This window comes from Echiichthys vipera, assembly GCF_963691815.1.
Source record: "Echiichthys vipera genome assembly, chromosome: 5".
Classification (NCBI taxonomy): Eukaryota; Metazoa; Chordata; class Actinopteri; order Perciformes; family Trachinidae; genus Echiichthys; species Echiichthys vipera.
Window position 1 is genome coordinate 3,663,943 of NC_139830.1, and position 71,189 is coordinate 3,735,131.

The following is a 71,189-nucleotide window of genomic DNA, read 5'->3' on the forward strand; positions in this document are numbered from 1 at the left end:
ATTGGTCAGTCTGAGGGGGACGCTTATGAATGGACTGTTTTTCCCAGAACAAAGAGAGTCTGACAACAGTATTTCACATTAAAACACTACAAATGTGTGTTTGTGATGAAGGTTTAAAGAGTTCTGGACTTTCGTAGTCATTTTGTTTCTCTCTGTGCTCATTTTACGTCCATTTTTAGTTGTTTTGTAGGTTTTTGTAATTGTTTCGCATCTCTGTGATTGTTTTACATATTTTTGTGGTGTTTTGCATCCATTTTTAGTCATTTTGCATCTTTTTGTGGTGGTTTTGCATCTATTTTTAGTCATTTTGCATCTTTTTGTGGTGGTTTTGCATCTATTTTTAGTCCTTTTGCATCTTTTTGAGGTGTTTTGCATCTGTTCTTAGTCATTTTGCATCTTTTTGTAGTGGTTTTGCATGTATTTTTAGTCATTTTGCATCTTTTTGAGGTGTTTTGCATCTATTTTTAGGCCTTTTGCAGGTTCACGTCCACCTCGGGCTACGATTCGTGAGCTTTCTATGTCAACGTTAGCTGGCTAACTAGCGTCAAGGACAAAAAAAAAAACTAGCATGGAGGATGAACCCCAAATACTAATGAGGTCTAAAAAGTCACTCTCCCTCCACTGGCCTGGCCTGCTTCACTGCTGTCCTCCATGTTTGTTTTGATTCTGTTCCTGCATCACACTTTTATTTCTCAAACAACTTTATGTGTCATTCATTTACAAAACAGCAGCGCGGGTCAGAATAGCACATTTAAAAGTGGCCTAATTCGGATTCAGTGCGACTTGTGCTGTTCACACTGAGTCACAGTTCAGCTCAGCTCCTCCCCTGCTCTGCTGACCCTTGATCAGTCTGCAGCCTTCACCTGCTGCTCTCACCTGCTCACCATCTCCAATCAAGCCAGTGTATAAGCAGCCTCTCTCCACTTACTCCCTGTCAGGTTGTCTTCGCTCTCATGCCTGACTCTCCCGCACTTGTTCCCGACTTGCCTCTGACCGTCGCCTCTCGTCTAAGCCCCGGTAAATCCACCAGCCTTCTGTCCCTGACCCTGAGTCCTGCCTGCCTGTTTTCTGTTCCTCGTCTGCCTGTGGCGGGTCGGTGCCTGGCCTGTTTCTGCTCCACCTGGCTTCAGCTTCTCCTCACCAGCTCACATTCTCTGGTGAAATCACCTCAAGCTCTGGATGCACTCCCGGCCCTCATCCTGAACCACTCTCCACTCTGACCTTCATCATCAGCAGTGAGTTTGCATTACTTCCCCTCCACCACACTTGCTGAAGCCTGTTAAGAACTTTTGGACTGTTGCCTGCTCACGAGCCCACACACTCACCTGGATCCAGTTCTCTGCTGCCCTCCAGCCGTGTACCTGCTTTTACCTGCTGAATAAAGACATCTTTGCTGCAATTGGGTTCACTTGGGTATATCTTCCTGGTACAACCAACTCACCATCAAGCACAAAACAAGACTCTCCCGGATACACCATGCTGCCAAAATAACTGATTTCCCCCCATACCGCCCTATCTGAGCTGTACAGTGATCAGGAAAGCCAACCTGATCACAGAGGACCACTCTCACCCCCTCCATCACTCCTTCCAGCTACTACAATCAGGCAGGTGTTTCAATGTACCACTGGCCTGGAAGAACATTTACAAGAAATCCATCATCCCTTCTGCAACAGCCGTACTGAACAACACACAATGACGACCACAGCTGACACCTCAACACCCCATGTCCTGTCCTGATATGTCTGTGTGAATGTTTCTTGTGATTGGAGCCTTGTCTAAGAACATTTTCTGTAACCCTTGTGTAACAGACAATAAAGTATCTTATCTCCATACCCGTTACACACTGTCAAAATCTAATCAGAGATGGGTCACATGAGCGGTAAAGTCAGATTCAGGTGACTTGGAACCGCAGTGTGAACGAAGCCTATGTTACGCAGTTGCCAGAAACTCCGACATCACTGGTTATTTAGGAATCAAATGGTGTTTTCAGGGGTGGGGATGAGAGTTCAGTGATCTCAGTGACAGAGACGGGTTAAAGAGAGACGGTGTGTCAGGTTCACTTTGTGCAAACACAAGTACAACAGGAAATTGAACACACACACACACACACACTCACAAAGCCTCTGGTATTTGAAACTCTGTTCTCACTTTAAAGATGCTGCAAGACGGATATTTACGCATACCAGACATGAGCAGAGAACAGAGGGTCATTTCCTTAAATATCCCCTGCGGTCGGGGTCACCGCGGAGGAGTTCTGTACTCGCAGAATGATCAGTGTACGTTTCCAATCGTCACAGCCTAGAACCAAACACACAGGTCCACAGAAGCACCGAATACGCTCGTGACATCAACATGAAGAGAGAGAAGTTGCTTTTGATCCTGTTAAAAGTGCAGTGACAGAGTTTGAGCTCAGAGGGAGAAACAAGGGAGTAGTCTTTATTCATGACAAAGTGGTGGAAGAAGAATTCACATCTACTGGAGTAACATCAATAACACCTCACTGTGGAAGTCCAAGTTAAACTTGCTTAGGTAAAGTATCTGAGTATTAACAGCAAAATGTACTTAAAGCATGCGTAAAAGTCCGTCTAGTGCAGTAAAATGTTTCCTGTTATATTTATTGTTTCTGGGTGACACACACACACACACACACACACACACACACACACACACACACACACACACACACACCTCCCTAATGGAGAGATGTTAGAGCGAGGGGGCTGCCAGTGACCGGCACCCTGAGCAGTTGGGGGTTCGGTGCCTTGATCAACAGCACCTCGGCAGTGCCCAGGAGATGAACTGGCACCTCTCCAGCCACCAGTCCACGCTCCATTCATGGTCCACACAGGGACTCAAACCAGCGACCCTCCGGTTCTCAGCCAAGTCACCTATGGACTGAGCTGAGTAAGTCGCATTTTACTGCTGTAGATGTTTAAGGTTGTGAGTCATTTTAACTTATTTATTTACTGTGTGGTAGTTTAATCTAGAGTAATGCATCGTATTCTTTCTGTGTCCTGTGAGAACCATGGTCATGTCAAAAGTCAGCTTTTCAGCTTTGTGGCGATGCCTTTTCCAGCTGATCCCTGAGGCTTTTTAAAGACATTATTTAGTTAGTTTTTAGTTTAGTTAGTTAGTTTATTTTTTACGTCTCGTCTCAGTTGGACACAGGTATTGTCCCTCTCTGGAAAAATCCAGTCTGACGCAGTTTCTGCTCTTTTTCGCAGTGCTTTTTACAGCCGGTCGCCACCAAAGTGCGGGAAGAATTCACACTTTTAAGAATCTACAAGTTAAATTTAACGTTTGTACATGGGAATTAATATGTTGAATTAAAGAGAGCTGAGGAAGGCAAAGCTCTGGATCTACCGGTCAGTCTTGGTTGCTACCCTCACCTGTGGTCATGAAAGCTGGGTCAGGACCCAAAGAACCAGGTCTCGGGTCCAAGCGTGTGAAATGTGTTTCCTCAGGAGGGGGGCTGGAGTCTCCCTTAGAGAGAGGGGGAGAAGTTCAGCATCCGTGAGGAACTCGGAGTAGAGCCGCTGCTCCTTTGCGTTGAAAGGAGCCAGTTGAGGTGGTTCAGGATCATCTGGTAAGGATGAACCCTGGGCGCCTCCCTAGGGAGGTGTTCCAGGCACGTCCAGCTGGGAGGAGGCCTCAGGGAAGACTCAGGACCAGGTGGAGAGATTAGATCTCCACACTGGCCTGGGAACGCCTCAGGATCCCCCAGTTAGAGCTGGTTAATGTGGCCCGGGAAAGGGAAGTTTGGGGTCCCCTGTTAAAGCTGCTGCCCCCGCGACCCGACCCCGGGTAAGAGGCTGAAGAGATGAGTATTCGAAAGTGTGAAGCAGTTTGAACGTTTAGCCGTAAAAAGTACATTTACCTCTGAGGTAGAGGAGCACAAATATAAAGCTGCATTAAATGAAAACACTGTTATAAAGTACGAGCGTCGTTCAGACACCAGACGACTTGTATACTTACACGTACAGCACAGACGACACAACACATGTGTTTTAAGAACCTTTTAAGCAAATGAACATATTACATACATACAAAAACACTAAGTCAGCATATACTCATACATACAGGACATATTGCCAAGTATACATATATATATATATATATATATCTGAAGTAAAGAACTTTATATGAGGCAGTAATGCAACACGGAAAGATGTCACTGAAGAGTTTTAAAGGTGTCCTCCCTGTAACTGTTCGACTGCACGATGACGACATACAGGAGGATATAAAAACAGCAGGTGAAGGCTTAGTTTGCAACGTTTCTATCATTGAAATGTTCTGTGAATCTACTGTGACGCGTGACGCAACATAAACACGTTAAAAACCTGCGTGGATTCAGAAGAGAGCAGGAAAAAGATCCAGAAGAATCCGTCTGAGTGGACCGGGTCAGTTGTACATGGTCATGTGGAGCCACTGGAACCAATCAGAGAACAGGAAACATTTAGGTGAAATGAATAATAATATCACAATTCACAATATTACACAACTGTTCGGGCGTGAGGCGGGGTCCACCCTGGACAGGACACCAGTCTATCACAGGACACATAGAGACGCACAGAGACAGACAACCATTCACACCTACGGGTGATTTAGAGTCATCAATGAACCCAACACCTGCACGTCTTTGGACTGTGGGAGGAAACCGGAGAACCCGGAGAAAACCCACGCAGACACGGGGAGAACATGCAAACTCCACACAGAAGGGCCCCAGCCGGGATTCGAACCAGGAACCCTCTCGCTATGAAGGCGACAGTGCTAACCACCGAATAGATTTAATTGAGTTTGTTCACGGAGAACAAAATCGCTGCACAGACGTTCAACCAGACGGAAAGAGATGAGGATCAACAGCTGGATAAGAAGAGAAGACACTGAAGGTTTGTCTAGTCGGCATTTTTGGTTATTGTATTGTTATCGTTTGGTTATTAATCACCATGTAATTTGATTATCGCTGAATCATTTTGAGTGTTTTCTTAAATAAAAAAAGCTCTTAAATGAATATGTTCTGGTTCCTTTCCTTCTCTGTGACTTTAACATGAATCTGTTTTAGTTTTAGGACTAAACGAGACATTAGAGGAGGACGTTTTCTGGACCATCACTCATCTATTAAAGGAGAAAAAGAGCGACAGATGAAGAGGATATACAGATATAATACAGATATAAATCCACGCTCATACCTGTTTGTAGCTGACAGTGATGCTTCCCATTCCCACCATGTCGAACGCTTGAAACTTGTCTGCAAACGAGGACAAACACAACAAACAGATGAGGAACACTTGGACTCTTACGGCAAATATTTCCATTTTGTGCTCCCGCCTGTAGATCAGGTGTGTAGAGTTTACCGTCAGGACGTCTGGCATTCGTTTTTAGGAGACTCAATTAATGTCTTATTATGTTAAGTTTCCCTCAATGTTAGTTTTGACTAATAGAGTTTACGGTTGTAGTTGAGATTTCTTGTTTAAGTTCTTGTTTTATCTTTAAAATAAGATCGGAGGTCTGACATAAGCTAACCATGAGTTAGGAGCTGCTTCTGTAACATGAAGAGAGCGTTTGTGTTTTTCCTACGACAACAGAACCGGGGGAGGGGGAGGGGCTAATATTCAGAGGAAGAAGTGTCAGATTTATGAGATTAAAAGTGGCAAATCTACGAGATAATTCAACAGGGAGTGTAAAACAAAACACTGGAGGTGTAAAAACAAAACTCTATTTTTCTGACTTTTAATCTCGTAAATCTGCAACTTTTTTCTCGTAGATTTGCTACTTTTAATCTCATAAATCCGCGACTTTTTTCCTGTAAATTTATTACTTTTAATCTCATAAATCTGAGACTTTTTCTCATAGATTTGCTACGTTTAATCTCATAAATCCGCGACTTTTTCACGTAGATTTGCTACTTTTAATCTCATGAATCTGTCTTTTTTCTCGTGAATTTGCTTCTTTTAATCTCAGAAATCTGCAACTTTTTCTCGTAGATTTGCTACTTTTAATCTCATAAATCTGCAACTTTTTTCTTGTAGATTTGCTACTTTTAATCTCATAAATCTGCAACTTTTTTCTCGTAGATTTGCTACTTTTAATCTCATAAATCTGCAACTTTTTCTCATAGATTTGATACTTTTAATCTCATTAATCTGCAACTTTTTTCTTGTAGATTTGCTACGTTTAATCTCATAAATCTGCGACTTTATCTTGTGGATTTGCTACTTTTAATCTCATAAATCTGCATTTTTTTCTCTAGATTTGCTACTTTTAATCTCACAAATCTGCAACTTTTTTCTAGTAGATTTGAAACTTTTAATCTCATAAATCTGTCTTTTTTTCTTGTAATTTTCTTCTTTTAATCTCATAAATCTGCGACTTTTTCTTGTAGATTTGCGACTTTTAATCTCATAAATCTGCGACTTTTTCTTGTAGATTTGCTACTTTTAATCTCATAAATCTGCAACTTTTTCCCCGTAGATTTGCTACTTTTAATCTCATAAATCTGCAACTTTTTCCCCGTAGATTTGCTACTTTTAATCTCATAAATCTGCATTTTTTTTCTCTAGATTTGCTACTTTTAATCTCATAAATCTGCATTTTTTTCTTGTGGATTTGCTACTTTTAATCTCATAAATCTGAGACTTTTTCTCGTAGATTTGCTACTTTTAATTTTATAAATCTGCAACTTTTTCTCTAGATTTGCTAGTTTTAATCTCATAAATCTGCAACTTTTTTCTAGTAGATTTGAAACTTTTAATCTCGTAAATCCGCAATTTTTTTCTCGTAGATTTGCTACTTTTAATCTCACAAATCTGCAACTTTTTTTCCTGTAAATTTGTTACTTTTAATCTCATAAATCTGAGACTTTTTCTTGTAGATTTGCTACGTTTAATCTCATAAATCCTAATACACTATTGTACTTTCCTGTATCTATAAATTAAAATATACAAACATGATGTAATAAAAACAGTAAAGCTCTCAGACATTTAAAAGACGTTGAAACCAGACTTTGAAATATTTTCCCAGCTGCTTAAAATACGTTTAGAAGCTTCCCCCGTCCACAGCCGTACATGTCTAATCTTTAGTCTGTGCGTCTGTCTGCTCCTCTGAATCTAAATCTACTGTAGGTAACACACTGACTCTGGATAAACACATCATACAACCACACTTCAACACATCAGAGCTAATCCCTTTAAGTGCTTTAAACATGTTACTGTCTCTATAGTTGGTGTCTAGATCCAGCTCCAGTCTCTCCCCAGCTCCCTCCCTTACGTATCATGGTCTCCAGCTTCATCAGCAGGTACAGGAAGCCGGGGTAAGTGATGGTCAGGTCCGGCTCCGTGTATCTCAGTCCAACCAGCTGCATTATCAAATCATCCACCATGATGCCTGGAGCAGACACACAAACCCAGGTCACAATGCATCACTTGGTATTCAACAGGTGCAGCGCATAAATATATGTTTATTCTTAAGCCTGTGAATGTTCTCATGTGTCCAGGTCGTCGTTGTCCTCAAAGCAATTTCAGTCAAAAACAACTGGACTTGGTTATTTGTCTAGGAAGACGTTTCACCTCTCATCCAAGAGGCTTCATCCGTTCATGTACGCATCTGACCAGGCTGGGACTGGACCAGGACCAGGACCAGGACCAGGACCAGGACCAGGCTGGGACTGGACCAGGACCAGGCTGGGACTGGTCCAACTAACTGTTGTGGAGATCCAGGTATTTAACCTCTCACAAGGCCGATGATGTCACTGGAACCCTTTGTGCTCCAAGTGCCAACGACCGTCGTTAGAGTGACAGTCCTTGGTGGGAAGTAGGTTTGGACTTGGTTAGTGCTGGTCCTGGTCCTGGTCCAGTTGTTGGTGGAAGTAGATTTGGACTTTGTTAGTGCTCTATTGAGTCTGAACGACAGTCGTCGGAGTCACAGGAGGACGTGTGTGAACAGTTGTTCTTTGAGCTTAGATTGTTGAATGTAGGGATGAAAGGGCAGCACTGTAAACTGGAGATAAGTGGTGTCTCAGACCTCCTCCTCTGTTAGCGATGGTTGAGGCTGACTTCACACCAACGACTGTCACTCAAACGATCAACGGTCGTTGGCACTTGGAGCACAAAGGGTTCCAGTGACATCATCGACCTTGAAAGGTTCAATACCTGGATCTCACACCAGTTAGTTGGACCAGTCCCAGCCTGGTCCTGGTCCTGGTCCAGTCCCTGCCTGGTCCTGGTCCTGGTCCTGGTCCAGTCCCAGCCTGGTCAGATGCGTACATGAACTGATGACGCCTCTTGGATGAGAGGTGAAACGTCTTCCTGACAAATAACCAAGTCCAGTTGCTTTTGATTGAAACTGCTTTGAGGACATGTTTAATCTTATTTCCTTCTGTGAGACGAGGAAACATCACATATGTACAAGCATGTTACTATAATAACAATATTGGTGTTGATGCGTGCAGAGGTGGGTCAATTTTGAACCGTTCTATATACTCAATTTGTATTAATTTGACCCTTAGCAATAAAGGATTTAAGAAACTCATATTTCTATGTAAAATGTCAAACTAATGTAATGGAGAAAAACGCACAATACATGCCTCTGAAATGTAGTTAAGTTAAGTGCAAGTAATAAAGTAGCATGAAATGTAAATAGTGAAGTAAAGTAGATCAAGTATAGTACTTTGCACCCCTGTGTTCAGGTTTATCAGACTGTTGTCAGAGTGTTTGTGCTCACAAATGATCTGAATGACTTAAGAAAGGAGGGACTTAGGGCGCCGCGGGGACAAAGACCTGATTATTTCAGGGTTAAAACATTTCAAAATAAAGTGCTCCGACAAATGAAAGGGGAGGATACTCTTTGAACGATGTTCCGAAGCAGAGAAGAAGAGGGAGAGAGAGGTGGTTTGGCTCCCTCTGCTGGTGTCAGATACAAACCCAGACAAATCTATGTCTTTATTTCTTTATGCACGTGTGTGTGTGTGTGTGTGTGGTCGGTCCTACCTGCTGCCTTCAGGGCCGGGGCCACCTCTTGATACTCCAGACGCTGCGTTTTGTTCTTGTCAAACACCAGGAAGATATCCTGAGGAGGCATTCAACACAACTCACTGAGAAACTGCACAAACTGTCGTCATAATGTTTATTTCTGCAAAACTCTCGTTCTTCTAAACTGAGCCTGAAGACTTTTCTGTTCGTCTTCCATGAAATAGAAATGCTACTTGCTCTTGTATTCCACTTTATTCTACATGATCTTGTTTTGTTTCCTTTCTTCTTTAATTGAATTGCTCTTTCATGTTTTCTGTGAAGCACTTTGAACGGCCTTGGTGCAATCGGACTTGCAGCATCGTTCATTCTTTCTACACTTCCAAACACAGGAGTCTGCTTCAGACGTAGTGGCCTGCGCGGCGTGCTGCAGCGTCTGTGCTGCAGCGCCTGTGTTTCAGCGCCTGTGTTTCAGCGTCTGTGCTGCAGCGTCTGTGCTGCAGCGTCTGTGCTGCAGCGTCTGTGCTGATCCTGAAGCGACACAGTTCAACAGGAGGTGTAAAACACAATTTTCTGACTTTTAATCTCATAAATCTGTGACTTTCTTCTCGTGGATTTGCTACTTTTTCATCCCTAATTCGCCGCTGTACGATCTAAAGGACATTTAATTGTGTTTTTATTGTGAATCACTTTGTTTCAGAAAGGTGCTATTTAAATAAATATTATATTTGCACGTGACCGTGTTGTTCCACAGTGTTGTTCTCGCTCCTCACCGTCCACCTCCTGATCTTGTTCCACAGACTCTGGAACTCGGTCCAGTCGAGTCGAGCGATGCCTTGGCACTGAAGGAAACACGGGGGTCAAGGAAACAACACGGACAAACAACCGACACCATCTGAGACACTGAGCTATTGTCCCACAATGCAATGCATAAAGAAACTACTGTATAACAGCTGCAACAAGTGCAAAGGTAGAGGAAGATCTTAGGAAACAAAGAGAAGGACAGAAGCTTCTCAAAGTGTGCAGTTTGAAAATACGACGTTTTCTTGTTACAAACTGCTGAAACAGTTTAATGATTAGTGTGAAGTGTGAACTGCAAACGTGAAACAGGAAAGATTATAACTAACACCTTGAAGACCATCCAGGAGTCAGCCAGTGTCGCTGAAAGGAGCAGTCGTCGGTTGTGGCTGAAGAGAAAGGAGAGCGTTTGGGCTGCCAGGTGGCCGCAGGGTGCCCCCAGTGTGACACACGCCCAGGTCTGATCAGCCTGTGGTGGGCCGGCCACGGAGGAGGGCGTCTTGTGAGGAAAGGCCGAAACGCCCTAAGAGACCGTGGTACACAACCGATGTGTTGGACTGGAGGCACCAGGCGGTCAACTCCCAAATCTCTCAATCCAACGCCACTCAGAGAACATCTCCATCATTATGACTGAGCTGAGCATCATGGGATAGAAACACCACGTCCTAGCAAAGAATCCAGCTGAGCACTTTGATTTATTATAAATACCTGCAGAGACAGACTCTGACAATAACATGAAGTACATAATTAAGACCTATGTGGCCCGGGAAAGGGAAGTTTGGGGTCCCCTGCTAAAGCTGCTGCCCCCGCGACCCGACCCCGGATAAGAGGCTGAAGATGAAATGAGATGATTCAGACCTGATTTAAGTGACGTATTCGCTGCTGGATGTTTTTTCATAGTTTTTAGATTTTAGCATCAAGCTTAAAACACTCCCACCTGACTCCTCTTAGTGATCCAGTTAGAGTTGTTATAAAAACAATATATTGACACCATGAGACAGTTATGAGAGAGTGAAGGAGAGCGATATCACCCTGTGGGTCGTCTGTTGTCACTGTTATCCTCGTGCCTGAATCTGTTTTCTTAATGTTTTGTAGAGAAGTGAGCATGTGAAAAACACTATACAGAGGTTTTTAAATGTCAATATGTCAGAGGTAAAGGCTTTTATACACTGTAGGAATTTTTTTTTCCGCTGTAAGACAGAGCAGAAAGAGCCTGGATAGCTCAGTCGGTAGAGCATCAGACTTTTAATCTGAGGGTCCAGGGTTCAAGTCCCTGTTCAGGCGATATGAGTTTTAACTGCAGAAGCTTAAATCTGAGTTTAAGTCCATGCTACACACAATGCACAACAAACTAATGCTCACAGTGAACACTTTCTACAGCTAGTAGTAGCAAGAAGACTTGACAACGCGTCAACCTGTTAGCTTTTCCTTTTTAGACCTTCATCAACTCTGTTAAATTTGCAGATGTGAGAAGCTTTGTATATTTCCTTTGTCCAGTGCATTACGGGACAGTGGTGTAGTACTCTCCCGTCTCTAAATGTTTGTATTAGTACTACGCGGCAGTGCTGTGTTCCCCGTGTCATTTTACATTTTACAGTTTTCTAAACAATGACAATATCTCACTGGTTCCGCTGGTGTTGTTTGTTTTGTTCGACGGAGAGTTCCTGTTCAGGCGACAGGAAGTTTATATTTCCCATGATTCAATATAGATAAACGTAATATCTCGACCGATATGAGGATGACTGCTGCCGCAAAATAAAAGAAAAATGACCACGTGGCTTTTGAAGTCGTGCAGAAATTGTGTAATTGTATGCAGTTAAAGTTCAAACGTCTTCCTTTGGCTTTGAGGGTAACGACGACCTGGACAAGTGATTCCGGAAAACACAGGATGAGATGTTGTTATCCTTGTGCAAGCACATACAATTAGCTGGTGGACTTATCGGTGAATGGTGGATGACTTGAAGGAGCATTGAATTTACGGGACGCATCATCAGTAGTGTTCCCCTGGATCGTGGGGTGTTTCGGCCATTTACACTATACACCCTCCCCAGAGGCGGCCAGCCACGGGACGGCCAGCCACGGGACGGCCAGCCACGGGACGGCCAGACACGGGGTGATCAGCCCTGAGCTTGCGTCCCAAGCGAGAACATTCACAGGCCTAGTTAAAGTTGAGTTTCAGCTGCTATATTAATTTCCTGTTATAACTATTTTCTCTGAGCATTTTAAAACTCCTGCCGCCTGAACAGGGACTTGAACCCTGAACCGTCAGGTTAAAAGCCTGATGCATGGAAACGCGACCAAGTCAACAATCTTCTTAAAAAGACACTGAGCTGCATAACTTTAACTTGATCACTTAGAACACAGGTTTATGTACCGATCTTACTTCTGATCACGTGTGTGTTCCGGGTCTAACAGATGGAGAATGACAAACACATTGAATACACATCATGTCAATAACATTACTCTCCAAGGATACATCCATGAGGACCACCAGACTCTTGCAGTGCTCCAGAGACAAGTACTTCTCACTGCCGGCCAACACTGAACACAACAAGTCAGATCATCGGTGGACATTTGAACACAACATGAACACGAACAGTTATCAAGAGAGAAGTTTAGAGTGTTTCCAGGGTTGTACACTGCAGGTTGGAGTGTGTATGTCGAGGCTATGGTGGTCGGTAAACCCCATAACAGACACATTGTACACAATGACAGGCTTCATGTTAATAGGGCACTGTGATTATCAAGACAACTTAAAAATGACACTTCTAGATACTAAACATCAAAAGAGCTAACCACAAAATGCTGTTGAAAGAAACAAGACTGAACAAGTGAGGAGCAGAGAGAGAGAGAGAGAGAGAGAGAGAGAGAGAGAGAGAGCGAGCACTGACCTCCTCCCTGCATGGCCTCAGTCAGCAGGCTGTAGAGGTGCACTGGTTTGCAGAAGCCTTTCTGATGACACAAAGCAGGAACACAGTGAAACACACGACGTTAAGAGTCAGAGACGAGTTCCTCCTCTTCTTTCAAAGCCTGTAGTTTAAACCAGTAAACCTTTGAAACAGGCTAAAGTTCAGACTTCTCTGCAGACGTGAGTAAACCTCACCTTGTTGCAGTGCTTCAGGTACAGTTGCTTGGTGGCTTTAAGCGAAGGAAGAGCTTTCAGGTGAGGAAATGAGACCTGTAGGAAGAAGATAACAGGCACAGACTTGACTGTTACAAACACGTGCTGACTGGACGACTGCTTAGACACACACTGAGCTCCATCGGTTGCATTTAGACTCGAGATGCATGCACTGTGCTGTCACTGGAGCTGAATTGTGTTTCCACTGTCTGACAGCGCGGTGTCAGCCTGGACTCTTCTCCTGTTTCTCTATGAACTCCCAGGTTTGACACTTTCCACGTGCCTAAATCTGTTTTCCTAATGTCTTGTAGAGAAGTGAGCATGTGAAAAACACTATATAGAGGGTTTTAAACGTCAATATGTCAGAAGAAAAAGCTTATTAAACACTATAGGAGAGCAATAGCACACTGAATTATTTTTTCTCACTGTAAGACAGGGCAGACAGAGCCTGGATAGCTCAGTCGGTAGAGCATCAGACTTTTAATCTGAGGGTCCAGGGTTCAAGTCCCTATTCAGGCGATAAGAGTTTTAACAATGATAAAATACTGTACTTCAGAAGCTTATACCTGAGTTTAAGTCCATGCTACACACAATGCACAACAAACTGATGCTCACAGTGAACACTTTCTGCAGCTGGTAGTAACAAGAAGACTTGAAAACACGTCAACCCGTTAGCTTTTCTTTTTTAGACCTGTTTTATTTTGCAGATGTGAGAAGCTTTGTATATTTCCTTTGTTCAGTGCATTATGGGACAGTGGTGTACTACTCTCCGGTCTTTAAGTCGTAAGTGCTATTTCATGTTTGTATTCCTACTACGCGGCAGTGCTGCATGGGTTTTCTCCGGGCTCTCCGGTTTCCTCCCACAGTCCAAAGACGTGCAGGTGTTCGGTTCATTGATGACTCTAAATCACCCGTAGGTGTGAATGGTTGTCTGTCTCTGTTCGTCTCTATGTGTCCTGTGATAGACTGGCGTCCTGTCCAGGGTGGACCCCGCCTCACGCCCGATGTCAGCTGGGATCGGCTCCAGCCCCTCCGCGACCCCGACAGGGACAAGCGGTTGAAGATGAATGAATAGCTTATTAAGGTTTACATATAGTTCTATGATATAAATGAAATTATAGAATCTAAAACTTCTTATCATGTCAAATTAAAGTCCACCGACACTATTTTCCTCTGATTTTATTTTTTTTGGGGGGGGGTTTATCCACTGTTAGCGTACGGACATCGCGGGTCAGCAACTCAAGATTAGCCACCCGCAGTGAAAGGCGCTGGGCCGTAGACGTAGGATGTGACGCATATTTTAGTTTCACTTAATATTTTTTAAAAATCACTCTGAACTCTAAGAGAACAGGTGTTCCCTTTGAAAGGCTGTCTACTGTGTAAAACAAACAAACATGTTATTTATTTCCATTTTAGATTTTGGCAAAGCTACAGGGAGCCACTGAAAAGGGGCTGAAGAGCCGAATGCGGCCCAAGAGCTGCAGGTTGCAGACCCCTGGTCTATAGAGTTAATTCACAACAAAGTTCCGCTAACATATTCTGAGTTTACCTCATTTCCAGCGTGAACACACTCCACCTCCCTCAGCATTACTGAGACTCTCACATTATAACTCTGCTAACCTTTATCTGCAACACTATGGATTTAGTCTGAGCCCAAAGGGCGTCACCGGGTGAATATCCATTTATTCAGTGACTCGTCTCCTACCTCTGAAACTGAAGAGCTGTCCTGTGACGGTTTGTGAGCCAGACTGAGAGAGAAAGAGAAAAGAAAACATATGAATCATAACATTAATAATCAGTTCAAATCACTAAATGATAGCTTATTTATCCTTTATCCTCCATCAACAGACTGAACTCACATGGCAGCGTTGCCCTGCTCCGTCAGCACGCGGAGGAGGAAGTCTCCCTGCTGGTTGGGCTCTGCGGTTGAAGGGATGATGATGTAGCGACCTGGTGGAAGGGAGGCGCGGAGGACGATCTCTCGGTGCGAGGAGTACTGGGGGCTGCAGCAGATCGGGCGGACCGCACTCAAGTCCTCAGGCGACAGGTATGTATTCTTAGGATGGGCCTGGAGGGACAATGTGTGTACAGTTTATACAAACTTCACTTCCTGCTCCTTCAGATTAGAAGTCTCATGCTCTATTACCTGAGCTCTGATACTTCCCCCCCACGTTCACTTCTCTACAGTGGTGGAAGAAGTATTCAGGTTTTTTTTACTCAAGTAATTGTATCAATTTGAGATACTTCATACAGTTTAACCCTCTGGTCATGAGCATGGATGGATTACTGAACGGCCTGCTGGGCACAGGCCCAGGGGACCATAAAGTAAGGGGTCCTGACTCCACCAAATGATCACAAAGAGATGCTAAATGACCAAAAGTATACATAAAATGACCAGAAAGAGACAAAAAATTACTGTAGGAATGCAAAACGACCATGCAAAGTGACTAAAAATAGATGCAAAACCAGCACAAAAAGATGCAAAATGACTAAAAAAGATGCAAAACCACCACAAAAAGATGCAAAATGACTAAAAATAGATGCAAAACCACCACAAAAAGATGCAAAATGACTAAAAATAGATGCAATACCACCACAAAAAGATGCAAAATGACCACAAATAGATGCAAAACCACCACAAAAAGATGCAAAATGACTAAAAATAGATGCAATACCACCACAAAAAGATGCAAAATGACCACAAATAGATGCAAAACCACCACAAAATGATGCAAAATGACAAAAAATAGATGCAAAACCACCACAAAAAGATGCAAAATGACTAAAAATAGATGCAAATCACCCCAAAATGATGCAAAATGACTAAAAACAGATGCAAAACCACCACAAAAAGATGCAAAATGACTAAAAACAGATGCAAAACCACCACAAAAAGATGCAAAATGACTAAAAATAGATGCAAAACCAGCACAAAAAGATGCAAAATGACTAAAAATAGATGCAAAACCACCACAAAAGATGCAAAATGACTAAAAATAGATGCAAATCACCCCAAAAAGATGCAAAATGACTAAAAACAGATGCAAAACCACCACAAAAAGATGCAAAGTGTGTGCGTGTACCTTGTAGATATGCAGGGCTATATTCAGGTTAATGCCCCGACGTCTCTGGTGTTTCTGCATCAGAGCCAAAATGAAGGAGCAGGTCGTCTCTGTGCCGCTGTCCGCCTTCGACAGGGTGAAGTAGAACTGAGGGTTCTGCCAGAAAAAGCCTGGAAACACACACACACACACACACACACACACACACACACACACAGACTCCATTGAAAAAAACGGTTACCTTGTGTTTTATGTAAGTTTGTGTACCTATGTTTTTATTTTACAAATAAATAAAATGTTAATCACAAAACAAACAAGAACAGTCATTTAACCTCACAGAACACACGTTCCCGGTCTACTGCTGCAATAAACTAGCGAACAGATGGAGGCAGCGGTGGACCAGCCAGTCCCGTGTGCTGTGAGGTTAAATCCCTGTTTTTATGAATGGAGTCTTGTGGCTTAGACGAGAGCACAGCTTACGGCTTCAGTGTGAGCTTAAAGAGTGCTGTTTGCGCTATTTTATGTCTCATTTTAACTTTTCTTTTGAGACATATTTAATCGCATTGGGCGACACGGTGATGTGGTGGTCAGCACTGTCACCTCACAACGAGAGGGTTAGTGGTTCGAATCCCGGCTGGGGCACTTCTGTGTGGAGTTTGCGTGTTCTCCCCGTGTCTGCGTGGGTTTTCCCCGGGTTCTCCGGTTTCCTCCCACAGTCTAAAGACGTGCAGGTGTTGGGTTCATTGATGACTCTAAATCACCCGTAGGTGTGAATGGTTGTCTGTCTCTGTTCGTCTCTATGTGTCCTGTGATAGACTGGCGTCCTGTCCAGGGTGGACCCCGCCTCACGCCCGATGTCAGCTGGGATCGGCTTCAGCAACCCCGCGACCCCGACAGGGACAAGCAGTTGAAGGTGAATGAATGAATGAATGAATGGCATTGCTAGAAGGAACCCTAAGAAACAATGACAAACCTGAAACAAATGTTCCTGTGCCAAGTCTTTTGTCAAATGTGGCGTAAACTGAGCTGTCACTCATTTTGGTGGCGTGGTGCGACTCAATAAACTCCGACCACACCTACACACACAGAGGGCTGCAGAGGACACACCCTGCACCGCGGCAGCACTTTGTTTCTGTTATGAAAGACGGAGTAAACTTGTCTCAACCTGATGTGTTGAACAACTAATTCTCATGAAGAAAGGATCATCAGCACTGTACAAACAGACAGCACACACTTGCATCCACCTCCTTCACACAAGATACAACAGACTTGTGCAAGCTGTGGCTCAAATGAAACGTTTTTTTGTAATAAAGGTCGATAAACACATTGGTGTTATCCTGATAGACTCCACTCCGCTCCACTAAACACAGATGGAGTCTTTTAATCCACGCCGCAAACGGGAGCAGAGCTGAAACTAGAATCACCACCTTGTGTTTGACACGGTCCAAAGCGTGGCGTTATGATGACATTAGCACCACGCAGGCAGTGTTAACAGGGTTTAAAGATGAGGAAGATAGAGAGAAAGCTGTAGCAATAAACAGTTGCAACTAGGCAGGAAGCGATGAAGAGACAGAGTCGACGCGGCATCGATTAAATCTAACCAATTCCTGTCTCTAGCTTCCTACTCAAATACATCTCTTCAGTTTAAGTACCATACACCACACAAAACTCATGTATCCTCACGTGTCTTACCACTTCCAGCCGAGCCCCCGGCTGAGACAAACGGCACCCAGTTCCCATGATGCATCTCGTAGCTCCACGGCAGCATGCCGGACGCCGGGTCGCCGAAATTCTCAGTCAGGTGACACAACTCCATGGTCTCGAAGTTCTGCCGGAAGTCTGACACCGACATCCTGAAGGAGAGAGACACCGGTGAGCTGACGTATTCAGAGGGGACCTGGATTAAACGTGATACAATCAAGTCTCCACTCCAGACGCGTGTTAAAGCATCGAAAACACTACACCGCTATGGGTACGGATATATTTTTGAACATGGATTTTTCACAAATAGGAAGTAAAAAAGAGATGAAGGTGGAAGCACATCTGCTGTTTCTCCCTCGGTGAGAAACTCTGCATCTGACCTCGTCCCGCCCTCCGCTAATGCTCGTTCTCGTCCTATCGCGTGTACCTACACTTAGAATGTCAGGGCGACACGCTGGTGTGGTGGTTGGCACTGTCGCCTCACAGCGAGAGGGTTCTCAGATGTGTTCAGGTGCATCAGAGGAATGATGTATATCCAAGAACTAATATGCAAAATATAACTTCCATCACTATAGATATTCCCTGTTTTCCCTCTGATTCGGACCTGAATATAAGGATTTTACGTGTTCACACTCTGTTCTCTAACGATTATTTAGTGCAATTAGAAAATTGCATCTCTTATAGTGTGAGAAATAACCAAAGATTGACCTAACTTTTTTTGTAACTCTTTATTTATCTATGATGTAAATCCCTGTATGTTGATTAACAGTCAAGCTGTGAATGAGTGCTGGGGGTGATTGTGGATAGGAGTCACAGGGGGTTTGCAAATGGTGACATTTGGGGGGGTCGTAAACACTGATAACATCCACTGGGGTCATGAACATTGGGTAGTGTGTTTTTGTTACTTTGATGTCCTTGTGTTTGTAAGATGCTTTGATGTGAGTGTATATCTGCTGAAGAAATTTGGAGAGAGGCAGAGATCATTTGAGACCTGGTTGGGTAGCATCTCTCCTGTATGCATGCAGTATTTAGTAAAGACATGATTTGAGAAACACTGAGGACTCCAGAGAATTTCTTTCACAATAGTCTGCATGTGTGCCCTGTATACTATAAATAATAACAAGCAGCCTGGAGTAACACTGAGTAATGAGATGCAGTAAAACATCAGTACAGGCACAGATCAAAAAGATGTTCATCTCATCTCATCGTCAGCCTCTTATCCGGGGTCGGGTCGCGGGGGCAGCAGCTTTAGCAGGGGACCCCAAACTTCCTTTCCCGGGCCACATTAACCAGCTCTAACTGGGGGATCCTGAGGCGTTCCCAGGCCAGTGTGGAGATCTAATCTCTCCACCTGGTCCTGGGTCTTCCCCGAGGCCTCCTCCCAGCTGGACGTGCCTGGAACACCTCCCTAGGGAGGCGCCCAGGGTTCATCCTTACCAGATGATCCTGAACCACCTCAACTGGCTCCTTTCAACGCAAAGGAGCAGCGGCTCTACTCCGAGTTCCTCACGGATGCTGAACTTCTCACCCTCATAATGATGTTTGTGGATGTTTTTAATTTGGTTTTAAATACAATATAAGAAACATATGTTAATTCTAATAATTTAATCAAAATCAGAAATCAAAACAGTAAAAACTAATGAGGTTTTGTTGTTTTTTTATTTCCCTTTATGATGCACACACCTGATTATTGATTGATAAAGACCAAAGTATAATAACAGTCATATCACACTGACAGCACGGCGAAATACAACAATTATACATTTATAAAAGTCAATTCACATGACTTCACATATGATAAAAAATAAAATCATTTGATTTAAAACAAAACATCAGTACGACACAACGTGAAATAATGAAGTAAAATATATAAAAATAAAAACACCTTAGACTAAACTAATGTTAAAAATGTTAAAAATGTTAAAAACAATGTGACAGAACAGAGCAGCCCCCTCCTGTGGGTCAGGCTGCTGTGATCTCTATAATCACAGATATACACAACACAACAAACACAAAGAATGTATTATATATACAATATAATGTGCTATGATATAATATAATTTGATAAAATATAATATATAGGTATTAAAAAATAGACTAAAATATTCTTCAACCACTTTGAAGACGCTGTAGAGATGACGGGGGACTGTTGAGAGATGGAAACTCCTCCAGCGAGCTCTCGTTCCTCCCCTACAACACTTTGTACCTCGGGGAAGACCCAGGACCAGGTGGAGAGATTAGATCTCCACACTGGCCTGGGAACGCCTCAGGATCCCCCAGTTAGAGCTGGTTAATGTGGCCCGGGAAAGGGAAGTTTGGGGTCCCCTGCTAAAGCTGCTGCCCCCGAGACCTGACCCCGGATAAGAGGCTGAAGATGAGATGAGATAATATATAACTAAAAGGGCATCTGAACCCTGTCATGATCAAAGGATGACCTAACCTTCCAAACGTGCTTTCCTCAGTATTATTGTTCTCTATTAAAGTCGCAGTCGCCAACATTTGTTTGATCGCATTCGCCGACTCTCTGCTCCGATAGAACGACATAAATCATCTGGTTTTAGAAAACTCCAGCCTGTTGAGTGTTTACAAAACTCCACCGCGCCCGTATCATCCTGTCCACTCAGCGCAGTTCACAGGTCGTGCACACGCCACAGACCCCCTCTCACGTATGTTACAATATCACAGGTACACGCTAGGTTATACGCTAAATTATGTTAGCAGTTGCTATCTGTGAGTGAGTTAGCCAGCCTACCTCCGTGTAGCGTGTACTCCATGCCGTTTATTAATGAGATATGAGACGGGCGCGTTCACAGGAATCTGGTGCACGCGCACTGACGAGCACTCGATGGGAGGGAACGGAGCAGCTCAGAGGTGGAGGTGGAGGGGGAGGGGCGTGAGAGTTGTAAACATTCAAAATTGGCTTAGTCAACTCGATCTGCCAGACTTGCCGACTGCAGCTTTAATATAATTAGAATTGTTGGGTATTTTTATATCCTTTCCTTTGTTACCACAACCTACTTTTTATTTAGTTCTCATCTGTCTTGCCCAGAGTTGTGCTGCATTCATGTGGTGTTGTAAGAATCAGACAAATGAGTTCTCGACTGGGAAAGTTCAAACTCTCTCTGTGATGTTTTTGGCCCAGAGGTTCACAGCGACTACAACGACACAGAGCATCAGCAGCAGAACACTGAGCACTGAGCATCTCACTATGTAGAAGGTGGAGGGACCTTTAAAGGGCTCTCTGTACTTAAGAGCCGTTCTGGTCGTTGACACACACTGGTCATATGAGTCAGTAACTGCACACCAGTACTCCCCTGTGTCTGCCAGTGAGACATTAGAGATAACCAGGCTCCCATTAGATTTATACCAGTTCAATCTGCTCAGATCAGACCATACATAAACTGTTTCTCCTTCTGTTCGGTTCGATTTTATGAACCAATCGTGTGACTGACCCTGATCAAAATCTCTGCATCTGAGAGTGACGTCGTCTCCTTCTGTGAAGAGCTCTACAGCAGGTGGGGCAAATTTAGGACAAACAGCCAGAAAATGATATTGTACTCTGTTAGATTCTTCACAGATGTAATAACCTGTGTGATTTAATGTTAGTGATGAAAACACCAGCGAGTAGTTTTGGTCCACAGTCACAGTCTGGTTTTGTTGTTCAAGGTCAGTGAAGGATCCTGTTTCCCAATCATACTTCTTCCATTGTGGGGGCTGGTCGTCAGTGACATCAGCAGCGGTGCACGGAAAAACAGCCGTCTCTTCCACTGAACGGTAGATTGCCTCTAATGGTAGACTTAACTCTACAGGTCGACTGCTAACACACCGCTGTTGGTTCATCACCAGACAGGTGTATTTGGTAAAGGCTGTTGCTTTGATGTTGGATACACGAAGAGCTGATGAGTTTGTCTCCACTTGGTATCTTCCTCTAACTTCGTCCATCACTGACGTCGTATTGTCCCAAAAAACTCTGGTCCACATTTCTTTAGATCTTAAATCAGCCTTCAGCCACTGGACTTCCACACTGTCAGCAGCTCTGAAACATGGCAGGTCCGCTGTTCCTCCAAGGGTTGAGTAAATTATTTCTGTCTCACCTACTGAACTACAAACAGTAATAGTAATGTTTTTCTCATGAGTCACGTTGCCCTCAGTCCAACACTCCTCTTGGTACAGGCCGGAGTCTGAATGGGTCAGGTCGTGAATCGTGTAAGAAGAAATATCCGGCGTGCTGACAAGTCGTCGTTTCAAGTCTACAGGTACTGTGGAGTTCTGGGACCAGAGGTCAGAGGTGTTCCACAGGACAAGCTTCTCCGCACCAACAAATCTGGAGATCAGGCAGGAGTTGGCCGCCTTCGGGAGGCTGAAGGTGTAAGAGTCCCCCTCCTCTTTGATGGTGATGAGTTGTTCTGCATGAATGTTGTTGATGAGAGCAAACAGCAGGAAGGAGAGCTCTGCGACTGCAGCCATTCTGCTCTGAGGTCTCCTTGTGAGTGTCCACAAACACTGACACCACTCCCCTCATAAGCTCTGTGTCGACCCTCGTCAGCAGCTCCTCCTTTGTGACTTCTTAATCTCATCATCATAGGAAACTTTGAAGCGTCAGGCTCTCTATCAAGTCATCTATGTTCTCTGGACGTGTCTAAAACCACTGAGGCTGTCGTGTCTTCAAACACAGATGATTGAGAGATTTGAGGAAACCACCAGTGAAAAGTGTGTTAGTGCGTGAAACATCACCATAATGTGTGTATGTATCTACATCTGTGATGGTGGAGGGAGAAAGATCACCATAAATCAATATAATAAATATAAAAACATGAAAAAGTGAGGCAGTAAAGACGATGACTTTAGTGTGAAGCTTATCGGATTTTCACATTAAATGTCACGTTTCCAGTTAATCAGATTAAAAATGTTGAAGTCTTGTTTCCTGTAAGAACCAACGTGACGGTTCTTTTTATCGTAGTGTATCACAGACTGAGTATTAAGCTCTGCTGCTGCCTGGAGTGGACAGAAAAAGTGGCTCTTGTTGAATTTCCCACATAGATCACATTAAAGGAGCACTCTGGATTTGTTTACAACACAGTAGGGGGATTTCCTTTTAGTCCTGAGGATGAGTCAAGCTTCTGGAGCCTACATTTCCCACAATGCAACTGAAGCTGCCCAGGATACATTAGAGAACTGCACAGGAGAGGAATATGAAAACTCCTCTCTAGTTTAAAAATGTGCTCGGATCAAGTCTCTAAAGACAATGTCAGACATTTTTGATGACAGACACAGACTAAAAATACTTTTCTGAGTGGAGGGGAACTTTATACATTCATTCATTCATTCATCTTCAACCGCTTGCCCCTGTCGGGGTCGCGGGGGGGCTGGAGCCGATCCCAGCTGACATCGGGCGTGAGGCGGGGTCCACCCTGGACAGGACGCCAGTCTATCACAGGACACATAGAGACGAACAGAGACAGACAACCATTCACACCTACGGGTGATTTAGAGTCATCAATGAACCGAACACCTGCACGTCTTTGGACTGTGGGAGGAAACGGAGAACCCGGAGAAAACCCACGCAGACACGGGGACAACATGCAAACTCACACAGAAGGGCCCCAGCTGGGATTTGAACCTGGAACCTTCTCGCTGTGAGACGACAGTGCTAACCACTAAACAAATTATAAATAATAATGAACTGCATTTGGCTGCTGTGGATCAACTGAACCAACATGTTAAGAGAGTCAGTGAGCGGCAGCTGTGTTTATGTTGCCGTCTATCACAATGCCACGCCGCCTGCCTTTTCTTTTATAAAAAAGCATGTGTGCATGCAACGTCGTGTATGAGCCGACTCGTTGTGGTTCTTGTTGTGTTTGGAGGCTCACGAGTGTTTTGTTTGGTGTTTGCAGAAGGCGTACATCAGGAGTCAGCGTCAGCGGCGAGGTACGTCACTGAGAACTCACCAGAACTCCCCGTCCTCCCGTCGAACTCTGCCCAGTCTTTTCTGCTCCTCGACGCTCACAGAGTTCCACTCCGGACTGCACACACACACACACAGAGAGAGAGAGAGAGAGAGAGAGAGAGAGAGAGAGAGAGAGAGAGAGAGAGAGAGAGAGAGAGAGAGAGAGAGAGAGAGAGAGAGAGAGAGAGAGAGAGAGAGAGAGAGAGAGAGAGAGAGAGAGAGAGAGAGAGAGAGAGAGAGAGAGAGAGAGAGAGAGAGATGGAGACTTTTAGGGCGTACTCACACTGTCCTTCTGGCCCGGGCCAAAACCGGTTTTTCAGCTAAAGCCTAGTACCTTTAAGCAGTGTGAGTGCACCCGTTCAGCGCACAACTGCGGCCAGCTGGCCGTCCACGGCCCGCTTGAAAGAGGTGTACGAGCACGAGCACGAGCCCTACGGCAGTAGCGTTATGTCCGCCTGTTCGGACATGTAAATGGAAGGACGGACCATGCGCGGACATTTAACAACAATGGCGGTGAAAGGTTCACGTTGGTGTGATGCGGAGGTGGAGTGTTTACTGCAGATTTGGTCGATGAAAAGATTCAAAAACAGTCGACAAGACGCACAAAAACTCTGAGGTCTGTGGAAAGATTTGTAAACAAAGCGACGCATCGCCATGACGTCATCAATGCGTGTGACGTGTTACGGCGTGATGACGTATAGGCAGCAAGAAGCATTCTCCGAGGCCCAGGTAGTGTGAGTACAAACGGGGCTGGGGCGCGGGGGGAGAGGGAGGGGGGACAACTACCCTAAAGCACGGGTCGCGGTACGGAAGGACAGTGTGAGTACGCCCTTAGATTCATGCCCAAAATAAAACGTGTTTTTCTGAATGTTACCACTGTGTCTGGAGACGGTGTTCGTGAAGAATGTCATCGATAATGATCTTGCAGTTTGACTCCTTCATGAATACATTTTCACTCCAAAGTTATGAAACTAACTGAAAATGATGTGTACCGACCCTTTCAGGTCGCTCCAGGGCCCCTCCCACTCTGTGTTGCCCCAGGGGTTGAGGATTCGCACCAAATGCTCGGTGCCGCGTGCCGTCTGCACCTGGCAGAGAAAGAACCAGAAAGAAAAAGGGGAGAGCGGTGTGAAGAACAGGTCCTGAGGGATGTCTGAGAGTCCTGCATTTAGTCTCACATTTTAGGATCTGAGCCTCAGTGGAGACAGTTTTCAGGTCCTCTCTGAAATGAACATCTGCATCTTTTACTGCAGCTTCACATGGACATTCACTAACATGCCCGAAGAATGCTGCTGCCAAGATTGTTTTTATTTATAAGAGTATAAAGAGTGTTTTTATGTGAAGCAATACAAACTGGTGGATATTGTGTCCATAAAACCTCTGGCAGTGAGAGTAAATACACAAACGAAGAAGAGCGGTGGGATTCATAATAATGCAGCGTCTCTACGGTCTCTCCCTGCTCCCTACCTGCTCCCTACCTGCTCCCTACCTGCTCCCTACCTGCTCCCTCCCTGTCAAGGTATTGGCTAATGCAGGTAGACTGACGTACTGTGTGACCAATCAAAGCTACTTGAGAACAAACTTGAGAAAGGTTGGTTCACTGCGCTTTGTGTGCTGCTAATCTAGCAGCTATTGTTGTAGAGTTTTAAACTTGTTCTCAGGACAAATAAAGGTATGTGTATTTACTGGCTTCCCATTCATTATCTATGTAAACAGCAGTGCGATGCATTCTGGGGGTGCAGCTGAGGCTACAATGCAAATCATGGGCCTCCAGCACGACTTGCCGCCTCTCAAAACTCCTGAAAATCTTTTAAACAAACTGTTTATTATCTCAAATGAAGGAGGATTCAGCAACCCTGTGGCTGATTTCTTGGCCAAAATGTGAACTGTGCAGAGAAACTGTGAACTTCTTTGCGTAATATAAGAGTTTCCAAATGTTTCCAAACCAGGCGCCATGTTGGCCCGGTTTGAGACCTGGGAGCAGGCGGCCCACGAGTGAAAGCGTTCGTCCATTCAGGCGCAGCCATCAGGGTTATAAAAGTAGTGTGTTCTTTGTTTATCAGTTTAAAGAGAAACTAGAAAAACTGCTAGTGGCAGCAGGAACCACAACTCGGTTACACTGAGAAACACAGAGGCTTCTACGGTGGAAACAGGCTGAATCAGCATTGTGTGAACTTGTTTATCAGACGTTCATTTATATAGAAAAGTCCCAAACTCTTTGTTTACCTTCTCCACTGCAGTCAGAGAGTACGCATGTTTGAACATGATCCCCAGGTGATTCCCTTTCCCCAAAGGACCCTGGAGGAGGAAAAAAACATCCACCCACAGTCAGGACAGAAGCAAAACCACAGTTACACACATGTGACTCATCAGGTAATCCTTCAATGGGAACATGTTGTGCTTAAGTGTTTCCCAGCAGGTCTGGGAGATTTAAACTTGACCTAACAGGTCAGGTTCTCCTCCTCCGTCACCGTACCTGGAGGTTGGCGCAGTTGATGAGCGCTCCTTTAGCCAGCAGGTGTCCAAGGAAGGTGGGCAGGTCTCTGGGCAGTGAGGCGACTTTTAAAACCTCGGTCACCCCGCCTGTCATATCCACCATGGCCTCATGAGGCAAGCCCATGTCCAGAGCCCTGTAGCCACCTTTCACCCTGGGACAAAAGACACAGAGAGGACGGAAACATCAGACAGATTCCAGCTGTAGTGAGTCTGCCCCAGTATTGAGGGTTTACTTCCCTGTGTGTTTGTCTGATGCTTTGTAAGATTACAGAGGAAAAATGTAGGTAAAGATGTCACATGTCCAACACTGCACAGTTTCCTTGAATGCCTGTAGAAGAGTTGTAATTCAAATTAAGGAAAAAGCAAGTTAAGCTCCGTGAAGTCTGAGAACAGACAGCGACGCACCGAGACCGAGCAGCTGGTTGTTAAAAGTGATGGAAATGTGTCCGAAGGCAGATCCATACACGCAGAGATATGTGGAAGGTTTTTAATTACAGACAAGCAAGGTGTAAACTACTACTGATAATCAGACACGAGCTCCCCTTAAAACATATTACTGATGATGATTCATGCATGAGGGTGATTCCTCACTACCAGCATGCATGCTATTCATGAAGCGTGATAGTGCAATAATGTTGTTTTGTTCGGTACACAGATGGACAGCAATCTGATGGATTTTCTTCCTAAAGTTTATCCTGAGGCCGTCACCAGAGAAGCGTCATAGGCTTATTACATTGAAAATGACTGATCCCCTTGTGAGAGTATTTATTCTCGCTATGCTAATGCTGATTTTGATATTTCTTGTGTACAAGTGAATATTTTAGGCCATATAGTTAGCTAAAAGTGATGGATAAACATTCAAATAAGTAGTCAAAATCAATGGGTAAGTGGAAGAAATAGATAGCTTAAAGAATAAATGATTGAAATAGTTAGCTAAAGGTAATAGATAAAACTGTCAAAAATGCTAAATTTCACTGATTAACAGTGTAGAAAAGTTAGCTAAAAGTAATGGATAAAACAGTTAAAATAGTTCCCTAACGGTTAGGGATAGAACTGTTGAAATAGTTAGCTAAAAGTAGACTAATGGATAAAACTGTTGAACTAGTTAGCTAAAAGTAGACTAATGGATAAAACTGTTGAAATAGTTCCTTAAAAGTTACGGAGAGAACAGTTGAAACAGTTAGCTAAAAGTACTGATAAAACAGCTGAAATAGTAAGCTAAAAGTAGGCTAATGGATAAAACAGCTGGAATAGTTAGCTAAAAGTAGGCTAATGAATAAACGGTTGAAATAGTTAGCTAAACCTTAATGGATAAAACAGTTGAAAGAGTTATCTAAGAGTAATGAATAAACAGCCGAAATAGTTAGCTAAAAGTAGGCTAATAAATAAACAGTTGAAATGGTTAGCTAAAAGTACTGATAAAACAGCTGAAATAGTTAGCTAAAAGTAGGCTAATGGATAAAACAGCTGGAATAGTTAGCTAAAAGTAGGCTAATGAATAAACAGTTGAAATAGTTAGCTAAAAGTACTGGATAAAATTGTTGAAACAGTTAGCTAAACAAAATGGTGAAAACTGCTAAAATAGTTAGCTAAAAGTAATGAATAAACAGCTGGAATAGTTAGCTAAAAGTAGGCTAATGGATAAAACAGCTGGAATAGTTAGCTAGTGTAATAAATAAACAGCTGAAATAGTTAGCTAAAACTAGGCTAATGGATAAAACAGTTGAAATAGTTAGCTAGAGTAATAAATAAACAGCTGAAATGGTTATCTAAAAGTAGTCTAATGAATAAACTGATGAAATAGTTAGCTAGCTTTATTTCCGCCCATTTTCTTTTTAGAGATTTTGATATTTCTTGTGTACAAATGAACATTTTTCGTCCAGATGAAATGTCCAAGGGTTCAAACACAGCACACACACACACACAAACACATAGATTGACAGGGACTCACTTGGCGTAGGCCTTCTCCAGCAGCGAGCTCCAGAACTCGTATCTTTCTGGGGAGCTGAGGAAAACCAGACTGTTGTGTTTAGTCGGCAACAAGTCGTCGATCCGCACCTCCTCCCACTGTCCGTACTGCCAGAACTACAGAGAGAAAGGGAGGAAAAGGTGTTATTTTTGCTTTTATCAGCTTTACAAAGGCCGATAAAAGTGCACTGTCTGTCCGACACTTGCTCAGGATTATTTTGGGGTATTTTGACGTTAATTGAGAGGATAGGTGCAGATAGACTGAGGCTGAATCCAAATGTCCACCCTCCACCCTCCCTCGTACATCCTGTGACATGTTCACTGTCATCACAGGCCTCAAGTGTGTTTAGAAATGTTAGGTCACCAGAAAAGTGGTGAGGACACATTCCCACCGCCCCCACCATGACTTACGCCCATCCGTGCTGCGCAGACAACAGTACGCTAGGCAGTGTGTTCAGGTATTTACCCTGAAGGTGAAGCAGCCATTGTATCCGTCTTGGAAGCTCTGTCCTGGAGGCACGACCTTGTTGAGCAGTGAGGGATGCACAGAGAGAGACGCAATAGCAGAAAGCAACCAGCAGTCATCTGAGGATGGGAGGTTTGAGAAGCAGCTCAAGTTAACAGCTGTTTGATACACACACCGTATTAAAGTCCTACTTGATAACAGTGTTAAAATACTGCATGTGGTGCGATACTCCAGATTGAAAGCTGCTTAATGTTCATTCATTCATCTTCAACCGCTTATCCCGGGGTCGGCTGACATCGGGCGTGAGGCGGGGTACACCCTGACAGGACGCCAGTCTATCGCAGGACACATAGAGACGAACAGAGACAGACAACCATTCACACCTACGGGTGATTTAGAGTCAACAATGAACCGAACACCTGCACGTCTTTGGACTGTGGGAGGAAACCGGAGAACCCGGAGAAAACCCACGCAGACACGGGGAGAACATGCGAACTCCACACAGAAGGGCCTCAGGCGGGATTCAAACCAGGAACCTTCTCGCTGTAAGGCGACAGTGAAGTTGCATAATGTGTCATATGTTTTTGTTTCCCCTGTAAACATGAAAACTACACAGAAACAACTAAAAAGTATATGAAATGTAATTGAAATCCAGGCTTTCTCTCTACAGATGCATTTTCCTGGTAAAATTTGCAATTTACGGTGGCATGGTGGTTAGCACTGTCGCCTCACAGCGAGAAGGTTCCTGAGTCGAATCCCAGCTGGGGCCCTTCTGTGTGGAGTTTGCGTGTTCTCCCCGTGTCTGCGTGGGTTTTCTCCGGGTTCTCCGGTTTCCTCCCACAGTCCAAAGACGTGCAGGTGTTCGGTTCATTGATGACTCTAAATCACCCGTAGGTGTGAATGGTTGTCTGTCTCTGTTCGTCTCTATGTGTCCTGTGATAGACTGGCATCCTGTCCAGGGTGGACCCCGCCTCACGCCCGATGTCAGCTGGGATCGGCTCCAGCGACAGGGACAAGAGGTTGAAGATGAATGAATGAATGAATATTTGCAATTTCCATGAAGTGTACCCACTTCAACGTCTAAAGGTGGCTGCTGTCTGAACATCCTGTAATGCTTTAACACGACAGAAGCTGTCTACTTACTGAGTTTCCCTTGGCGGACGTCGAGACGCGTCGCTCCATTTACAATGAACTGAGGTGAGTGACAGAGCTCCTGGAAGCAGCAGGGACGTTGGTGATTGGTCGACCGAAAGGAGGAGAAAAGAGAGGAGAAATTGAGAAAGGGGGGAGAGGGAAACAGAATTTAGATGGTGTCAGATAAAACATGAGTCAGCACATCTGAACAGCAGCAAAGGGAGTGGTAGTATAAAAGATTAATCATCAGATCAATGTGGCATTAACTTGGCACCTTATCTGTTCTTATGAAAGAGGGATTTAACAGAATTACCCGGAATTAGATGAAAAGATTCTTTCTCTCTGTGCAGTAAAGTGTGTATAATAGGTCTAATTATAGTTTTTGTAGATATAATTCTACTACTAAACATATACGATCACATCATCTTACTAGAAAACTATTTAAATACAACCCAACTGCACCAATAGCTTTATAAACCTTCATAAAGGTGGGATTTATTAAAGCTGTTGTATAAGACTACGTTAGTTACAGACGTGATTCCCAACCAAAGGTACTTCTGCTGTTGCCATGGGTTACAAAGAAACATTGTGGAGTAGCTCAACTAATTTGGAAAAAATGCAAATTATGATTCGAATCAAAGAATATCAGCTGAAAAAGTTTAAAACAGGTAAGTAATTAATCAATGGTAAAAATGAATAGTTAAAAGTAGCCTAATGACTCAAACATTCAAATTAGTAGCTAAAAGTAGTCCGAAGTTGAAATAGTTAGCTTAAATTAATGGGTAAGCGGCCAAAATAGTAAGCTTAAAGTAATGAATAAACATTCCAAATAAGTAATGCGTAGCTAAACATAGGCTAATGGGTAAACAGTTGAAATAGTTAGCTAAAATTACTGGATAAATTGTTGAAATAATTAGCAAACAGTTATGGCTAACAGTTGAAATAATTAGCTTAAAGTCATGGATGAAATAGTAAGCTAAAAGTTACGGGAAAAAAAGGTTAAAACAGTTAGCTAAAAGTACTGGGTAACAGTTGAAATTAGCTTAAAGTAATGGATAAACCGCTGAAAAATAGCTCAAAGTAATGGATAAATTAAAAAAACAGTTAGCTTAAAAGTAATAGATTAACAGTTGGAGTAGTTAGCTAAAACTAATGGATTAAATAGTTAGCTAAAAGTTAAAGATAAACCATTCAGATAAGTAATAAGTAGCTAAAAGTAGGCTAATGGGTAAGCGGTTGAAATAGTTAGCTTAAAGTAATGGATGAAATAGTTAGCTAAAGGTTATGGATAAAACGGTTAAAATAGTTAGCTTAAATGTAATGGATAAACTGTTAAAATAGTTAGCTTAAATGTAATGGATAAACGGTTAAAATAGTTAGCTTAAATGTAATGGATAAACTGTTAAAATAGATAGCTTAGATGCAATGGATTAACAGTTGAAATAATTAGCTAAAACTAATGGATAAACAGTTGAAATAGTAGCCTAAGCTCAAAGTAATGGACAAACAGTTTAACAAGTTAGCTAAAAGTGACGTATAAAGCAATCAAATAATCAGCTAAACCTCAAACATAAACAGTTGAAATAGTCATCTTAAAAAGATAAACGGTTGAATTAGCTAGCTAAAAGTAAAGGCTTGACTGTCATGATTCCTGTTTTCTGTTACGTTAACCAAATAATTAACTAAAAGTCATGGATAAAGAGTGAATATATTGTAATACTGATGGCACAGTGGTTAGAGCAGTCGCCCCATGTAAAGAGGCTAAAGGTCCTCAAGGCAGTGGCTGCGGGTTCGACTCTGACCTGCCCCCCCTCTCCCTCACCCCATTTCCTGTCTGTCCTTTATAACAATGGCTTGAAAAACTACCTACCTCAGACTGAAAAGGTCTGGAGCCACCGCCACAACAAACAACCTGCACACATGTTGTTGTTGTCGTAAACACATTTACCTGAGGTGCTGACCTGACGATGACAAATTGTCCCGCGGCACATTTTTGTGTCAACAGAAGCCTGTGCATGTGACACTGGAAGTCACCGGTTGGAAAGTAGGTTCTCGGTTCTCTGAGATAATTATATGTTATTGAAAAACAACTCTGTCAAGCAGATGTCTGCCCACACCGGTGCGCTGTCGTTTCACTTCAACGCGCGTTGATTAAATGTCACGTCAAACTGTTAGACGGACACGTTAAACATCGGTCTCACTGAATTCTGACAACACTACAGTTAGTTTTGTTTTATGTACAGATGCGTTCATTTGGTATGTAATATATTTACTTAACAAAATGTCCAGTGTAAATACATTAGCAGTGTTTTTCTTTTCCCAACTGAGTCCTGTCCTCATTTGTTAGAAGAGAAAGGACGGTACATTCAACTCAGGGCGCACTCACACTGTCCATCCGTACCGTGCCTAAGGACCTTTCACGGCTAAAGTCTGGTTCCTTTGACCAGTGTGAGTGCAACCGTACCGCGTCTAGGAGCGGCACGTTTGTCGTCCACGGCCCGTTTGAGAGGGGTGGGCTTTTGTAAAGCACGTTTGCGCATGTACGAGCATGTGTACGAGCACGAGGCCTACGGCGGCTCTGACATAATTTTGTGTGCACCTGTTGGGACATAGAAAAAAGAAGGAGGGAGCATGCGCGGACATTTAAAACAATGGCGGTGAAAGGTTCACGTTGGTGTGATGCGGAGGTGGAGTGTTTACTGCAGATTTGGTCGATGAAAAGATTCAAAAACAGTCGACAAGACGCACAAAAACTCAGAGGTCTACGGAAAGATCTGGAAACAAAGCCACGCATCGCCATGACCTCATCAATGCGTGTGACGTGTTACGGCGTGATGACGTATAGGCAGCAAGAAGCATTCTCCGAGGCCCAGGTAGTGTGAGTACAAACGGGCCTGGAGGGGGGGACAAGGACCCTAAAGCACGGGGCACGGGACGGACGCACAGTGGGAGTGGCGTCCTTAGTACATTCATTAAAGTTGAGTACAGATTTGAGGTTCATGTAATTCACTTGTTTCCATTTTCTGCTACTTAACAGTTTGACTCAACATCCCAGAGGCAAAGATTGTACTTTTTACTGCATATTTATCAAACTTTTTCAGATTACAGTTTTCATGCCTTCCCTACCCAGTGGAAAACACATTGCACATATAAATTCATACAAATGTAACTATATGTATTATTATGTGTAGCTTATATTATATTATCGGCGTATTATAAATGTCACATATAGCAACAATTAAGCTCTACGTTCCTCTGTAGAATCTCTATAACTGTAAAAAGAAAATGCTTGAAGTTACACTTTAATCCCTAAAGATGCATTATACAGTATTTCATTAATTATAGAGTATATGGTTTATAGGCTACAACTGCAGACTGCAAAGTAACTAGAACATTAGCTGTCACATATATGTTGTGATTCCCAACCAGGGACACTTCCACTGTTGCCAGGGGGTAAATCTAATATTACACATCAGTCGTAACAATTCAATACATACGATTAAATAGGTAGAGATGAATAAATGGTGGAAAGAAAACAATTAAAAGTGCATAAACAGCTGAAATGGTAAACTAGAAGTACTTACTGAACAGCTCAAATAATCAGCTAAAAGTAATGGATACACAGATGAAACATTTAAGTACCAATAGGGCGATATGGTCGAAAATCCTCTACCCTGACACAGATCATGTCATGATATCTGGATAAATACATATCACGACACAGCGTGTTTTCTGGTAATTCAATAACTAAATAGTTTGTATCGAGGGGGAGAACCAGAGGGACGTGAGTGATGTTGCGTTAAAGCTAAATGGGAACTTTATTAAGCCAAAAACAAAACACCCAAACACTGAACACACCGAACTATTTGAGGCCAAAAGGGCGTATGCGTACTGAAAAAACAGTCTAAATATTGTTTATTAAGTACACTTGTTAAGTCACCCACGTTTATAAAGTTTTAATATTAAAGATTGAATCAAATGAAAGCGTCAGGACAAAGTTAGTCAATTTTTGTTTCAACCCTAAATATGAAATAAGCCTATTTTTCTTTACGTATATACCGTAAATATCTCATCTCATCTTCAGCCTCTTAGCCGGGGTCGGGTCTCGGGGGCAGCAGCTTTAGCAGGGGACCCCAAACTTCCCTTTCCCGGGCCACATTAACCAGCTCTAACTGGGGGATCCTGAGACGTTCCCAGGCCAGTGTGGAGATCTAATCTCTCCACCTGGTCCTGGGTCTTCCCCGAGGCCTCCTCCCAGCTGGACGTGCCTGGAACACCTCCCTAGGGAGGCGCCCAGGGTTCATCCTTACCAGATGATCCTGAACCACCTCAACTGGCTCCTTTCAACGCAAAGGAGCAGCGGCTCTACTCCGAGTTCCTCACGGATGCTGAACTTCTCCCCCTCTCTCTAAGGGAGACTCCAGCCCCCCTCCTGAGGAAACACATTTCAGACGCTTGTACCCACGACCTGGTTCTTTGGGTCATGACCCAGCTTTCATGACCACAGGTGAGGGTAGGAACCAAGATTGACTGATTGACCTGAGCACCTTAATCCGCCACTGCATATACACATATATGTAACTGTAAATAAACATATATATATATATATATATATATATATATATATATATATATATATATATATTTATACACAAAGCACTTAATTCCTTTACCTTTGGTCGTTTCCACTTGACATCGGGCTCCATCTCCAGCTCCCCCAGGGGAAAGTGGTAGTCCACGAACAGCCCGTCCCGGCCCACCGGGCTCAGGTCCCCGCTGTCCGCCGCAGGCATGTCCCGGTCCATGAGGTCCGACAGCCACCTGCGGGACTGGGAGCCGAGCAGCTCATCGGAGCACACCGAGTCCACATCATCCTCCAGCGAAGGGAGGGAGCTTTCAGACGACACACTCAGAGACTTTATCATGTTACAGACTCTGGACTCTGATCCGGACTCACACAGCTTCCGACTTGAGTCTTTCACTTCTCCACAGGTCTGCAAACACGCGCAGAGGCCACGCCCGGTGGGAAAGGTAGAGAACAGGAGCGCACCTGAGTGGAAGGTGAAGGTGCGTTCACTGCTGCAGGGATTTACCAGTGTCTGTCAGCCAAGAAACACTAATCCATCCAATCAGAGAAGTTTTGCATATGTCGGTGTCAGAGGAAACTAAATGATCTAAGGCAGGGGTGTCAAACTCAGGCCCGTGGGCCAAATCTGGCCCGCAGTGTAATTATATTTGGCCCCCGAGATCATGTCATGGTTCTCTGAGAGCTGGTCTGCGAGTATAAAGCACATACACGTCTACTTTACTGTTCACCAACATGAGCATCCATGCTACCAGTGATCGGTGATCGCTGTTTTCTGTATCTTTTATCTGTTGATAGTGAAAAGTAATTTTTCACGCAAAAACGTGAGAAAATGCTGTTTTCAGTCTCTCAAACACAGAGATCTTCTTTTCTCCGTTATATCAGAAGCAGAAATTCTTAAATAAAATGATTTAATTTAAAATATTTATATCATATAGGGTATATTATCCCATATAACATGAATCTCAAGCACTTTATTCAAAATCCAAGCACTTTCAAAGCTTGAAAAACACCACACTTCAAGGGTTTCAAGCACTTGTACAAACCCTGCAGAACAAATGTGTTAGTCTATTGTAACATCTGTGCATCCGGGGGTCCATAAACAGTGCTGAAGGTCATGAACTGGTTCTGACTGTAAACATGACACTCTTGTGGATCCAATGAGCCCAGGTTTCTTCATGTGTGATGATGTCTGTCCCCGTAGGAGACGTTTCATCGTCTGAAATGAGCCGTTGTGACCTCGAGGAGAATCACTTTACAACAAACTGAAGACCCAGGGCACTCGGCATCATCTTCACTCTAGATTTTCCCCGCAGTTGTTTGTGCTTTGTCGTCTCGCAGGTCTCTGCTGATTGTGGTGGTGCCTGCTGCCGTGGTCCTGTGTGCAGGTCTCTGCTGATGGTGGTGGTGCCTGCTGCCGTGGTCCTGTGGCCTGGTCTCTGCTGATGGTGGTGGTGCCTGCTGCCGTGGTCCTGTGGCTAGGTCTCTGCTGATGGTGGTGGTGCCTGCTGCCGTGGTCCTGTGTGCAGGTCTCTGCTGATGGTGGTGGTGCCTGCTGCCGTGGTCCTGTGTGCAGGTCTCTGCTGATGGTGGTGGTGCCTGCTGCCGTGATCCTGTGGCTAGGTCTCTGCTGATGGTGGTGATGCCTGCTGCCGTGGTCCTGTGTGCAGGTCTCTGCTGATGGTGGTGGTGCCTGCTGCCGTGGTCCTGTGTGCAGGTCTCTGCTGATGGTGGTGGTGCCTGCTGCCGTGGTCTTGCATGACGCTTCCTGCTACTACTATAACTATTAGTCATATATACTATTAAATTTGTAGCCATAAAAACACCATCAGTGGTGTGCCTCGCTGTAATAAGTGCCATAACATATAAGTCATATTCACATTACTATAGATATTATTATAGTTACTGGAAGTGTGTTTGCCTCTGTCTTTGTGTCTGTCTTTGTCTCTCTCTGTCCATCTGTCCGTCTTTTCTCTCTCTCTCTCTCCTTCTCTTCCTCTCTCCGGTGCAGACAGATGTGCGTCCTCCACAGAGCTGGGTCTGTCTGACGTTCCTGTCTGTTATAGTGAAGGTTTTCGTCTCCACCGTACTCTACGGGGGAATGTTGGGTGTATGTTTATCGTAGAGTGTGGTCTTTACCTAGTTTGTAGAGGTGTCCTGAGATAACTTTTGTTATGATTTGGGACTGTTAATAAAATTGAATTGAATAGATTTACACCTGAGCTCACTACAGCGTCTGAAAGACAAATAGTCAGTGTGCACACGTACGAACTACACACCACCTCTACATCAGTCAGTTTCTGTTTCAGGGATCATTGAGCCGCTTCTGAGAGTTATTACAACACCTAACACGATGAGTGGCTGCCCTGATTCACTCCCAGGTTTTAATTTTGCTTCATGCCAGATGATAGCCAACACCCTGACACGGTGTGATACAGAAAACCAGGAAGACAAATCATTTCTGGGAAGAGCTGGCAAACATTTCCACTGCTGGGATCAAAACAGTTTCAAGAAGGTTCAAACAGACACAGACTGTAAATGATAAATTACCTTTATTGAGAAAAGAGTGATTATGAAAACAAATGACCCGGTTCAATCTGTCTTGTCTTATGTGTATGTGTGTGTGTGTGTGTGTGTGTGTATGTGTGTGAGTGAGAGTGTGAGTGTGTTTGCATCACTGAGATGTAGCCATGATGCTGGATACACCTGTGAAAAGAAAAAGCAGAAGAATTCCTTTATTAGTCCCGCGAATGGGGAAATTCAATTTTCACTCTATTAATTTTCATGTTACACACACACACACACACACACACACACACACACACACACACACACACACACACACACACACACACACACACACACACACACACACACACACACACACACACACACACACACACACACACACACACACACACACACACACACACACACACACACACACACACACACACACACACACACACACACACACACACACACACACACACACACACACACACACACACACACACACACAGGACCTATACACATGCAACCAATGGAGAGATGTTCGAGCGAGGGGGCTGCAAGTGACCGGCGCCCCGAGCAGTTGGGGGTTCGGTGCCTTGATCAACAGCACCTCGGCAGTGCCCAGGAGATGAACTGGCACCTCTCCAGCCACCAGTCCACGCTCCATTCATGGTCCACACAGGAACTTGAACCAGCGACTCTACGGTTCCCAGCCAAGTCACCTATGGACTGAGCTACTGCCACCCCAGGGAGAGGGAGAGATGTAATTTTTCTATTCTATATTTAATATTCTTGACTTGTATTTTCTTATTTTCTCATACTGTTTATTGTTTTGTGTCAAACACGCAGATGAAACCATACTGAGTAACAAACCTGACTCTGATAAGACAAAGATATTCTATTTAAAATGACATCAAACTAAGAGGAGGAGCAAATCCTAGTATTTTGAACGTCTAGATTTAGAGAAAACTATTTTTAAAAAATGACAAAACTACGCTTAAACATTTCCTGAAGCTTTGCAGAGAAACCCATGGTGATAATATGTCCATTCACTATAACCTGTCCTTTCATTGACTTGCAGCATTTACATTAAGACATGAGTCAAGAGCCCAAAACACACGAGATGAGTGCAACTACCGTTTTAGACTGTCATGTAACTACAGTACAAACATTCACCCAGAAGCCTCAACTACTTCATCTGACACATGCTGAAGTGTGTGTCACCTAATTTGATTCTGTTTCTCGTATATTCTGTCATTTGTGTATCGGTCTGAGCGGCAGCACTCACTCTCAAAGTCGATCTTCTCCACGATGTTCTTGGGCTTCACGCTCTCCTCCTGGTGGAAGATGAAGATTTGTCCTTCCTCGTTCTCCGTCCAGCCGTACTTATTCATCCACACCTTCACCTGCGTGTCTGGACCGACGGAGGGAGACAACAGGCTTAAAGCTGGAAGGCCCAGTCACAGGATTCATGATATGGTGCATTTCCAGACTTCTTACCCAGCGGGTCTCCCAGCATCTCGGCCAGTAACCGGTGCTCGATGGTCTGGTAGGTGATGCCCACTACGTGGCAGATGACTGAAGGGGAAGATCAATAGTGTCCTGTTATCTTCCACTGACTGCTGATACTCACCGTAAAAAACTGCAACACCCACTGTGTCAGAAGATGATACTCACACTTGCGAACGGAGTCCTCGAAACCAGTAATGCCGTCGATGAGCTCTCGGTTCTCCTCAAGACTCGTCTGTCAGGGAGACCAGGAAGAGAACGTGTTTACATGACACAGAGTAAAGAATTACGCCAGTTTGGAAAAGAAAAAGAGAACAAAAAGGTGGACAAGGAGGACAGAGATGTTGTCACAAAGGTATTCAACTGTGGATGAGTCAGCGATGCACAACCGGGTCACTTCCTGTTCCGTGTTTAATCACATGGATCTGGCGTTCCAGCCTCTTAGTCTTTTATTATACAGGACAGACAGGAAATGAGGTGAGAGAGAGAGAGAGAGGGGGGGAGACCTGCAGCAAAGAGACACAGGTATGAGTCGAACCCGCGGTCGCTGCCTCGAGGACCTTCAGCCTCTTTACATGGGGCGACTGCTCTAACCACTGATCCACAAACTTTTTAGAGATGTATAAAGGTAAGGGGTGTGTGTGTGTGTGTGTGTGTGTGTAAGTCATACCCAGAAGCTCTGGAAGTGGCAGGTCTCCAGCAGGTTCCCCAGGTAGAGGATCTGTCTGATGGGACGCTCCTCTTGCTGCGACACTGTAGTCAAGGAAACGGCGCCGACCCCAACAAAGAACCCCCCCCCCCTCCTCCCCCCCAAGCCTGGCTCTATAGAAGAGAGCAACCCTACATAGCGTAAAAGGCCCACCAAATAAATTAAGGATCCTTTCCTATAGAACAGCTCTGTCCTTTGTCCTTTCACTAAACAAACTAAACAGCCTTATGTTATTTCCTTATTATAAATTCTGTCTCTAAATGCTCGCGTGTTTATAATCCTCAGAAAACTGCCACAGCGTTGGAGATTCACTTGTTTAAAGATCGTTTGTTAAATTGTTTGGGAAGAGGCTCGACTTCTAACGAGAAAAAGGAAACTGAAACTTATCAGAGATCTGCGTCTCTTCATGTTTCAGGCCTCCGTCACTGTAAGCTAACATTAGTTTCCCATGTAAACACTGCAACTGTCAGCTAGTTGTGAGTGCTGGCTCTAAGGGCGCCCTCCCACTGTGCGTCCGTCCCGTGCCCCGTGCTTTAGGGTCCTCGTTCCCCCCTCCAGGCCCGTTTGAACTCACACTACCTGGGCCTCGGCGAATGCTTCTTGCTGACTATACGCCATCACGCCGTCACACGCATTGATGACGTCATCGTGATGCGTCGCTTTGTTTACAAATCTTTCCATCCACAGACCAAAGACGCTTGTCTTTTTTTCTCTCTCTACGTGCTGCCGTCAAACAGGTAGCTGTAAGCCGTGTCACATACGAGTGACGGGCAGTTTCAATAGGGTATCAACAGTCGGATGGCGTCAGACAGAGGCGGCACCAAAAGGATACGTGTGTCTGGTCGATCATACACTTGCACAGAGTGAAGTCTGTGTGTGGCAGGTTGGTCAGAGCCTTCAGCAGAATCTGGGAGGTCACCTGAACCTGGAAGTAGGCCGGGTTGAACTGGTACCTGCAGAGGAACCGATTTTATTTGCATCATTTTGCATATTTAGTAAAGCATTTCATTTTTTAGCATTTGTCTTGTGAATGTTAAATGTTTCTGTAACTTAATCCTTGCTTCTGTCAACAAGAATCACTGGAAACCTGAATTAAAAACAACACCAGAGTTTGTTGTTAATATAGCACTAAAAACACACTCACTCACTCATGCAAAGCAACCAACAAGATATTAAGTAGAAAACTAATTATCCGCCCCCATGCTGGCTCGGGGGGGGGGGGGGGGGGGATAATTGACAGCCCACACAACACTTTTAAAAGAGCCGAAAGTGACATGCTGATTAAACAAACGTTACCGTGCCCACTCACATTATTTGCCTGTATTTGAACAGTATCTGGTGTTACTTACAGCTTCAGGACGGCCAGGTTGGCCTCCAGGTCGTAGGCGTTTTCTTTAGCTTGTGTCTCCACGTAGCGTTCCAACGTGGGAAGGTTTTCAGGGTTGTACCTGCACACGGCATGGATGAATGAGTGCTTCTGTGTGGGGGATATACTTATATACACTGCGGGTCAGACATTTAGGTTTACCTTTGTTTCTGTAATAACAAATCTTCTTAAGATTGTAGTTATTTTGCTTATAAAATTATAACTATATAATTATAACTTATAACTATATTATACTATAAATGTCATTTTATGTGTTTCTTTGCACACAGCTCGTACAGGTCAAACTCAAGCACTTCCAAGGTCCATTTACAAGCTCTTCCAGCACCTCACAGCTGTGGTAAATGACACATTTCTACAAATAAATACTGTAGAGATTGATTTTTTTTTATAATCAAATCACGTTAAAAAAGGTGGAATTATGTTACAATAACTAAAATATTTTGGTAATAACAGAAGTATGAGAAATTAAATCAAATGTCTATTCTTTAAGCATTTGTTGTGAAAGAAATGTAGATAACAATTTAAGCATTTATCCAAAATTCAAGCACTTTTTAAACCTTAAAGACGCAACATTCATATTCAAGCCTTTTCAATGATTTCAATGAACCTTGTTTTCAATGCTTTTAATGTTTTGTGTATTTTAAATCACCTTGTTGTATTGTGCTACACAAATACACCTGCCCTGCCTTATTATGTTAATTTACTTTATCATAAATATATATAACACAGCGTCCACACTGGCATTATAGAAAAATAACCCTTTAACTTGATGAAAAGTGCAGGAATCCTCTGTAAATACAAATTCACTGACTAAACCAACTCTGCCAACGTTAGCTTAAACATTAGCTAGCAGGCTAAGCTAGCGTTAGCTTGTTCGTCAGGTTACCAAGAGCCCCGTTCGTACCTATCGATTCCCCGCAGGAGCTTCCCCACGTTCGCCCTCATCTGCTCGAAAGACGACGACATTTGGTCCAAACTTTTACGGCAGAAAAAACGAATTAAATCCGCACGTGGGCCGCAGAATAAGAGATGTACCGGGGCGGAGGGAGAAAGGGGTCGGACCGGAAAGAGCGACGCACAGGCGGACCGGAAACAGTTCTTCTTCTGTAAGATTTGACGGAAGTTGGCAATGGCGTCACATAAACTGCATTACTGCCTCCCTCTGCTGTTAACAGACTGTTATTCTACAGCAGCGGCGTCAAACTCCAGCTTTTTAGTCATTTTATCACGTTTTTGTGGTGTTTTGCGTCTGTTTTTAGTCATTTTGTCACGTTTTTGTGGTGTTTTGCGTCTGTTTTTAGTCATTTTGTCATGTTTTTGTGGTGTTTTTGGTCTGTTTTTAATAATTTTGTCACATTTTTTTAGTGTTTTTAGTAATTTTGTCACATTTTTGTGGTGTTTTGCGTCTGTTTTTAGTCGTTTCACCACTTTTTTGTGGTGTTTTCATCTTTCTTTACTTTAAAAAAAAAAAAAGACTGCAAATGTGCATGTTTCCTTTCCAGCGCAGGTCCTTGTTCTTGTCGTGGTGTTTCTTCTGTTTGATTCTTTGGTTACAGCAACGGTGACAAACAGCTCTATACCTTCAGACACAGATCATCTGCCTCCCACCACTGCTGAAAGCTCCTGTCCTCCATCTTTCTTTGGGTCGTTTTTGGGGAGGGGTGGATTAAGTGTGTCTGCAGAGACTGGTAGCATGGATGCTCATGTTTGTCAACAGTAAAGTAGACGTGTATGTGCTTTATACTCGCGGGCCAGCTCTCAGAGAACCTTGATATGATCTTGGGGGCCAAATATAATTACACTGCGGGCCAGATTTGGCCCACGGGCCTGAGTTTGACACCCCTGTTCTACACCATTACAATACTGTAATCAGTCCGGTGTTTTAAAAATATAATGTTTTTCCTTGTGTCTCAAGATTTACGGAAGCCCTAAAAGCCACACATTATATACATTTTACTTCCTCTGTTTTCACATGATAACGAGATTATTAGTTTGATAGAAAACGTATTAAACATGACAGGCCTGAGATTTCCATCTCACCTGACAGGTCACGCCTCATAAAGACTTCTCATATCTCGAATAACACTCTAGACAACACCGACAGATGATTTCAGTTGGTTAGGGCATCTAGTAAGGATGCCCCCTGGTTGCCTCCCTAGGGAGGTGTTCCAGCACGTCCAGCTGGGAGGAGGCCTCGGGGAAGACCCAGGACCAGGTGGAGAGATTAGATCTCCACACTGGCCTGGGAACGCCTCGGGATCCCCTAGTTAGAGCTGGTTAATGTGGCCCGGGAAAGGGAAGTTTGGGGTCCCCTGCTAAAGCTGCTGCCCCCGCGACCCGACCCCGGATTAGCGGATGAAGATGAGAGATGAGAGATGTAATCTGTATATTTATCCCACTGAATATTAAGAAAATAAGAAATTTTCCCCTTGTAGTGATTTTCCTTTTGCTGTAAAAGTAGTTCCTTATATGTTTATTAGAACATTTAAGACATTTAATATTTATTCCATTAACAAAAAGGGGGTCATTTAGTATTTATATATTTATGGGAAGTAATTTAAGGACGGTCCCTAAATCAGCGGTTTAACGCGAGGCCCTGGGGCCGTTCTCCTGCTGCCGACACCCGGGTAACCTCCGGGAAGTCTAGGCTGGAACCTGCGTGAACCACCGTCGGATACCCAACTTCAAACTAACTTCACTGCCGTGATTCTTGGGTTAAAACAAAGAAATTGTCGGGTTAACTTCGCAAAACAGGATTGTAAACAATGATTTGATGTAGTTCTTAATAACAAATAGTGGGGGCAACAGTACGTCATAGCTGCGACTAGTCTGCCTAAATAAAGACGACGAAGAAGAAGAAGACTATTTTCTTCTTCGGTGATCTAAACTGCGCAGTAAATTTTAGCCGACTTCCACTCCGTAAACCTGCAAAATGGGCCTCTTTGGATTGGAAATACACGCCAGAGTGGTAAATTATCCTTTAACATTATATCTGGTATCTCACTTTTTAATTTTAATTCATTATTTCAGATAAATGAACGTTTTTGTTGCACCGCAGTAACGGAAGGAAAAAAGGCGGGAAAACCCAAGCTAGCATACGTTAGCTTAATGTTAGCTTAACTGTAAACAAACTTGAAGGAGAGATGGATACCAGAAAATTATTTAATTTAATTTATTTTGTAATAAAAATACAAAATACGGTAGAGGCCCACTATAGGCAAATATAACTTAACCCTTTTGTTATCCTAAGGGTCAATTTGACCCCATTTAATGTTTAACATCTCTAAATAATGACGTCTTTCTTTGTTTTTTTTGCTTTATATTTATGACTTTTCCTCATTTTATCGGGACAACTCTTAAAAAGCCTAAAATTGGCATGATTATATATATTTTTATTGTTCTTATCGTACATGTACTTGTCTCATCGGTGTTCCTTTGGGTCAATTTGATAATTTGGATGATTTAATCATTTTTGTTATTATCTATTTTATAATTCAAATATTTAGAAATGTGTGAAATTGTTTTTCCTGAGTTCAAATTCAAACGCTACTGTCCTTGATAACGGCTGTTACTTTCATTCCAGATATTACAAATAACACAAAATAGTACTTAAAATAACAGACTTACTTTAAAACACACAAACAAAAATCCCTCCATGCAATTTTAGATCAGTAATATATTTCATTTTGTTAAATAAATACATAAAGTACCCGACTTCACTTAAGTAACAAATTGATTATGATAATTTTCGAGATGTTTAAATTGCTGCGGTCAAATTGACCCAGAGAATAAATGGTGTTAGTAAAATTTGAGGGGAACAGGAGGGTTAAAGAGCGAGTCAGCTCCACCACTATCCGCAGAAGACCTCACTTCAGCGGCGGTGACCTCCAACAGCGAGTCCGGTCAGGGTGGGTCCACGACAACGGCCTCCTCCAGCTCCGAGCCCCGACTGTCACTGCTGTTGATCTTGGGACAGAGGAGCCAGCCCAGGTTCAACTACAATCCTGCCCTACTTGGATAATTAATGGTAAACAAAACCCTGTTAATGTAACAGATGTTGGTTTAGCTGAAGTGGCTCGACTGAAACAACTTTTGGAGCATCTTCAGTGACGTGAGAACACATTTTTACTTTTACTTAAGTTATTAAGTTACTGCCTCCTTATGGGTTAAACTGTTGACTATTATTCTATCTCATTAAAACCTTGTTTTTAAACAATATATATATCATTATTCTACTTCCTGACCAGTTCTTCAGCCTTTTCTTTAAACCAAGAATGCCATCTAGTGGTTCGACATCACCAGGAAACCGTCCATAAATAACAGACAGTGCACTTGGTAATATCTGTGAAAGAAGTCATTTATCATGTTGATGAATAAACACCACACTTCCCAAAAAAGTTCTTGCACATTTGTTGCTAGTGCAGCCAAAAAACAGCAAAATACTCTTAAAGATAAGGGCGCCAAGTCACCTCCAACCCCATCATTTAGGGTTGTAAAGCTTGTTTAAGTATCTGATATGAACTTGACAATACAATGAAACCTTTGATGTTTATTGGCATTACAAATTTGTGTAAATTTAAAGTTTTATTGTACAGAATGTGTTTAGAATTGTAAAAAGTGTGTAGCTGACAGACTGGTAAAACCCTGTACGCTGCAGCTCCACCCACACACCTTCACCTTCCTCTCAGGTGAGCATCCGTGTACCTCCCACAGGGCGTGGCTTCTGTGTGATTGTCATGTTCTTAACAGGTGAAAGGCACGAGGCTCACTCAGTTCAGAGTACTGATGAGAGCACACATCAGATTTGTAACATGAAAAAGACGACGAGTTTGTCGTCTGAGGATGATGTGGACTCGGTCCACTCTGATGAGCTGCTCGGCTCTCAGTCCAGCAGATGGCTGTCGGACCTCAGAGCCAGGGACATGCCTGCGATGGACAACCGGGACGTGAACGCCATCGGCCGAGACGGACTCTTCGAGGACCGTCACTTCCCCCTGGGGGAGCTGGAGATGGAGCCCGATATCGAGTGGAAACGACCAAAGGTAAAGCAAAGATGGAAACCTTATACAGGGGAGCTCCCCCGCTGCTGAGCATTAAAGGTTAAATTAATACCTTTAAATTATCAGCAAAAATGTACATTTCCCCTGAGGCTACTCATTTGCAACTAGGAGATGTGTTGATGCATTAGCAGGTAGCAAAGAGAGGCTATTGCACCAACGCATCATTTTGCAGTATTTGCATTTTCATTTTTTGCTGTTTAGTAATTCTACTCCACTGATGTTGTACTTCTGACTGGGATTGAGCGAGTGTTCAGGGTCAAGTCTTTTGGTTAATAACTCTGGATTGGTTTAGAATTCACATTTAGCCTTTTGGCTGCAGAGAGAGCTCATCAAGGGCTTTATTTTGATTTATATAACAATTTGTTTTTACATAATGACACTTATAACTTTGTATTTCAATCCAGGGGGTAAGACAATATGAGTTTGGAGTTGAGGCAATGTACAAGTCTGATTCAGTTTAAGAAGATGTGGAAAGGGGCGGCAGGTGGCACAGTGGTTAGAGCAGTCGCCCCATGTAAAGAGGCAGCGGCCGCAGGTTCGACTCTGACCTTCGGCCCTTTGCTGCATGTCTCCCCCTCTCTGTCTCTCACCCCGTTTCCTGTCTGTCCTATATAATAAATGCTTGAACAACTGCAAAAAAAAGAAATTGTTCTCTATCCTAGTATATATCGTTATCAAGATACAAAATGATCTGTATCAGTAAAAAAAATGTTTGGGTCATATTGGCCTAATGAATGATACAACTACTGGTACTGGTTTAGCTAATTATTGAAACTGTTTCATCTGTACTGTTAATCAACCATTTCACCTGTGCATGCGGTACTTTTCACTATTTATTTCCACCATTTATTCATTACATTTAGTTACTTCTTTAAACGAATGTGTTCAGATGTTAGAGCGGATATCTGCTCTCTGGCAACAGCAGAAGTACTCCTGGTTGGGAATTACTGCTCTACATATATCTGTCAGCTACTGTTATTAGTTACTTTGCAGACGGCAGTTGTAGCCTATAACTCAGGGGTCATCAACGATGTTTGTCCAAGCACCACACTGTCGGGGCCGGACTTTCAAATAGGGGAATTCAGTAATAGGGGAATTCAGTAAGCCGATTCTTTTTTATGTTAAAGATGCGACTCCAGATTGACGTTGCCTTTATTATGTATTGATGGTGGAGAAATGCTGCAGGAAGAAATGACCTTTGTCAGGTAAAAATGTCGCCCTTGAAGAGCCTGAAGGGAGAAAGTTGACATGGAAAACTGCAGCTTTATTGAATAATGGACTGATAAGGACGCATTCTCCTTGCCAACTTTCAGTTATGCCAAACCAGTAAGCCTGGTTGGCAATCAAACAATCTCTGTTGCAACAGAATTCAATCTTAGGCGTCACCTAAGATACAAACATACCTACATAAGCCGTGCACCTTTCAAAGAGCCCCACCCTCAGCTGTCAGAAGCCTGTCTCAGAACAACTGCCACCTTGACAGCTGGATATTCCCGTGCCAACAAGAGAGCAACACGTTCATCCCTTCAGGTTGTCTGGGTTCTCACCACACATACCAAACCATTTACTTCAAAGAGAATTATGAAGAAACCCATCAAACATTTCTCTGCCAGATTTGATGACTGTGACATTTGCAGGGATGTCATTGAATTTATGCGAGACCCATTCACGATCAGCCCCCGACGGAGCGAAACGAAAGCTGCTCTCCAAGGTGCTGAAAGCTTCAGCGCTGTCTGGGTGGCGTGTCCCCGAGATTATGGGACACTGAGGACGTTGTTATGGTTAACCTGTTATACACATCACCTCACCGAGGCTTAAATAAGGACACGCAGATATGGGCAAGACTCCATTGGCTCGTCAAAGTGAACTTTCATTAACATATGCGATAATTAACGTATCTCAGCCAGAATACATGCTTTATAAGGGTAGGTCAGTACATATAAATAAATAAAAAACAGGATTAGTAGCTCAGCCAATGCCTATCAGCCGAATTCAGCTGATTTGATTTGATTTATTAAATTGTATCACAAATGTCTCGCACATGGAAAGACATAAAATACAATTGAGGATAAAAAAAACATAATAAAGACATCAGGACAAGACAAGACACTCACATTCACTGCAACAGGACTCAGACTTTGTCACATTTCCAATGTTTAGAAAAGGTCGATACCGGCTCGCTTAGGTGACACGAAAATGTGCTCTTTCTCCGTAACCCCTGGGAACAGCAGAAGTACCCCCTGTGGTACAGGAACCTTTGGTAGGGAATCTATTCTGTAATTAACGTAGTCTTCTACAACAGCTGTAATAGCTTATACATCATTTATTAAAAGTTATAATGCTTTTCTACTTCCATGAGATTATCATGGTCATGGTCTGTCAGCAGCAGATGTGCTGAATCCTGTTTTATTTGCCATTATTTGACCGTTTCCCTCCCCACCTTTTCTCAATTTCTCTTTTTTCTCCTCCTTTCGGTCGACCAATCATCAACGTCCCTGCTGCTCCCAGGAGATCTGTCGCTCACCTCAGTTCATTGTAAATGGAGCTACGCGCCTCGACGTCCGCCAGGGAAGACTCAGTAAGTAGACTGCTGCTGTTGTTTTAACTTTATAGAAATTACAAATAAATCCAGGATACGTTTTTGTTGTTTCTGTGTAATAAGCCTGTGAATGTTCTCATGTGTCCAGGTCGTCGTTATCCTCAAAGCAATTTCAGTCAAAAGCAACTGGACTGGTTATTTGTCTAGGAAGACGTTTCACCTCTCATCTAAGAGGCTTCATCAGTTCATGTACGCATCTGACCAGGCTGGGACTGGACCAGAACCAGGACCAGGCTGGGACTGGTCCAACTAGCTGGTGTGAGATCCAGGTATTTAACCTCTCAAAGAACAACTGTTCACAAACGTCCTCCTGTGACTCCAACGACTGTCGTTCAGACTCAATAGAGCACTAACGAAGTCGAAACCAACTTCCCACCAATGACTGCCACTCTAACGACGGTCGTTGGCACTTGGAGCATGAAGGGTTCCAGTGACATCACCGGCTTTGTGAAAGGTTAAATACCTGGATCTCCACACCAGTTAGTTGGACCAGTCCCAGCTTGGTCCTGGTCCTGGTCCAGTCCCAGCCTGGTCCTGGTCCTGGTCCTGGTCCTGGTCCTGGTCCAGTCCCAGCCTGGTCAGATGCGTACATGAACTGATGAAGCCTCTTGGATGAGAGGTGAAACGTCTTCCTAGACAACTAACCAAGTCCAGTTGCTTTTGACTGAAATTGCTTTGAGGATTGTTTCTGTGTAGTTTTCGTATTTACAGGGGAAACAGAAAAACATATAACACATTAAGCAACTTTCAATTTGGAGTATCGCACCACATACAGAATTTCAACACTGTTATCAAGTAGCACTTTAATACGGTGTGTGTATCAAACAGCTGTTAACTTGAGCTGCTTCTCAAACCTCCCATCCTCAGATGACTGCTGGTTGCTTTCTGCTATTGCGTCTCTCTCTGTGCATCCCTCACTGCTCAACAAGGTCGTGCCTCCAGGACAGAGCTTCCAAGACGGATACAATGGCTGCTTCACCTTCAGGGTAAATACCTGAACGCTGCCTAACGTACTTTTGTCTGCGCAGCACGGATAGGCATAAGTCATGTTTCCATACCCCTTTTCTGGTTACGGCTGCGTGTGCTTCTTACTGAGAAGCTTGGGGAAGCAGCTCTGAGCTGCACAATCGGAGGTGGTGAAGTTTGTATACGTGAACAATGAGCCACACAGCTTTGAGATTTATGCCTGATCAGACGTGTTTTCAGTTAGTTTTGGTTCTTATTTTAAAAAAGAAAGAAAGAAACTGACCTAATGGATAGACACTTTTATCGGCCTTTGTAAAGCTGATAAAAGCAAAAATAACACCTTTTCCTCCCGTTGTCTCTGTAGTTCTGGCAGTACGGACAGTGGGAGGAGGTGCGGATCGACGACTTGTTGCCGACTAAACACAACAGTCTGGTTTTCCTCAGCTCCCCAGAAAGATACGAGTTCTGGAGCTCGCTGCTGGAGAAGGCCTACGCCAAGTGAGTCCCTGTTTGTGTGTGAAATCTGGATGCAAGTGCGGACGAAGATTACCCTTCACTTAGAACATGAGTTAAATTACAGCCCCATGACCTTTGACACTTTTTCCCATGGGCATCTCAACGACATTACAAAAACAAACCAAATGAGCAGAAGATTACTTCAAATGTTCAACGAGACCTGGATTGTGCAGTAATTTACCCGCTGGAATCTGTCTGATGTTTCCGTCCTCTCTGTGGCTTTTGTCCCAGGGTGAAAGGTGGCTACAGGGCTCTGGACATGGGCTATCCTCACGAGGCCATGGTGGATATGACAGGCGGGGTGACTGAGGTTTTAAATATCGCCTCACTGCCCAGAGACCTGCCCACCTTCCTCAGACACTACCTGGCTAAAGGAGCGCTCATCAACTGCGCCACCTTCCAGGTACGGTGACGGAGGAGGAGAACCTGACCTGATCTCCTGGACCTGCTGTGGTTTTGCTTCTGTCCTGACTGTGGGTGGATGTTCTTTTCCTCCTCCAGGGTCCTTTTGGGAAAGGGAATCACCTGGGGATCATGTTCAAACATGCATACTCTCTGACTGCAGTGGAGAAGGTAAACAAAGAGTGTGGGACTTTTCTATATAAATGAACGCCTGATAAACAAGTTCACACAATGCTGATTCAGCCTGTTTCCACCATTGAAGTCTCTGTGTTTCTCAGTGTAACCGAGCAGTTTTTCTAGTTTCTCTTTAAACTGATCAACAAAGAACACACTGCTTTTATAAAATTAAATGAAAATGAGATGAAAGCTTTCACTCGTGGGCCGCCTGCTCCCGGGTTTCAAACCGGGCCAACATGGCGCCTGGTTTGGAAACATTTGGAAACTCTTATATTACACAAAGAAGTTCACAGTTTCTCTGCACAGTTCACATTTTGGCCAAGAAATCAGCCGCAGAGTTGCTGAACTTTCCTTCATTTGAGATAATTAACAGTTTGTTTAAAAGATTTTCAGGAGTTTTGAGAGGCGGTAAGTCGTGCTGGAGGCCCGTGATTTGCATTGTAGCCTCAGCTGCACCCCCAGAATGCATCGCACTGCTGTTTACATAGATAATGAATGGGAAGCCAGTAAATACACATACCTTTATTTGTACTGAGAACAAGTTTAAAACTCTACAACAATAGCCGTTAGATGAGCAGCACACAAAGCGCAGTGAACCAACCTTTCTCAAGTTTGTTCTCAAGTAGCTCTGATTGGTCACACAGTGTGTCAGTCTACCTGTATCAGCCAATACCTTGATAGGTAGGGAGGAGGGAGAGACCGTAGAGACGCTGCATTATTATGAATCCCACTGCTCTTCTTAAAAAGCTGTGTTTGTGTATTCACTCTCACTGCCAGAGGTTTTATGGGCAAAATATCCACAAGTTTGTATGCTTCACATAAAAACACTCTTTATACTCTTATAAATAAAAACAATCTTGGCAGCAGCATTCTTCGGGCATGTTAGTGAATGTCCATGTGAAGCTGCAGTAAAAGATGCAGATGTTCACTTCAGAGAGGACCTGAAAACTGTCTCCGCTGAGGCTACAGATCCTAAAATGTGAGACTAAATGCAGGACTTGCAGACATCCCTCAGGACCTGTTCTTCACACCGCTCTCCCCCTTTTGCTTTCTGGTTCTTTCTCTGCCAGGTGAGGACGGCACGCGGCACCGAGCATCTGGTGCGACTCCTCAACCCCTGGGGCAACACAGAGTGGGAGGGGCCCTGGAGCGACCTGAAAGGGTCGGTACACATCAGTTTCAATCTGTTTCATAACTTTGGAGTGAAAATGTATTCATGAAGGAGTCAAACTGCAAGATCATTATCGATGACATTCTTCACGAACACCGTCTCCAGACACAGTGGTAACATTCAGAAAAACACGTTTTATTTTATTTCTCTCTCTCTCTCTCTCTCTCTCTCTCTCTCTCTCTCTCTCTCTCTCTCTCTCTCTCTCTCTCTCTCTCTCTCTGTGTGTGTGCAGTCCGGAGTGGAACTCTGTGAGCGTCGAGGAGCAGAAAAGACTGGGCAGAGTCCGACGGGAGGACGGGGAGTTCTGGTGAGTTCTCAGTGACGTACCTCGCCGCTGATGCTGACTCCTGATTTCCACCTTTTGTAAACACCAAACAAAACACTCTGACATGTGAGCCAACAACAAGAACCTCAACAAGTCGACTCATACATGAAGTTGCATCAACACACAAAGTAAAGGCAGGCAGTAGGGCTGCAGCTATTAAATTTTTTTGTAATTGAGTATTCTACCGATTATTCCATTGATTAATTGAGTAATCGGGAAAAAATATATACCGTAATTTCCGGACTATAAGCCGCTACTTTTTCCCTCGTTCTGGTCCCTGCGGTTTATACAACGGTGCGGCTTTTCTACGGCTTACGGTAACCAGGGGCGCGCACTACCGAGGATGCGCGAGACTGAGGCAGACATCTGGCGCCAGGTAACGAGAGCAAAACAAAGAGTAGGAGAGCGTCAGCGACAGTTTGCGCGAAGGAAGTGTTCATGCAAACACCCTCAACATGGAAAACAAACGGAGAAGTGCATATGATGCTGCTTTTAAGTTAAAGGCAATCGATCTGGCTGTCAAAGAAGGAAATAGAGCTGCTGCACGTACCCTTGACATCAATGAATGGCTGGTTATTTTGATAACGTAAACGGCCGCGGGACTGCACTTTTACTGCCGTGTTACAGGCGAGCACTTTGTATTACTTTGCACCGTTGTATTATTTGTACTCTGCACGAATGCTGTTCGCCATGTCAAAGATGTGAAAGTTTGATTGAATGGTCATCTCTGTCCCGACAATCCCCTCCGTGGTAGCAGGAACCCCTATATACTACGGTAATTACACATCAAAACGCCTGCGGCTTTTAGTCGGTTGCGGCTTTTATATGGAGCAATCTGTATTTTCCCCTAAATTTAGCTGATGCGGCTTATAGTCAGGTGCGCTTTATAGTCCGGAAATTACGGTATATATATTTTGGCATTAAAAAATAAATGTTTTGACTCTGAATATGACTCTTTTTTTTCAATATTTATAAATTTAAAGTTAAAAAATTCAACAGGCCAAATTCAGTTCAGAAAATAAAATGATGACATCCAAGGAACCGAGGAAAAGCAATTGCTTCTAGATACCGCTAGTGATGGTCGATGGTTATTCTGAGTCACTCACTAATATGAACAATACTACAATCATATCCAGCACAGTAGATGTGATATGCAGCTTGAAAATCATCGGTAAGATGTTTGTGAATCTGACGAGAGAGGCTGAGCACAGCTGCTGCTGTTAGTAGACGTATAAGGGCTCCCAGAGCAGCAAGTGTCTGGCTACGGAGTTTTTCCTCATCTGCCGACTCGCTTCCCCCGGTCCCCAGACCGATAGTCTACTGCTCGAGGCAGAGTTCAGTTTGACTGACTCTGACTTTAAACGTCCCTTTGAATCAGAAACTAACAAGTATTTGTTAAATTATTGCCGACTAACCTGCAAAAACTCTTTCAAAAAAGAGATAAAGCTTACAACTTGAGGGGTTATGGAAACTTTGTTCTACCAAAGATCCGAACAACTCGCAAATTTAGAGTAGGAACATACAGATACATATTTTCAATGCATAACTATGCAGTGCCAGAAATGCAATGGCTTTTTAATTTTAATATCCAATGGCACATATTTACTTACACACGTACAGGGAGAAAACACTGACAGTCTCAAGCTAACAAACCAATAAACAAACCTGTCAGGTTCAGGACGCTGAAACTATAACTTCGTTGCAGATTGCTGACCTTTGCTCCATGGGCCGACAGCTCAGGCTGAATGTTTTTAAATACTTTAACTCGTGTCTAGAATCACCAGTGTCTCTCTCCATCAGGATGTCGGTGTCAGACTTCCGACATAACTTTGAGACCATGGAGTTGTGTCACCTGACTGAGAATCTCAGACATCCAGGGTCCGGCATGCTGCCGTGGAGCTACAAGATGTATCATGGGAACTGGGTGCCGTTTGTCTCAGCAGGAGGCTCGGCTGGAAGTGGTAAGACACGAGATGATACATGAGGAAACATGTCTGTTTGTAATTGTTCTGTGTGTGGTAGCTTGTTTGTATCATACATTTTCACAGAACACGGGAGTTGCCGGTCGACCGCATACACTTTGGATCAATTAGGAACTAACGAAACTTACAAACAAACTAACAAATTGAGGCAGCGGTAGACCAGCATCTCCTGTGTTCTTCTCTGGTCTGGAGGTGTAAACTTAAACAGGGCTGTCTGCTGGCAACGTAAAGCTGTGAAAATATTCTGAATATAGTGTACACTTAAAATGACATTGCTTTTATAAGGTGTCTAAAAGTCTGTTACCATAAATATACTGGAATGACGTAATTGTTGGTGATTGTGTAAATTTGAATATGGTCTCAGAGAATAACTGGTTAAAACAGTAACTCTAATGTCAGATTTTATGGTCGCACAGCCTAACACACGTGTGTGTATGCCTTTTTGTGTGTGCGTGTGTGTTTCCAGATATTTTCTGGCAGAACCCTCAGTTCTACTTCACCCTGTCGAAGGCTGACAGCGACACAGAGACGAGCTGCTCCTTCATTTTGGCTCTGATGCAGAAAAACCAGAGACGTCGGGGTGTTGATCTGAAGATAGCCCTGCATATCTACATGGTACACACACACACATTTAAACACATGATGTCAGTTATTAATTGATTCAGTTATCTAATTACTAATTTAGTCACATTCGACAATCACAGCAGCAGCAGATTGTGACTAAGTAGACTCTATTGATTTATCTGGTGTCCCCTTGTAGGGGCCGGACCTCTGAGTTGGGACCACAGGACTAAACTATATATAAAATAGTTCATAGTAACAGTAACATGCTGCTTACACACTGATGAGTCAGTATCATATTAATCTAATAATATCATAAATGATGATAATAATGAATCAGTCATGGAGGACATTTTGCCTAAAGATGGAGACGGCAACATTTTTTGATCATATTCACTGAAACCAAGACTATGCTCCGATAGAACAACGTAAAAGGCGCCTCTATGTGCACCTAGAGCCTGTTGTTTGTTGGGCCGCGCCCGGTACTTCTGGTCCACTCAGCGCAGGGCCGTGTGAGAGTTGACTGTCCATCACAGTTCATGCACACACCACAGATCACACCTCCCAATGTTACAATATCACATACACACGCCTCAAGCTAGGCCTGCTTAGCCTACCTCCATTTACTATGTACTCCACGCTGTTTTTTCGATGAGAGAAGAGATGGGCGCGTTCACAAAAAAATGGTGCACAAGCACTGACGAGCACTCGATGGGAGGGAGTAGAGGACCTCGGTGGTAGAGGGGGAGGGGCGTGAGAGTTGTAAACATTCAAAATTTATCGCCGACTGCAGCTTTACTTAAGAATGAATGCTTTTGATAATCCTTCTTGTTATTTTTACATTGTTGTATTGCTGAGTTTACATGAATTTAAGTGGTTAGTGAAGATAAGTGAACATGTAGGAGGAAGGTTATCAGAACTCAGTTAGTAGAGCATGAAACAGGAAGTGAGGTTGTATGGAAAGTGTGTAAACTGTACATGTATCAGAGGAGTGTATTGTCCCTCCAGGCCCATCCTAAGAATACATACCTGTTGCCCGAGGACTTGAGTGCGCACCGCCCGATCTGCTTCAGCCCCCAGTACTCCCCACGCCCAGAGACCGTCCTCCGCGCCTCCCTTCCACCAGGCCGCTACATCATCATCCCTTCAACCTCCGAGCCCAACCAGCAGGGAGACTTCCTCCTCCGGGTGCTGACGGAGCAGGGCAACGCTGCAATGTGAGATTAAAAACAACAGGCACCATTAGACTATCCAAGCAATATTTCAAAACGTCTAACGTGTTGTCATAAATAAGGTCACACAGCAGCAGGTCAACACTTGTATTGCATGTGACCTGGGGTGACCAGGTCTTGACCATGACTCCCCGGAAGAAGAGAGCTTGTATCTCAATACAGGCTAAATAAATAAGTTATTATTGACATGTTTTCTCTTCTTTCTCTCAGTCCATCTGAAAAACCACCACCACCACCGCAAAACATCTCGCTAGCATCAGAGGTAGGAGATGAGTATTTTATTACAATATAAAATATTGACCTAGTGAAGCGGACTGGGCTCAAACTAAATTCAGTCAAGTCTCAGTCAGAGATCAATGTCTATGTTTGTATGAGTTTATATGTATGAGTTCATGCTGAAGTCATGGTGTGCTTAAATATGTTGGTGACTGAATTGCAAAGAGACTGTTTTTGTGCAGTTTAGTATGTAATTAAGACACAGCAAGTGATTAAAGGAGAGTTTTTCCAAAGAGGCAGATCTTAAAGAATGTAAGACAGTGATATCACATTGGATTTCTTTGATCTTGATGTGAAATATAACAAGAAGAGCCTGGATAGCTCAGTCGGTAGAGCATCAGACTTTTAATCTGAGGGTCCAGGGTTCAAGTCCCTGTTCAGGCGTCATGAGTTTTAAATTCCCTGTAACTGAAAAAAGAACAGTAAAGGTGTTTCTCCTAAAGTTTAGATTACTCCCTACTTTGAAGTTTACGTCACTCAAGACAGACACTAGTAGCGATACATGTAACAATAGCAGCAGTCTGATGTAACAACATGAATAGTATTTCTCAGTCCATACGCTTCATCAAACCAAATAAAGAACCACAGCAACATGAGGAAAGAGTCAAACCTGCGAATTCAGAGAGAAACAGGAGAAATCAAATTTCCTTTAAGTTAAATCAGACTGACATGAGTTTGAAACAGTCAAGTCTGTGCCTGTTATCTTCTTCCTGCAGGTCTCATTCCCTCACCTGAAAGCTCTTCCTTCTCTTAAAGCCACCAAGCAACTGTACCTGAAGCACTGCAACAAGGTGAGGTTTACTCACGTCTGCAGAGAAGTCTGAACTTCAGCCTGTTTTAAAGGTTTACTGGTTTTAAACTACAGGCTTTGGAAGAAGAAGAGAACCTCTTCTCTGACTCTTAACGTCGTGTGTTTCACTGTTTCCTGCTTTGTGTCATCAGAAAGGCTTCTGCAAACCAGTGCACCTCTACAGCCTGCTGACTGAGGCCATGCAGGGAGGAGGTCAGTGCTCGCTCTCTCTCTCTCTCTCTCTCTCTCTCTCTCTCTCTCTCTCTCTCTATCTCTCTCTTGTTGTCTTGATAATCACAGTGCCATATAAAGATTAAGCCTGTCATTGTGTACATGTATGTCGTGGGGTTTACCGACCACCACAGCCTCGACATACACACTCCAACCAGCTGTGTACAACCCTGGAAACACTCTTAACTTCTCTCTTGGTAACTGTTCATGTTGTGTTCAAATGTCCACCGATGATCGGACTTGTTGTGTTCAGTGTTGGCCGGCAGTGAGAAGTACTTGTCTCTGGAGCACTGCAAGAGTCTGGTGGTTCTCATGGATGTATCCTTGGAGAGTAATGTTATTGACATGATGTGTATTCAATGTGTTTGTCATTCTCCATCTGTTAGACCTGGAACAAGCATGTGATCAGAAGTAAGATCTGTGCATAAACCTGTGTTCTTATTGATCAAGTTAAAGTTATGCAGCTCACAGTAAGAGGGTTGCTGGTTTGAATCCCGGCTGGGGCCCTTCTGTGTTGAGTTTGCATGTTCTCCCCGTGTCTGCGTGGGTTTTCTCCGGGTTCTCCGGTTTCCTCCCACAGTCCAAAGACGTGCAGGTGTTCGGTTCATTGATGACTCTAAATCACCCGTAGGTGTGAATGGTTGTCTGTCTCTGTTCGTCTCTATGTGTCCTGTGATAGACTGGCGTCCTGTCCAGGGTGGACCCCGCCTCAGGCACGATGTCAGCTGGGATCAGCTCCAGCCACCCCGCGGCCTAGCCAGGGACAAGTGGTTGAAGATGGATGGATGGATGGATGGATTTTCTTAGCAGTTTTCAAGCCTTTTTGTAATAGATAGGACAGACAGGAAACGGGGTGAGAGAGAGGGAGAGACATGCAGCAACGCTCTTTACATGGGGCGACTGCTCTAACCACTTTGCCACCGGCCGCCCCAGGTCAGAATCTTTTTAACAATATTGTTACCATGGCAGAGTTTTCATGAAGGTTTTTTAGAGAATGGAGAAGACAATTATCACTGTGATCTTTTCTTCTTACTGTCACATGGTGTGTGAAGAGCTTGCCTAGCTCAATCGGTACAGTCCTAGGCTTTTAATATGAAGGTCCAGGATTCAAGTTCTTGTTCAGGTGACATGAAATTTAAAATACATAAAGAAAATGATAATAACAGGAAAGTAATTCAGCAGCTAAAACTTAACTTTGAGTGCATACAATCACTAGCTTCTTACACTAAAATTCTCTGGCTCTTTCATTTTCCTTTCGATCATTTTTATAGGAGTTAACAGTTAGTGTTGTTTTAGTGGAACATATAAACTTTCTGCCGCCTGAACAGGGACTTGAACCCTGGACCCTCAGATTAAAAGTCTGATGCTCTACCGACTGAGCTATCCAGGCACTTATTGTACAATAGTTACGGTAAGAACAAACGACTCACAGTCAATATTTTTATTATAACAACTCTAACTGGATCACTAAGAGGAGTCAGGCGGGAGACTTTTAAGCTCGGTGCTTAAATCTAAAAACTGGGAAAAACATCCAGCAGCTTATACTTCAGGTCTTAATTATGTACTTCATGTTATTGTCAGAGTCTGTCTCTGCAGTTATTTACAATTAATCAAGGTGCTCAGCTGGATTCTTTGCTAGGACGTGGTGTCACTATCCCATGATGCTCAGCTCAGTGATAATGATGGAGATGTTCTCTGAGTGGCGTTGGATTGAGAGATTTGGGAATTGACCGCCTGGTGCCTCCAGTCCAACACATCATTGGTTGTGTACCACGGTCTCTTAGGGCGTTTTGGCCTTTTCTCACAAGACGCCCTCCTCCGTGGCCGGCCCACCACAGGCGGATCAGACCTGGGCGTGTGTCACACTGGGGGCACCCTGCGGCCACCTGGCAGCCCAAACGCTCTCCTTTCTCTTCAGCCACAACCGACGACTGCTCCTTTCAGCGACACTGGCTGACTCCTGGATGGTCTTCAAGGCGTTAGTTATAATCTCCTCTGTTTCATGTTTGCAGTTCACACTTCACACTAATCATTAAACTGTTTCAGCAGTTTGTAACAAGAAAACAACGTATTTCAAGGCTGCAGCAGAAACAACAATCAAACTGCACAAATGCTTCTGTTCTTCTCTTTGTTTCCTAAGATCTTCCTCTCTACCTTTGCACTTGTTGCAGCTGTTATACAGTAGTTTCTGTGTGCATTGCATTGTGGGACAATAGCTCAGTGTTTCAGATGTTGTTGTTTGTCCGCGTCGTTTCCTTGACCTCGGTGTTTCCTTCAGTGCCAAGGCATCGCTCGACTCGACTGGACCGAGTTCCAGAGTCTGTGGAACAAGATCAGGAGGTGGACGGTGAGGAGCGAGAACAACACTGTGGAACAACACGGTCACGTGCAAATATAATATTTATTTAAATAGCACCTTTCAGAAACAAAGTGATACACAATAAAAACACAATTAAAGTCCTTTAGATCGTACAGCGGCGAATTAGGGACAGGGATGAAAAAGTAGCAAATCCACGAGAAGAAAGTCGCAGATTTATGAGATTAAAAGTCAGAAAACTGTGTTTTGTTTTACACCTGTTGAACTGTGTCGCTTCAGGATCAGCACAGACGCTGCAGCACAGACGCTGCAGCACAGGCGCTGCAGCACAGACGCTGCAGCACAGACGCTGCAGCACATCGCGTAGGCCACTACGTCTGAAGCAGTTTAGAAAGAATGAAGGATGCTACAAGTTCGTTTGCAACAAGGCCGTTCAAAGTGCTTTACAGAAAACATGAAAGAGCATTTAAATTAAAGAAGAAAGGAAACAAAACAAGATCAAATAGAATAAGATGGAATACAAGAGCAAGTAGCAGCGCAGTGTAAGAAATCAGTAATAATTTCACTTCATAGAAGACGAACAGAAAAGTCTTCAGGCTCAATTTAGAAGAACGAGAGTTTTGCAGAAATAAACATTAGGACGACAGTTTGTGCAGTTTCTCAGTGAGTTGTGTTGAATGTCTCCTCAGGATATCTTCCTGGTGTTTGACAAGAACAAAACACAGCGTCTGGAGTATCAAGAGGTGGCCCCGGCCCTGAAGGCAGCAGGTAGGACCGACCACACACACACACACACACACACACACACGTGCATAAAGAAATAAAGGAACAGATACGTCTGGGTTTGTATCTGACACCAGCAGAGGGAGCCAAACCACCTCTCTCTCCCTCTTCTTCTCTGCTTCGGAACATCGTTCATTCACATCTGATCACATTAAGTTATAAATATAGTCACATATATCATGAAATTATAATAGGAATAATAACTTTCCATGTTCCTCAAGTCATCGAAGTTGGCATTAGTAATGTACTCCTGTGTTCACAGACATTATTTATCAATAAATGATAATTAATAAATCAGATTTTATTGTCATATTAAAATACCTTTTAGTCAATCTGATGGAATGTAAGCATTTACTTTACTTAAGTGCAATTTTGAGGCACTTTCCTTGAGTTTGACATTGCACCTTTTTTACTTAATTTCATTCATTTTGACAGCTTTACGTTACTGTTGATTAATATAATATAATCAACTAATAGATTATGGACTAAGGATGGATTATGGATTAAGACTTCTTTTTTGGTGGTTTTGCATCTATTTTTAGTCATTTTGAAACTTTTCATGATGGTTTTGCATCTTTTTTAGCGGTTTTGCGTTTATTTTTACTCATTTCGCATCTTTTTGTGGTGGTTTTGCATCTACTTTTAGTCATTTTGCATCTTTTTGTGGTGTTTTCTCGTCTATTTTTAGTCATTTTGCATCTTTTTATATTCAAGATTCAAGATTCAAGAAGCTTTATTTATCCCGAGGGAAATTATTTTACAACAGTTTCAATACAAAGGTGGAAAAGGATCAGAGTGACAATAATCATAAAAACTTAAATCAAATCAAAACAAAGCTAACATCAGATAAATCAAGCAATGAACTAAGTGTGACAGAGTGCAACAGACATCGTGGTTAAGCGTAGGTATATACAATATACAATATATAATCAACAAATAGATAATGAAAGACTTTATGGCTCCCTTGGGGATCCTATGACCCAGCAGCCGTTTATAAAGTTATTAAAATGATCTCCATTTTTACTCAACTACAACATTAAAGTCACGAACACGATAATTTATCAGTAATTGTAAAAAAATTATAAAAAGGCGCATTCTGTATAATGCGTACTGGGAGTATATCCCAACCACTTTGTACTTTCACTTAAAGCCACAGTGAGTAGGATTCCTCTGTTGCGGTTTGTAAACATTTAAAGTTGGCCCCGCCCCCAGCATCAGAAGCACATGCCCTCTGACTCCTGCTCGCCAACCAAGGTGAAAGTCAACCCCCAAATGCACTGCACCCTTTGAATACCAAGTGATGCATTCTGAGTTTGTGTGTCTGCTCCAGGCATCATGGTGGATGATTTGATAATGCAGCTGGTTGGACTGAGATACACGGAGCCGGACTTGACCATCACTTACCCCGGCTTCCTGTACCTGCTGATGAAGCTGGAGACCATGATACGTAAGGGAGGGAGCTGGGGAGAGACTGGAGCTGGACATAGACACCAACTATAGAGACAGTAACATGTTTAAAGCACTTAAAGGGATTAGCTCTGATGTGTTGAAGTGTGGTTGTATGATGTGTTTATCCAGAGTCAGTGTGTTACCTACAGTAGATTTAGATTCAGAGGAGCAGACAGACGCACAGACTAAAGTTAAGAAATGTACGGCTGTGGACGGGGGAGACTTTTAAACGTATTTTAAACAGCTGGGGAAATATTTCAACGTCTGGTTTCAACGTCTTTTAAATGTCTGAGAGCTTTACTGTTTTATATGACATCATGTTTGTATATTTTAATCCATAAAAGGATACAGGAAAGTCAAACAGCTTATAAGGGCCAAGTATGACAAAAAATAATAATGATGCATCAGGGGGAGAGGGGGAATATTTAGAGAAAAAAGAAATAAGTGGCAGATTTATGAGATTGAAAGTCGGAAAAATAGAGTTTTGTTTTACACTTCCTGATGAATTTTCTCTTTCTTCTTCGCCACTTTTAATCTCATAAATCTGCATCTTTTCTCTCGAAAAATTAGCCCCCTCCCCTGGGTCCGTAATTATTTTTTTTCATAATTGGCCCTCATATGCTGTCGTACTTTCCTGCAAATATAAAAATATAGTGTAATATAATACAGTAAGGCTCTGTACTGTATATATAAATAATTTGTTTTCCATACTTGGCCCTAATATGCTGTCGTAGGAAAGCCTCTCCTATCTTCTTGTCCTGTCTCAACTTTAGTTTCAGAGATTGAAAAACCGTCTCTTCATGTTGCAGAAGCAGTTCCTAACTCATGGTTGTCTTATCTCAGACCTCCTGTCTAATCTTAATTTAAGAAATCCAGGTTAGAACTGCCACGTGTGTGCCTTGTGACATTGTTTACAAGTGTGTTGTCTGATATATCTTAATTTATTAAAATGCAGGAAGTGAAACATAAGAAACCTATGCCCTTGTCTAGAGTATCTTAAACTTTTATGCATTTGAACTAAAACACATTGATTGATATATATTAATCAAAATTAGGAGTCAAAACTAACATTGAGGGAAACTAGAAATGAATTGAGTCTCCTAAAAACGAATGCCAGACGTCCTGACGGTAAACTCTACACACCTGATCTACAGGCGGGAGCACAAAATGGAAATATTTGCCATAAGAGTCCAAATGTTTCTCATCTGTTTATTGTGTTTATCCTCGTTTGCAGACAAGTTTCAAGCGTTCGACATGGTGGGAATGGGAAGCATCACTGTCAGCTACAAACAGGTATGAGCGTGGATTTATATCTGTACAATACCGACTCCTTCCTCTTCATCTGTCGCTCTTTTTCTCCTTTAATCGATGAGCGATGGTCCAGAAAACGTCCTCCTCTAATGTCTCGTTTAGTCCTAAAACTAAAACGGATTCCTTTTAAAGTCACAGAGAAGGAAAGAAACCAGAACATAATCATTTAAGAGCTTTTTTTATTTAAGAAAACACTCAAAATGATTCCTCACGGATGCTGAACTTCACCCCCTCTCTCTAAGGGAGACTCCAGACCCCCTCCTGAGGAAACACATTTCGGCCGCTTGTATCCGCGACCTCGTTCTTTGGGTCCTGACCCAGCTTTCATGACCACAGGTGAGGGTAGGAACCAAGATTGACCGGTAGATCGAGAGCTTTGCCTACCGGCTCAACTAGCAACATAAATAATAGGACTTACAGGTCTCATGCACGCATAAGATGTAACAGATTAGTCTCTGACTGGCAGCCTCTGCTCTCTCTCTCTCCTCTCTGCCGTCTTCAGGCTCGTGTGTGTTCGCTCCAGATGCACCGCGCACATCCGCCTCTAAACACTGTCACACGCCCAGAGTAAATAATAACGGCCTACGTCCCTTTCGTACAATAACCAAAAATGCCGACTAGACAAACCTTCAGTGTCTTCTCTTCTTATTCAGCTGTTGATCCTCGTCTCTTTCAGTCCGGTTGAACGTCTGTGCAGCGTTTTGTTTTCCTAAATAACATAATATCACATCAACAGTTGTGTAAATGTTTCCTGTTCTCTGATTGGTTCCAGTGGCTCCGCATGACCATGTACAACTGACCCGATCCACTCAGACGGATTCTACTGGATCTTTTTCTGCTCTCTTCTGAGTCCACGCAGGTTTTTAACGTGTTTATTTTGTGTCACGCGTCACAGTAGATTCACAGAACATTTGAATGATAGAAACGCAGTGAACGATCCCTTTCAGACCCTCATTGTGTCAAACTGTGCTCGGTAGTTCGAATCCCCAAACAGACCAAAGCATTGGTTAAACAATGATTCTAACCTGACGACGTCACTATGAAAGGTCAGGGGATTAACGTTTGTACAACTCTTAATCTGGGTTGGATGTTTATACCAAATCTCAAGGCGGTCCATCCCAGTTCAGGGATTAAAACGTAGATTCTCCACCCAGATTTTGTTGGGAAAAAAGCATCAGCTGCACAGCAAATGCAGCCAATCTCCAAGCAACTTTGAATGCGTAGTCCACACGCTCTCTTTCCACGCAACTGTCGCAATGATGGTGTGAGACATGTTCAAACAAGCCTCTGTTGACCTATCGTCTCGGGGTCTCTCGTAGTATAAACATGCACTTTCTTGTGTTTGAACATGCTGTTAATTATTACAGATAAAGACAGTGGGCACAAACTTGGCTTCTTTTATTATACCACAAAAAAACAAAACAAACACAACGCGATGCCAGGAACGTTAAAGCCCCCGCCTGTCCCTGAGGAGCAGTGCCGAGGAGACGATTAAGTGGTTTTATAAGCGGCAAACGCTTCATTTACCTGCACGCGGGTGGATTTTAAAGCACTAATTTATGCTAATGTTTTTATTGATGCAAAGGAAAACACCAGGTGACAAAGTAAAATGTCGACATATTATTATAATAATATTTCCATTACTAACAGTGACCCTGATACTGGTTTTGAGGGTGCGTACTGCCCCCTACTTTACCCAGCCAATGGGCCCCTGGGCACTAACACGCAAGAGGGCCCCCACTCTGTCTATGTAGGAACCAGACGCCCAAAAGAGTCTACTTTTAGTTGTTTTAGACTCATTTTGTTTGTCTCTATGGTCATTTTACATCCATACTTAGTGGTTTGTATGTCTTTGTAATTGTTTTGCATCTATATTTTAGTCATTTTGCATCTTTTTGTGACTGTTTTGCATCTATTTTTAGTAATTTTGCATCTTTTTGTGGTGGTTTAACAGAGCTGGGTCTGTCTGACGTTCCTGTCTGTTATAGTGAAGGTTTTCGTTGCCACCGTACTCTACGGGGGAATTGTTGGGTCTCTGTAAATCATAAATAAGTCATAGATTGTGGTCTTTACCTACTCTGTAAAGTGTCCTGAGATAACTTTTGTTATGATTTGGCACTTTAAATAAAACTGAATTGAATCCATGACTTTACTGGAGGCATTGTTGTCTATGAGTCGCATTCTAGCGTTTTTTCAAAATAAAAGTCTACGCCAGATGGATTGATTCGCATAATTCACATTTGCTCTGCAGATTCACTTGGGAACTCTCGGTTGAAGATCTTTTGGGAAGGGGTGGAAATACCGGTTGCTGATTGGATAAATCATCTGTCTATCACCACTAATGCTGGTGATAGACGGGTCAAATCAACCAATAAGCTCAACGAAGCGTATGACGTACTAACAGAGTCTCGTGGCAAAGAAAACAACATGTTGATAAAGGATATTTGCCGTGTGTGTAACGTGAATTTATGGATCAAAGGCCCAATTTCAGGAGCCCGGTGCATATTCAACAGAAGGATCCAAGAGAAAAAAGAGAAGCCTCCATGTTGTTTGCACTGGATAGTCGCTTCTCGTTGCGTCACACTTAAAAACACCTCTAAACCAACGCTGATTGGTTCGGTCGCTTGGCAAACTTCTCTGCCACAAGTTACCAGACTGATCTGAGAGTAAAACACAATGGAGCTCAGAGATCAGGATGGGCTCAGGCTAGAGAAATGATGGCTGCCATGCCAATATTTTATAATAACAATAATATTTCGGACGAGTGTTGCTCTCATTTTATTTACAGATGACAGATATTAGAAGAAGCATTCCTTTATTCGTCCCGCATCTTTTTGTGGTGATTTTGCATCTAATTTTAGTCATTTTGCATCTTTTTGTGGTGATTTTGCATCTATTTTTAGTAATTTTGCATCTTTTTATGGTGATTTTGCATCTAATTTTAGTCATTTTGCATCTTTTTATGGTGATTTTGCATCTAATTTTAGTCATTTTGCATCTTTTTGTGGTGGTTTTACATCTATTTTTAGTAATTTTGCATCTTTTTATGGTGATTTTGCATCTAATTTTAGTCATTTTGCATCTTTTTGTGGTGGTTTAATAGAGTTGGGTCTGTCTGTCAATTTTCACTCTACTTTTTCATTTTGCACACAGGCCCGAAATACACACAGACAGGACCTTTATACATGCAACCAGTGGAGAGATGTTAGAGTGAGGGGGCTGCTAGTGACCGGCGCGCTGAGCAGTTGGGGGTTTGGTGCCTTGCTCAACAGCACCTCGGCAGTGCCCAGGAGATGAATTGGCACCTCTCCAGCCACCACTCGAACCAGCAACCTTCCAGTTCCCAGCCAAGTCACCTATGGACTGAGCTACTGCCGCCCCTTATAAATGAAGTGCAACAACATTTAACAGTTAAAATCACCTGATTTGCATTCAACCTTTTCTGCTGGAAAAGCACAAAGAAGCATTTAAAGGTGCATCATTGCACGAAAGTAACATAAGAAGTGGCAGCAAACGATATTTTATATTATAAAGACTTCTAAGACACAAATAGTTCAGTTTTATTGTTGACCCCGTTTACAGCAGTCAGCACATTTGTGTCGTAACTCATGATCAGTGTTTGACTTTATCAGTTCACAAATGTTGACTTATTGGAGAAACGGCCTACTTTGGCCCGAGTAATCAGCGCGGGGGCTGTTTGCATGTCAAAATCAAACACCCCACGCCGGGGTAAAGGGCGATGTTGCAGAACTCCACTTACTGTAACATCGATGCGTCCAATCGATTCACGAAAAATGTTTTTAAATGCTCTCGCTCTGCTGCAACTCGACTACTGTCATGTGATGTTGCTCCAGTGCTTTAGTGCTTTTTCCACAATAAATGCAATAGTTACACATGCAAAGATATTATGTGAACGTTTATTCTCAGTTTGCTTAACAAAATTGTTCAACCTGATATATATATATATATATAAAGAAAATGTAGAGATAAATAACAAAATATGAAAGAATTATATGCAATTTTCTCTTTCATTTGTTAATTTCTGTCTATTTATTTTAGATATGTATACATATACATATATTTATATATATATTGCACATAAATTATTTAGTTTTTATCTTTATATGTAATTTTTTTATTTTGATCCTTTTTCCTTATAGAAAATATATATATATATGAAACTACATGTAAAGGCTTGCAATTATTCTGTGGTATTTGGTAATTCATCTCTCTCTCTCTCTCTCTCTCTCTCTCTATATATATATATATATATATATATATATATATATATATATATATATATATATATATATAAATATTTTTTGTTATTTGTTATTTGTTTTTATGGCATCCCTATGACTCCATAACTTTCTGAACTTTGAATCAGGATTGCAGGTACTGTATATGAACATACAGTCTATAAATGATTGAGGGGATACCTGGAAAAATCAGGTAGAAGGGTTACATGAGTGAATCAGTGTGTGTGTGTGTGTGTGTGTGTGGGTGTGTGTGTGTGCGCGTGTGTGTGTGGGTGTTTGTGCATGTGTGTGTGTGTGTGTGTAAAGAGGGGGTGGGTTTCTCTGTCAGAGGCTATTTAACAGATGATGCTGACTCAGGCTCATCTCAGTCAGTCATGGGTCGTCCTGGGATTCAGATGTGGACATGGACACTGTGTGTCTTCTTGAGCTGGATGTGCGGGGCGCACGCAGCGGCAGGACCGTAAGTTTACCAGCACTGTTGAATCCACTGAAGGAGTTTCTTCCATGTCACAGTGAGTGAGATATCTTCTGTGTGCGTGTGTGTGTGTGTGGCTGCAGGCAGTACATGGTGGCCATCCCTGCAGTTCTCGAGGCCGGAGCTGAGACCAAGTTCTGTGTGAGTCTCCTGCAGCCCAACGAGACTCTGACCATCACCGTCACTCTGAAGTCCAAAGACGCGGAGACCACCCTCGCCCAGCAGATTTCCAGTAAAGACATGCACACCTGCCTTCAGTTTAAGGTCAGCTCTCCACAACTCATTCATTTATGCTCATTTATACCCAAGAAATAAGTCTCGGGTCGTCGTATCTTTTAGATCATATTACGAAACGGTTCTTCTTCTCTTTGGCATCGACAAAGGGAACTGAGGTGAACTTTTCAGGGAGGCGCATGTTTGGATTCCTGATCGATATTCGTAGATAAATAGTAACACACCCCCCCGGCCCTTAAAAGAAGAACAATGGGCAGCTCTTTTTTTAAATTTTACATTTGTTTTGGCAGTTTTGCAAGCCTCTATAATATCAGACAGACAGGAAATGGGGTGAGAGACAGAGAGGGGGAGACATGCAGCGAAGGGCCGCAGGTCAGAGTAGAACCCGCGGCTGCTGCTTTGAGGACCTTCAGCCTCTTTCAGCCTCGCGACTGCTGTGCCACCGGCCGCCCCGATGAGCCGCTCTTTTGAACGGCTCTTGGCAAAGGAGCGGAGCCGTGAGATCCGGCTCCCATCAAAGAGTCGTAATTCACCTCACTAGATCACTTCACTCACTCACTTGCTCATCTTCAGCCTCTTGTCCCTGTCGGGGTCGCGGGGGGGGGGCTGGAGCCGATCCCAGCTGACGTCGGGCGTGAGGCGGGGTCCACCCTGGACAGGACGCCAGTCTATCACAGGGCAACTAGATCACATATAAAAGCTCAGTCACAGCATCGACAACATGATTTACCTTCCTCCGACTCTTTCAGTCTGCTTTTGAAACCTTTTAAAGAGAGAGAGAAAAGAAAAGGTGCTGCCGGTGTGTGATTCTGTAAACCGCAGATACGTCTCTGTACTCGTCACATACTGACTCTTTTTGACGCTCACAGTTTTGACCACGTTGGTTAACGTTGTGAATTCAAGCGTAAATGCTTCTTAGGTTCAGGCAGTAAAGCTACTCGGTTAGGTTCATAAAAAGATCGTGGTTTGGACCGTTATGTAATTAACTTGCACTCTCACATGGGACGGGACACGGAGTGCTTTTTTTTTTCTCCAGGTGAAAGTCCTGTGTGTGTTTGACCCAACCATCCACCCACGACCCACCTCCTCCCTAAGCGAAGTTCGAGGCTCGTTGTACTACGTCACCTGACGTCTTGCTATCAGTTGAAAGCCCGGAGTGCGTCGCACAGAAACCAAAACGTTTCTGTGGTTTCAGCAAATCCCAAGACATCGGGGACAGATAAGAATAGGTCTTCAAAATCTGTCAACAGAGCGGAGCGAGTTGCTAACGGCATTTATCACATGGATGCATTTATAAAGATATGAAGAAAAGCAACTCAGGAATCGCCTTGATGGGAACACAAACAGTACCTCACACGCAATACGCTTTACTCCAAACACTGCAGAATGACCTTGAATACAACATCAGGTCACAGGACATTTCAACTTTAGCTTCACCTCTTGGAAAGGTCGTTTCAAATGCTAAAGTGCACTTATTTCGCTTGAACAAGTATTTGCAGTGACACTTACAAATGCTTTTCTGAATTGTATATATGAATATATATATTTAGCCTCCATATTTGAACCCTTTACTGTTTTAGGCAACAGTTTTTAGTCTCCAGTGTTTCCTCAGGGAGCCTGCTAGTTTGGCAGTTGTCTGTGATCTTGGCCGTGGGGGGGTGCTGTCCCGTGGACAGTTCCGGCCCGGGTGACTAGAGGGCTCTGCACCTTGGTGCGGAGGCTCCTGTTTGCCCGGGTTGGGGTGGTCTCTGTGGTGGTGGTCTCTGTGACCTTGGACTGGGATCTCTCCCGGTGTGGTCGGCCCCCCAAAGGTAGCTTCCTCTAGCCTCCTCTGTACCTCAGGTCTCGCTGCCCGGCCATGTCTCTGTAGTGACAGCTAGTGTTTGTGTAGGTGTGAGTGTGTCTGTGTGTCAGCGTGGCTGTTTGAGTTTGTGTGAATGTGTGTATGAATGTATATACATTTGTGTATGTCTCTGTGCATGATTGTGGGGGTGGGAGGGTTGGGTTCTCTTAACTTTCTTCTCCTGATTTTAGTTGATGTTTCTCTTTTTCTTTACATCTCCGTAACTTGGCACTTTGCGATACTTTCTGTATGAAAAGCGCCGTATCAATAAAGGTTGATTTGATTTGATATGTTTAAATTGTATTTGTTTCTTTTATACACAGGTCTCTCTTGAAATAGAGATCTCAATCAGACTACTTGTTTTTAATAAACAATTAAATAAAATTCAAATAATGCGTCACTGGTGTAAACTGTCAAATGTTTTTGTGTGTGTGTGTGTGTTTGTTTGACGCTCTATTGTTGTAATTTTGGAGTGGTCCGGTACAGGAAAATATAAATATAAAGCTCTATCTTATGTTATTTGTGAGATTTTGTGAAAACATATCAGATCTTTACGCATTATTGTTTCAGTAAGAAGAAATGTTAAAAAACGTCTTTCTGTCACAGGCTCCTTTAGTGGAGAACGAGGAGGTGCAGACGCTGGAGGTGGAGGTCCGAGGAGCAACGTTTTACTCCAAAGAAGTGAGAAAAGTCATGATCAAAGCCTATGAACCAATGACATTCGTCCAAACCGATAAACCCATCTACCTCCCAGGACAAACAGGTAAGCTTGAGCCGATGATCTGTGACGTTGAACACAAAGTGGAACCAAATGTAGACGGATGTTCATCATCCTATATTTTGTACATTTTACCACGTGCAGGTGTTCGGTTCATTGATGACTCTAAATCACCCGTAGGTGTGAATGGTTGTGTGTCTCTGTTTGTCTCTATGTGCCCTGTGATAGACTGGCGTCCTGTCCAGGGTGGACCCTCATGCCCGATGTCAGCTGGGATCGGCTCCAGCCCCCCTGCGACCCCGATAGGGACAAGGGAGGGGAATAGATTGTATCAGGCTAATGTTAGCTAGCTTCGGAGTTGTGAGGGAACAGATTGTGTCTGGCTAATGTTAGCTAGCTTCAGAGTTGTGAGGGAACAGATTGTGTCTGGCTAATGTTAGCTAGCTACGGAGTTGTGAGGGAACAGATTGTGTCTGGCTAATGTTAGCTAGCTACAGAATTGTGAGGGAACAGATTGTGTCTGGCTAATTTTAGCTAGATACAGAATTGTGAGGGAACAGATTGTGTCAGGCTAATTTTAGCTAGCTACAGAATTGTGAGGGAATAGATTGTGTCAGGCTAATGTTAGCTAGCTACAGAATTGTAAGGGAACAGATTGTGTCTGGCTAATGTTAGCTAGCTACAGAATTGTGAGGGAATAGATTGTGTCAGGCTAATGTTAGCTAGCTGAATGAATGAATTATCCTTAGCTTTTCTAACTTGTGGATGGGATAGTAATGATCATATTCACAAGTCTGAAAGGATGTTTAACCTTTTTTGCATTTCTCTCAGTGCATTTCAGAGTCATCACACTGGACACCAAGTTTAGACCCGCAGAACAGCTGGTGAGTGTTTTCAACTTCTTTAAAATGTTGATAATGAAGCAGAACATCAGTGATGCTGTGTGATAAAAACAGTGAAACAGCAGATCACCAGCTCCGGGTCAATAGTACCACAGGCTCTTTAAAGTAAACCTGTCCGTGCCGCGCTGAAGGTCTTCCAACAGTTTTGCTGACCCAGAGTTAAATCCACCGCCCCCTCACGCACGAGTTTCTCAACACATAACCTCTTTTGAACTTTACTAAAGATTAAATAGGACTGTGTATGACCTGC

General features: G+C 43.3%; 4 protein-coding genes across 5 annotated transcripts in view; 2 read left to right on the plus strand and 2 right to left on the minus strand.

The window, feature by feature from the left end:
- Positions 1-4,009: 4,009 nt before the first annotated feature.
- On the minus strand, positions 4,010-34,637 carry LOC310946852 (calpain-9-like). The gene is made up of 20 exons (XM_083913423.1): positions 34,330-34,637; positions 29,666-29,735; positions 28,523-28,641; positions 28,040-28,173; positions 26,069-26,240; positions 25,819-25,890; positions 24,589-24,680; positions 23,594-23,668; positions 17,637-17,797; positions 15,966-16,114; positions 14,742-14,950; positions 14,588-14,630; positions 12,865-12,939; positions 12,653-12,713; positions 12,238-12,302; positions 9,737-9,805; positions 8,985-9,063; positions 7,267-7,383; positions 5,190-5,248; positions 4,010-4,428 (listed from the first exon to the last, which is right to left on the minus strand). Exons 1-20 carry the CDS (start codon positions 34,579-34,581, stop codon positions 4,402-4,404), a joined length of 2,100 nt encoding a protein of 699 aa, XP_083769549.1. The 5' UTR covers positions 34,582-34,637; the 3' UTR covers positions 4,010-4,401.
- A 2,137-nt stretch (positions 34,638-36,774) lies between these two features.
- On the minus strand, positions 36,775-41,427 carry eif3k (eukaryotic translation initiation factor 3, subunit K). 2 transcript variants are annotated; one of them, XM_083913475.1, is made up of 8 exons: positions 41,265-41,427; positions 40,323-40,421; positions 39,806-39,926; positions 38,935-39,009; positions 38,433-38,499; positions 38,256-38,333; positions 38,044-38,169; positions 36,775-36,947 (listed from the first exon to the last, which is right to left on the minus strand). In XM_083913475.1, exons 1-8 carry the CDS (start codon positions 41,324-41,326, stop codon positions 36,916-36,918), a joined length of 660 nt encoding a protein of 219 aa, XP_083769601.1. In that variant the 5' UTR covers positions 41,327-41,427; the 3' UTR covers positions 36,775-36,915. The 2 variants fall into 2 exon arrangements, with proteins under 2 accessions (XP_083769601.1, XP_083769600.1); XM_083913474.1 differs by having other exon boundaries at positions 38,935-39,012.
- A 3,785-nt stretch (positions 41,428-45,212) lies between these two features.
- On the plus strand, positions 45,213-64,452 carry LOC310947635 (calpain-9-like). The gene is made up of 20 exons (XM_083914512.1): positions 45,213-45,402; positions 47,929-47,998; positions 48,887-49,005; positions 49,350-49,483; positions 49,733-49,904; positions 50,003-50,074; positions 51,151-51,242; positions 51,484-51,558; positions 53,377-53,537; positions 54,025-54,173; positions 55,128-55,336; positions 55,562-55,613; positions 56,344-56,418; positions 56,570-56,630; positions 56,902-56,966; positions 58,927-58,995; positions 59,655-59,733; positions 61,079-61,195; positions 62,432-62,490; positions 63,281-64,452. Exons 1-20 carry the CDS (start codon positions 45,283-45,285, stop codon positions 63,305-63,307), a joined length of 1,977 nt encoding a protein of 658 aa, XP_083770638.1. The 5' UTR covers positions 45,213-45,282; the 3' UTR covers positions 63,308-64,452.
- A 2,689-nt stretch (positions 64,453-67,141) lies between these two features.
- Positions 67,142-71,189, plus strand: part of LOC310947366 (alpha-2-macroglobulin-like) — a gene marked incomplete at its 5' end in the record, with an annotated part of 26,517 nt that continues 22,469 nt past the window's right edge. The window contains 4 exons of the mRNA XM_083914156.1: positions 67,142-67,227; positions 67,326-67,506; positions 69,926-70,082; positions 70,869-70,921. Coding sequence (XP_083770282.1) covers positions 67,142-67,227; positions 67,326-67,506; positions 69,926-70,082; positions 70,869-70,921 — 477 coding nt within the window. The remainder of the gene's footprint in view (positions 67,228-67,325; positions 67,507-69,925; positions 70,083-70,868; positions 70,922-71,189) is intronic.

What these genes read in the sequence shown, in the direction of transcription:
- LOC310946852 (XM_083913423.1), bottom strand. Translation starts at nt 34,581, where the DNA reads ATGATAAAGTCTCTGAGTGTGTCGTCTGAAAGCTCCCTCCCTTCGCTG. An exon ending in CTGGAGAAGGCCTACGCCAA is followed by an intron (nt 26,241 to 28,039) that starts GTGAGTCCCTGT and finishes CTTTTGTCCCAG; the next exon opens with GGTGAAAGGTGGCTACAGGG. An exon ending in TAGCCCTGCATATCTACAAG is followed by an intron (nt 14,951 to 15,965) that starts GTACACGCACAC and finishes TTGTCCCTCCAG; the next exon opens with GCCCATCCTAAGAATACATA.
- eif3k (XM_083913474.1), bottom strand. Translation starts at nt 41,326, where the DNA reads ATGTCGTCGTCTTTCGAGCAGATGAGGGCGAACGTGGGGAAGCTCCTG. An exon ending in CTCCTGCGGGGAATCGATAG is followed by an intron (nt 40,422 to 41,264) that starts GTACGAACGGGG and finishes TGCCGTGTGCAG; the next exon opens with GTACAACCCTGAAAACCTTC. An exon ending in GATGCTGGGAGACCCGCTGG is followed by an intron (nt 38,170 to 38,255) that starts GTAAGAAGTCTG and finishes CCGTCGGTCCAG; the next exon opens with ACACGCAGGTGAAGGTGTGG.
- LOC310947635 (XM_083914512.1), top strand. Translation starts at nt 45,283, where the DNA reads ATGCCTGCGATGGACAACCGGGACGTGAACGCCATCGGCCGAGACGGA. An exon ending in TCGAGTGGAAACGACCAAAG is followed by an intron (nt 45,403 to 47,928) that starts GTAAAGCAAAGA and finishes TGCTGCTCCCAG; the next exon opens with GAGATCTGTCGCTCACCTCA. An exon ending in TCAACTGCGCCACCTTCCAG is followed by an intron (nt 49,905 to 50,002) that starts GTACGGTGACGG and finishes TTCCTCCTCCAG; the next exon opens with GGTCCTTTTGGGAAAGGGAA.